At 38.8% G+C, this 62,056-nt stretch overlaps 6 protein-coding genes across 8 annotated transcripts in view; 2 read left to right on the forward strand and 4 right to left on the reverse strand.

The window, feature by feature from the left end:
• Positions 1–4,661: 4,661 nt before the first annotated feature.
• Positions 4,662–7,790, reverse strand: LOC116208558 (probably inactive leucine-rich repeat receptor-like protein kinase At5g06940). The gene is made up of 2 exons (XM_031542055.1): positions 5,413–7,790; positions 4,662–5,231 (listed from the first exon to the last, which is right to left on the reverse strand). Exons 1-2 carry the CDS (start codon positions 7,712–7,714, stop codon positions 4,855–4,857), a joined length of 2,679 nt encoding a protein of 892 aa, XP_031397915.1. The 5' UTR covers positions 7,715–7,790; the 3' UTR covers positions 4,662–4,854.
• An 8,151-nt stretch (positions 7,791–15,941) lies between these two features.
• LOC116206680 (chaperone protein dnaJ 6) lies at positions 15,942–18,876 on the forward strand. Its single transcript, XM_031539478.1, has 8 exons — positions 15,942–16,191; positions 17,042–17,140; positions 17,253–17,354; positions 17,609–17,668; positions 17,769–17,875; positions 17,982–18,064; positions 18,261–18,351; positions 18,466–18,876. Exons 1-8 carry the CDS (start codon positions 16,084–16,086, stop codon positions 18,674–18,676), a joined length of 861 nt encoding a protein of 286 aa, XP_031395338.1. The 5' UTR covers positions 15,942–16,083; the 3' UTR covers positions 18,677–18,876.
• A 2,098-nt stretch (positions 18,877–20,974) lies between these two features.
• On the forward strand, positions 20,975–25,049 carry LOC116208135 (serine/threonine-protein kinase Nek6-like). Of its 2 annotated transcripts, XM_031541390.1 has the most exons (14): positions 20,975–21,187; positions 21,314–21,609; positions 22,099–22,165; positions 22,264–22,329; positions 22,443–22,489; positions 22,604–22,649; positions 22,740–22,820; positions 22,933–22,975; positions 23,071–23,120; positions 23,222–23,303; positions 23,417–23,466; positions 23,558–23,631; positions 23,703–23,754; positions 23,843–25,049. In XM_031541390.1, the coding sequence occupies exons 1-14, from the start codon at positions 21,185–21,187 to the stop codon at positions 24,860–24,862; spliced, it is 1,977 nt and encodes a 658-aa protein (XP_031397250.1). In that variant the 5' UTR covers positions 20,975–21,184; the 3' UTR covers positions 24,863–25,049. The 2 variants fall into 2 exon arrangements, with proteins under 2 accessions (XP_031397250.1, XP_031397251.1); XM_031541391.1 differs by lacking the exons at positions 20,975–21,187; positions 21,314–21,609 and adding an exon at positions 21,642–21,785.
• A 3,575-nt stretch (positions 25,050–28,624) lies between these two features.
• LOC116209499 (carboxyl-terminal-processing peptidase 3, chloroplastic) lies at positions 28,625–31,757 on the reverse strand. Of its 2 annotated transcripts, none has more exons than XM_031543154.1 (12): positions 31,333–31,757; positions 31,124–31,205; positions 30,869–30,999; positions 30,687–30,773; positions 30,469–30,547; positions 30,258–30,346; positions 30,134–30,169; positions 29,842–29,961; positions 29,673–29,759; positions 29,426–29,539; positions 29,172–29,279; positions 28,625–29,087 (listed from the first exon to the last, which is right to left on the reverse strand). In XM_031543154.1, the coding sequence occupies exons 1-12, from the start codon at positions 31,681–31,683 to the stop codon at positions 28,839–28,841; spliced, it is 1,533 nt and encodes a 510-aa protein (XP_031399014.1). In that variant the 5' UTR covers positions 31,684–31,757; the 3' UTR covers positions 28,625–28,838. The 2 variants fall into 2 exon arrangements, with proteins under 2 accessions (XP_031399014.1, XP_031399013.1); XM_031543153.1 differs by having other exon boundaries at positions 29,426–29,575; positions 31,333–31,754.
• Positions 31,758–42,853: 11,096 nt separating this feature from the next.
• LOC116206763 (zinc finger protein WIP2) lies at positions 42,854–46,357 on the reverse strand. The gene is made up of 2 exons (XM_031539568.1): positions 45,322–46,357; positions 42,854–43,553 (listed from the first exon to the last, which is right to left on the reverse strand). Exons 1-2 carry the CDS (start codon positions 46,201–46,203, stop codon positions 43,116–43,118), a joined length of 1,320 nt encoding a protein of 439 aa, XP_031395428.1. The 5' UTR covers positions 46,204–46,357; the 3' UTR covers positions 42,854–43,115.
• Positions 46,358–59,918: 13,561 nt separating this feature from the next.
• The window catches only part of LOC116208675 (1-acyl-sn-glycerol-3-phosphate acyltransferase 2), a 5,477-nt gene continuing 3,339 nt past the window's right edge, over positions 59,919–62,056 (reverse strand). Inside the window, exons 7-11 of the mRNA XM_031542215.1 lie at positions 61,888–62,046; positions 61,597–61,722; positions 60,907–60,999; positions 60,683–60,769; positions 59,919–60,427 (exon numbers count right to left, since the gene is read on the reverse strand). Of these exons, the coding sequence (XP_031398075.1) occupies positions 60,185–60,427; positions 60,683–60,769; positions 60,907–60,999; positions 61,597–61,722; positions 61,888–62,046 (708 nt within the window). The 3' untranslated portion in view covers positions 59,919–60,184. The remainder of the gene's footprint in view (positions 60,428–60,682; positions 60,770–60,906; positions 61,000–61,596; positions 61,723–61,887; positions 62,047–62,056) is intronic.

The raw sequence follows: 62,056 nt of genomic DNA on the forward strand, positions 1-62,056 counted from the left end.
GCACATATTAGAGTAATTAGAAAGCAATTAATGATGAAAGACTTTCACTTTAACAACATGCCAAATATTTTTTTCCTTATCACCAAAAAGATACATATGCATATCTATATTTATTTTTTCAGAAATTCCATTTGAGGTTTTACTCTGTTCATTAATCAAATTTTACATGGTTTTCGTAATATCTTCATAATAATAATAATTTTAGAAATATATCTAGTTTTTGGGTGGACTAGATAAACTACTAATCAAATGCAACAGGATAGTGTTTGCTGACATGTATACATTTTTGTAACCGCATTTTGCGCACTATAAAATCGATATATATGTGCCAAAATGGCCCATTGATGGTAAAAGTATTTTCAGTTAGTTGTGTATCTCCATGTGCAGATTGTAAGATGGCTCCAAACGTGCAGATTTCTCCAACAGATTGTGCCCCATATTTATACACGTACATGCTTCTGAAGAAATCATAATGCACAAAACCCTCATTCGTTAATAAAGAGAGACACTTGTACATAGTAGGCAGTCGTTGCAAAAGATGATTGTGTCATTCTTATACATATGCATGACAATTTTTGACATGATTACAACTTATAAGATATTATTAATGGTTGAATATGCTAGGGGTGGTATTTCAATGGTCTATGATGTCTAGCTAGTCGATTACACCCATGAGCAAATGTGTCGATCGTCTTCATATACGCTACAATATAAAAGCATCAACAGGCTTGAAAGGACTTCATTAACAATCAAGATAATGTTCATTAAATTATTGTCATCCATTTTTGTCATCTATTCTCTTATAAAATGGAGGGCTAAGATATATATGATCGGCTAGATACGCTTTTTATTTGTTATTGTTATATTAACTAATTAACGGTCATCTACCGTCCTTATAATAACGAACTCTATATATAGAGGTTTTGATTAAGTACTCTCTTCTTCTTTTTCCCCAAAGATTTTACATAATACCTGAGCCTTCAAAGACATGTATTACTCAAACATGAGACAAGGAGCCAGTAAAATAACAAAAATAAATACTAGCTAAAGACATGACAAGTTCAAACATGCATGTTTGGGCATATCAAATTTATCTAAACTATACAAATGTGCTCACCGGAAAGCGATCTCAATAACCATGAGAAAATAAGTCTATTACCAACCCAACGAGATTGATTACCACCTTCCTAAAATCTACATGCATGCAACCTCAATGTTGTATATATGTAGAGAAACACTCTATATCCGACCAAATCCACAGAAGTAATCAATTGCGATCGGCGGCTCGAGAGACCAAAACCTTCAGGAAATCGACTCAACAAAGCAAACATGTCCCATTTATGAGGAAGAATATCAAGAAAAAAATAACCAAATATTGGAAATTGCAGAAGCAGAATTGATTGATCAATCACCAACCGGATCTACTGGAGCTGGTCCCACTTGAGAAGTCCAACCTTCTGCAATTCGTCCTCTGACCTTCACCTGTTGCTGTCTCTCTGACTGTCTCTGTCTAAAATTCAGAGCTCCCACACAGGTATTCCGATTATCGGGTCAATGGTCCAACCCGGATGCCCGTTTATTCCCCTCTCGCTCTATCTCTGCATCGAGTCTTGAAAAAAAAATATTCAATCAGTATTACTCATCTACTATAAATGAATAACTTCCAATCAAGTCTAAAATTGAGAATATGTAAAACTATTATGAAATCAGTTTCTCATCATCTAACATTCTAATTGGTTATTACTCAGCGAAGTAAATGAGTAACATGCACTCACCCAATGTCTTCTCCAGGTGACCTGTCTACAAGTGGTCATTTTGGTTGTCAACCCTTTTTTTTGTATTGCGAGGCTATCATTGCCTGCGGGGTACTTCACGTGGTCCCGGGGCCCTCTCCTTACGATGGCGCGTTCAATCGAGATCGTTGTCATATCATATGATTCAATTCTTACATGCTACGATCAGACGACTGGCACTTCATGCTTTCCTGTACGCTTAATTTCAGTCTGCTTATCCAGCCTGTAATAACCTATCTCCACGTCATCGAGATAAGCAACGAGGGGTCCCACTTCACTGCCCCCGGCCCCACTGCCACCCCTGTCAACCTCAGTCTCAGTTAGTCAACTTCGTAAAGAACGAGGTCAGTTTTTTGTTAATATAGAGCCAAAGCTGCCTTTTGTTTCTTCTGCATTGTTCACCGACCCCCCTCATGCGCATTAAAACTCGTCGACTAAGGACCTCTTGGTGTAGTTTTGGTGACAATGCAGGGGCATTTTGGCACTCATCAAATATCCAAGGCCGAGGGTGACAAATGAGCGGTGACTACAAATAGCACGACTTCAGCAAAAAGTATTTTTTCACGTTTCATGAAGATGTGATTTCAAGCTCGTTTACTTCTTGTTTGGTTCTTACTGTCACGCACATTCGTGATTTTCATTGATCTCTAGATATCACAGCTGTACATAGAGAAAATTCCAGGCCCACGAATTGGAGGCCCAATAATTAATCATACGGGCCACAAAGGGCCCAATTAGGACGACCGGATTAATGTTTCTCAAGAAATTTTTTTTTTTTCTATTTTAGATTAGATTACTAACTAGGTTATTGACATAGAAGCGGAGATGAAGAGATAATAAAGGGACAGAAAGACGAGAATCGAACGCAAGACCTCTTATTCCGCATCCTTGGATCATGTCTCTAGCCATTCAAGAACTCAAACTCGCAAAGATCCATTATACGTTCTAGAAGAAACTGTGACACGGAAGATCCTACAAAGAAAATTCCCCATTAAATCAAAAAACCAGTTGAGATTGAAACACTGGTAGATCATATTTCCGTAACTCCGATTTTGCCCGAGTCATTTTCCGGTCTATAATATCAAATTGCAAGGAGCCATTCCATCTTTCCACGTCAGAAATGATGTCGGGTGCCCCACCTTACGGCATGTCCACCTCTCACTGTGCGAGTCAACTTGCAATAATGGACGAAATCATTCGTGCAAATAGAGCCATAGCTGCCCTTTTGTTTCTTCTGCAATTGTCCACCGACACTTCCATGCATGAACTTTTTCTTTTCTTTTTTTTAATGAAAGGTTCGGTTCATTTCATTTCATTAGTAACAGATTTACATAAGAAGACATCGAATTCATAGATAGCCCCACCAACATAAAACACAGAAAAAAGTATACACGGCGTAAGAATCCGTTCGATCGTATGACAAAAAACCTACTGACACATACACAGTTATAAAATGTGGGTTGCGGACACTGAGACATTGTAACCCGACAAAGGGAGAGCTTTTACTATGGCCTATAGACCACACTTGCCGATGCCGGAGTCTCGATCCGAACTTACATCCTGTGCCTTATGGGTCTATTGCCGTACGAGCCCAGAACAGTATTATTCGAACCACAAGCCAATGGGCCCAACAACCCGATGAGCCCCGGAGACCAACCACAACCCCTGCACCAGCCCGAAGCCCGAGATCCACCGACCGGCACCTAGGACAAAGACCTGCACGGTAGGACGCAATCCTTTCTGGCACCCACTCCAATCCCATGCTCCTCTTAGTTCTAGGTGGCGATGATGAAGGAACTCGCTCGGATTTGACCGGATCTACAAAGAAATCGCCAAAAAAACAGCCACATCGAGCCCAAACCAGTCAGATCTGGACCGCAACTGAAGGCTCAAGACTGGACTCGAGCGGATCGACCTCAGATCTCCGCTAGGCTGGTCAGAGATGGAAGCCCAATATGCATGCTGTAATTTTTTGGAATTTACGTCGATCGATTACTGTAAATTTTTGGAGGGGAATTAGCACAAAACCAGGATTACTTTGCTACCGACGAAGGTTCGAGTCGGGACAGTGAACGTGCAAGGTGTAGATCACGTGGCTTCATTGTTAACCCATTCCATCAACCCAGGGAGAGTTTGAACTTTATATAGTATTTTACGGCGTTTGTTTATAGAGATTGTAAAAGTTAACCATTGTAATCATTTGCTCGAGTTAGAACTTTACAGTTTACATTCAAAGCAGATGGAATGATTAAATTACAATGGAGATTACTATCGTGAGACCCATAATCATCTCTAAAAAAATAAATCATATATTATATTATCACCAATGTTCCCCGTAATCCAATATATTTTACCAAACACAACGACCTCACATTTTAACTTATAACCTAGGAAGAGAAATTTCATAGTTAAACTTTCCTCCAATCTTCACATTCCATGTTATCTAACAATACTCGAACCAAACGCGCCTTGAGAATAAACCGAACTTGTAATCCTTGACACTATGTTCTTTCTTTCTTTCTTTCACTGTCGTAACCGAATCATTTCGAAAACAGAAGACAAATTCCAAGCCCGCAAATTCAAAGGCCCAGTTGGGTGTTGCACGAGATGTCGGCCCACTGAGGAGCCCAATGGGCCTGCCAGATCATCACTGACCAAAAAATCCGTGTATCTGCATCTGCATCAACACCCCGGACTAGGAAATTTCCGGTGAAATTATCTGCACAAGATTGCTCTTGATTTTTTGCAAAGTTATCTCGGGCAGCAGGATCGAGCTTCTGGTTCGACTCGGGAGCGTTTCGATATCCTTCATAAACCGCAACATGTGTGGTCTTGCAGGTCGCAAAATATTCCAACTAAGCTAGAACAGGAGCTTAATTATGCTGGAAATCTTTAGGATCAATTTAAACGAACCTCTCACCATTTTCTCTTTCACACTAGATTCTTTACGAATTATCGAGAACCCGAAACCTAAACCAGGATTCGATCTTAAACTTTTCTTTTTTACAAAGAAAGCTTCAAGTGAAAAAAATGAGAACACAAAAACTGAATAATCCTGTGTTCAGACTGGAAGTTGATGCCCTTCTGATGAAGACAAGGCTAAGCTTAGTGGCTGAGGGCTGTTGCCGGAACAAAGGGACTGGAGGGCCTTCACGACTTCAGGCATCGAGGGTCGTTTCTCCGGCATCACGGACGTGCAGCGGAGTGCAATGTCAAGAGCTCCAAGCATCACTCGCTCTGAGCCACCCGATACTCTAGAGTCGAGAATTGTGAATGCTCCATTGGTTATGTTGATCTTCCTTCGGACCCACTTCACTATATCAAGGGAATCAGCAGAATCTTCTTCTTCAGCTTTACGGCCGGTTACCAGTTCAAGTAACACGACCCCGAAGCTGTACACGTCCATTTGCTCAGTAGCCCTCTTACTGTATCCACTCTCTGCAGTCGAGCAACAAAATGAGCAGTTAAAACACCAATCTTTCACGCTGTAAAACAGGGACTTCATGAGAAATTTTCCATTTTTTCGTTGGAAAATTTTACGTTCTTGGCTCGTTATGTTTACGATTTAATCAAAATGAGAAAAACAAAGAAGCCGGAGAAATGGAACCCGTCGCCATACCTGGTGCATTGTAACAGGATGATGCAGATTCCGAGGCCACGGTTGTCTGAAATGCAGCTTCTCCCACAATACGGTCGAGGGCGAAATCTGTGAGCTTCGGCACGCAGTCTGAGTCAAGAAGGATATTATTTGACTTGATGTCTCGGTGAATTAAGTGTGGCACATAATCCTTGTGCAGGTAAGCTAATCCCTGAGCAACACCAATTGCGATCCTCAATCTGACGCTCCATCGTAACTCAAAATCAGGCCCACCAATCAAGTCCCCCAAGCTTCCACCCGGTAAGTATTCATAGATCATGAAGATCGTGTCATCGGAGTGGCAGAAGCCGAGGATCTTCGCGATGCTCTTGTGCCTTATTTTAGCTAGTGTCTTGATATCAGACTTCAGAGTCTTCGGAGATTGGTTCCGGAAATTCACCAATATCTTCACTGCCACGAGCTCGCCACTTGGTAGACTTAGAATGTACACTCTCCCAAACACCCCGCAAGTTCGAACAGCACTTTTTTCATTCATTCCCGCGATCAGGTCCTGCTCGGTGATCCGTAGAGGGTAGAAGAACACCGAGTGCCAAACCTTTTCCGCTTTTTGCTTGGAAGATTTACGATAAACCAAGAAACCAGCAGCGAATATCAGAAGACCGATGCCAAAGGCTATAGAGATAAGAGCACAAGCTAAAGTCGTTAGACCACCATCCCGGTGTCTCCTGGGCCCGAAATCAGAGCACGAGTTGGGTAATCCCGGGCCACAAAGCCCAGGATTTCCCTCGAGGAAGGAAGCTGGAAGGCCCGAGATTAGGAGCGCTGGAACTCGGCCGGAGAGCTGGTTGAATGACACATTGAAGAGGGCGAGCTTCAGATTCTGAAGCTCCTGTGGGATCGGTCCGCTTAGTTTGTTAGCTGATAGATCGAGGTAAGTTAACACCGGAAGATCGGCTAGAGATTCCGGTATTCCTGCAGACAGACTGTTGTCGGCCAACGACAAGGAGACTAGTTTCCGGCACTTCTTCAATTCCGGGATCTCACCGGAGAGTGCATTATGCGATAGATTTAGGATGCTCATGACAGGGGAATCACAGAAGTTGGGGGGGATTTCTCCAAGAAGACGGTTCATGGAGGCGGAGAATCGGTAAAGGCTCTTGACTAGGCCGAGACCCTGAGGGATCTTGCCGGTGAAGCTGTTGTTATCAATCTGAACCTGCTCCAACTGAGAAGCCGTAGATATCAAGTCGGGTATCTCCCCCGAGAACTGGTTGTTTTCGGCTCGGATGATCTTGATCTTGGGCAAGGACCAGAGCCCACTGGGAAAGTCGCCATGGAACTCATTGTTCTGAACTTGGAACCTCTCAAGGCTTCGGCACCCTCCGATGGCGTCGAGCAGCGAGCCATTGAAGAAGTTGGTGTGGAGGCTGAGGCTTATGAGACCATTTCCAGCACAAACCCCATCCGGGAAAGCCCCACTGAGCCTGTTCTGTGAAACATCGAAGGAGGCCAAGTTCTTGAGGGAAGCAAGCGTGGGAAGCTTACCGGTCAAGTTGTTCTCAGACAGGTCAAGAGTGGTTAGTTTCTGCAACCCGACAATGGAATCAGGAATTACACCATAAAAGCCACAGCTTTGTAGGAAGATCTTCTCGAGGTTCTTGAGGCTCCATATCTCGGAGGGGATCTCGCTCGTCAGGAATGGGTTCAAAGACAAGTCGAGCACGGTGAGCTCAGTGAGGTTCCCGAAAGCAGAGGAAGGGACGGTACCGGAGAGCAAGTTGCCACCCAAGTTGAGGACTTGAAGGGTCCTCAACAGTCCTATGCTTTCTGGGATTTTGCCCTCGACTCCATTCCTGCTCAAATCAAGAACCCTGAGGGAGCGGAACCCAGAGACCTGCTCGGGGATCGGGCCCCAGATGAGGTTGTTGCTGAGGTTCAGGACCTGAAGAGAGCTGCATTCGGACAGGTGCAGAGGAATGGGCTGCTTGAAGAGGTTGCCGGCGAGGTTGAGTTCGGTGAGGCTCTGGAGCTCGCAGATGGAGGGTGAGATTTCTCCGGAAAGGTTGAAGCTTTGGAGGTCGATGGAGGTGACGGAGAGACGGGAAGTGGAAGGGATGAGGGAGCAGGCGACGCCGGCCCAGCTGCAGTGGGAGGAGGAGGAGTTGGAGCTGGACCAGGTGGAGAGGGAGCGGCTGGGGTCCTCAACGGAGGCCCTGAAGGAGAGGAGAATGTCAGCTTCGGAGGAGGAGGTGGAGGCCAAGGTAATGATGATCAGTTGCAGGGTTACAGAGAGGAACAATGGGAATGTGCAGGTAGAAGCCATTGGAGGAGGAGGAGGAGGAAGCTCGAGCTTCTTTGCTCGAAAAAGGAGGAGAAGTGAAGTGAAGTGAAGTGATACGAGTCCCGGAGAAATAGAGGGGGTTGAGTTTGATCTTTCTCAAGGAACAGTGACAAGACAAGGACATTGCTAAAGAAAACAAAAATTGCATAAATAAGTCAAATAACTTTATCTAGCTAGGAGTAACTTTTTTTTTTTCCCTCAAATCCAGCCTTCTTTTTTTTTTTTGTTTTTCTTAATGTAATTTCCTGTATGAAAGGACAAACTATTTGTTTATTTTGAGTGAGAAAAAACTGTGAAAAGATAAAAATATCTATTTTTTCTCTTAAAAAAAGCAGAAATTTATTGCATGTAATTGAGGTTAAGAAAAAGAAATGAAATGTCCTTGACATGCAGCATAATTTACAAATCTAGTTCTGCATGCGTATATTTTATCTGCAGTGAAATCGAAATTCACTAAAAATATTTCATTATTGAGAACTAGGTTAATGCCCAAATATGAATAAATTTCAGTTAATATATAAGCCGCGAACAACTCGTGTTCTATTTAAAAAAAAAACTAGTGGAATCACAAGGCAAGTGTACAAAAATAACTCAAGAAAAGTCAAATCGTGTACAATTCAATGGAGTCGAATATTACCATAAAAAGGAAATTACACTGCCTTCTGTCCACCAGAGGAAAATTGAATTACATTCACAAAAAGGGGTAAAAAGTGAATCATTTTGCTTATGAGTGTTGCGTTTGCGGTGGAAGCAAAGGATTTTCCAAATGCTTTTTACGTAGCACATGAGAGGTAATTTTGCAGAGGCATGCAGTAGTAGTAGATGGAGACATATTAAATTGAACATCAAATGCATGCCCGTTTGAAACTTTAAAGAATTTTCTTTACAAATGAAATTTTGAATATATATATATATATATATATATATCCCAAAATATGGCAGGGGGAAAGAATAACTCAAAAGCAAAGGATTTTTGGCTGTGAATGTTATTAGAAATTACAATAAGAGTAAAAAAAAAGCATGAGGTGTAAAAATCCATGTTGAATGAGTGATGTTGGAGGTGCTTAGAGCGTAACTGATCCTTTTACTGCATGGCGTTTTTACGTAGGTTCAATGATGATGTGAGCAAATCCCAGCATACATGATGAGCTCCACCTTTTCTCCTCTACCTACTAAAAGGTAAAAAATTTGCATGCCCATCTCATGCCATGCATGATTATTAATTGCTTTATATTGTCTATTACATAGCTGTTGTGTTGCAAAGTTTTCTTCAGTACTCTTCTTCATTGTAGCTGGTAAGATAAAATAGAATCCTAGGAAAAAAAAGTTGAAATTGTCTATAGTCAATGGATCGATGAATATATATCTCTTGTTTTACACGGGATGAAGATAAATTCTTGCAGAGAGAAATTCGTGCTATATATCCATACTTATCCTAAAAGAAAAAAGAGTTAATTACACAAAAAAATCCAACTTTTGAAGTCAATTTCAAATCTTTTAGAACGTTTTAATTGTAGCCAAAAAAGATTTATCACTCTAAATGTTTGCTAAAATGGGACACTGTTGGCAATGTTTTTCTTCATCTTTTCTTGACTGTTATATTTATTTGGACAAATTACCTCATATATCTTATAGTTTCACATGTTTTTCAAATTTATCATATGCTTTTGAAATGATCAAAAATATCACATGGTTTACTTTTTTTTCCAAATTTATCATGTCATTATATATCCGTCAATATTTAACGGACTCACTACCGTGGCCCTTTTACTCGGGATAGATTTGAGAAAAAAATTAAAATCATAGGATAGTTTTGTGGTCTACTTACGTTTCATTGACGGAAAATATAATACCGGTATATATTTAAAAAAATATATAAATCATGGGAAATTTTAGATCAATTTTAAAAGCACACGATAGATTTGAAAGAAATGTGAAATCATAGGATATATGAGGTAAAAACTCCCATAATTCAAATCTTTCAAAGGTTCGAGTGTTTCAACCTGACACTCCCGGTTTCTTTCATGGTCAATTCATGATCACTATTGAGGTTATAAAAGTCTCTAGAGACCTTGCAATAAATTCAATCGGACAAGGTGATCATTCGGGAAGCTACCTTTATTGGATACGCTAGTGAATTATTTAATCAAAAAAATTTAAAATAATAATAATTTTCATATTTTCATTAGATTTTTATAGTTTTGAGTTACCGGAATGCCGAGAAAAAAAAGATAAAATATGATAGAAAATTAATAATCTGATGAGTAGAGACTAACAAAGCATGCATAGATTTACTTTCTCATCAATCTAAACGTTGGGATAGATTTGAAACTAACTGCAAATATGCGATCCTTTTACTTAACTAAGCCAGGAAATTAGAAAATTGTCCACTATATGAAGACATGTTATGTTGATTCTATACAAGGAAGAAACAAAGCTCGTTAATTAACAGTATAGTATATGATGGCTTGTGAGAAGTATTATTATAATCGTATCTCCTGCCTATCTATATTAATTGAGACCGACTTCTTGATCCATTTATATATGTTGATTGCTTTTTTTTTTCATGAATATGTTGATTGCTACCTATATTTATGTGAGGTCAGTGTTTTATTAATTGTTTAGTTATTATAGTATAAATCACTTGAAAACAGAACATGTGAATAGACTAAAATGATGTACATATAGAACCTAAACATGACTCAAATAAATACAAAAGAACATTGCAATCTTGTTTTATCTTTTGTTTTTACAAACATCTAAAAAAAGTGCTTGCTATATATTACTTTGGGTTGTTGACTTCATAAATAACTAACAAATGTAATTGTCATTCTTTTTTTAAAAAAAATATTTGGACCAGCAGGCTTAATTCAGCCTATGGCCCAACATTTTGACCCTCGAAAGCATCATTCCCCAAGTATATAATAATCTAATTCGTCCACCATAAAAAAAACCTATTTCTTGTTTTATTTTATCAATTATATATTTTTCTTCATTTTGTCATTGTTATTGTTATTTCATGTTATTATTATTATAATAATAGTATAAATTACCAGCAGGGAATAAATGGCCGAATACAGGAGCTTGGAAAGGGACTTTTAAGAGCCAACCCGTGAATGCAAGTCCGAGCAGATAAAGACAACAGTCCACTTCGCACGTGCTAACATTCTGGACGTATTTCAATGCACCCCCCTACATGATATATTTAGTTTTTTTTTTCCTGGAAACATGATATATTTAGTTAGAAAAACAAATTAAATACATTATAATGATTCACAATGAGGCAATAAACTGGGAAAACCATTCATTCGGTATGACTTGTACATTGATATAAAGAAGTAACTGAACGCTAAAAATAAATAAGTAGCTGAAAATAAATTATGTGCGTGTCTTTAAGGAATCGGTCCTCATTTTTTATGACCATCATATCAATGTTTTTTTAGCATGATGTGCCATAACAGATACTAATACCGATCCTTAAAAGGGATTTCTCGATGAAAATAGTGAAAATTTTGTTACAGATTTATTTATATATTTTGCTGGAGGTTGTTAAAATTGAAGCTGTCCTGTTTTTTCTTGGTAAAAAGAATAGAAGGAGAAAAAGAAAAGGTTAAATTTTCTGTGTCTCTCTGAAGTTTCTGAAATTGACTTTGTGAAAGCAGTTTTGACTTGGGGCCGTAAATGTATTAAAGCAAAGGACAGCAATTATTGCAGCGGTTCTGCCAAGAATCTATTGATGATCCAAGCCAACCTGTAAGAAATTTCTTTTTAAGAAAATTAATTAGGTGATAAATCCTCTGTCTTTTCTCTTTTTACTGTTCCATAATGGTCCTCTTTTCTTCCAAATAATAAAAGAAAAAGGAAAAATGAATTATTGTTACTAAGAACACGATTTGATAAAACTAAATTTGCAAAATTAAGCATTCAACAACAACAACAACAACAATAATAATAATAATAATAAGAAGAAGAAGTAGTAGTAGTAGTAGTAGTAGTAAAACAGTGTATATATGTATAGCCAAAAGCCAGTTCAATTAGACATGCATGCAGGGATAAACTGAGTGGGCTTAGGGGTGACAATCACCTGCCCCTAGAATTCCCACACCATAAGAAAATTTACATACATTTTTTGAAATTTTAAGAAAATGTCTTATATTTACCCCTTTAACTCAATAAATCTATCTTATTGTTCATCCCTTCAAGGATCTCGTCCCTCTACGTATAAATCTTGGATCAGTCCTTGCATGCATGAATAGTATTCGATCATTTTTTCCATCACCAAACCATCCTGACACGCAGAGTTGGTCAACAGATCAAGAAATATTCCGGTTGGGTTTTGCCAATGTCAAACACAGCTTGGAAATACTATTCAAGTTGTCCCTAATGGGGGTCAAAACCCCTTGTCCTTTAATGTCTTATTATACTAAACCAACAGTGTCTCTGTTATTATTAATGCCCCAATTTCTCCTTTATCAAAAAGTCTAGTAGTACTAACACTGGCTCGACATAATACTATTCTCACCCGAGTCAACTCTGTGAATAGCACAAACCGAGAGAATCCAAAGGCATGAAATTGGAGAACTAAAGACAAGGCACGACCCATCAATTTTTTCCGCATGAACTAATTGCACCTTTTTCCCTTGGAGAGGTTAAAAGCATGCTTGGTATGTAATTTAGAAAGGGCATATGGGTATTTGTGCAAAATTGTTGGGTAATATTCCCTAGGAAGAGGGAATTCCCAAATCCCACCAAGACAAAATGTGCTTTTGTCTTTGATATGAACCCTAAAAGAACAGAGAAGAAAGCTAACAAGACATGGCATGGCAATTGTGGGGTGGGGATGGGATGAAATTGAGTGACCAAGAAAGAAAAATCCCCGAGGAGGATCAAAGTTGGTTTCATGGAATTTCATTCGCTTGGCCTTTTTCTTCTTCCATCAAAACTGCACTTATTGCATTGAAGAAAGCCATGAGAAGAGTAATCATGCACTTAGACACACACAAAAATGCTCATCTTCTTGGACATTGCTTTTCAGTGAGAAGTGGGGCCAAACAATGCCCAAGGTTGTTCAATTTGCCATGCTCAAAGGAAGACTTTTTTCCTCTCCTCCCCTCCCTTTCTTGATTGCAATCAAGAAATGTGTATGTTCATCTCATCAATTGGTCGAAGGGAAATCATGCTAGGTGGAGGCCCAGGAGGATAACAATCAGAGAGAGCCTAATGTAGTTTATGATCTCTTCAGAAGATATAAAATTTGAAGGACTTCAATGGTTTGGTGTCTTCGATCAGAGAATGATGGTTTCCGCGGTTTATAATTGCATTAGTACTCAATACCATCTTCACATGCTTATGCAAGATATACGTGACATCTTAGATCTGAACTTCGATTAACTTTTAGCACGTAGAAAAAAGAGAAACTAAAGCCAAAAGCCTTTTGTATTTCTCAATTCAATACCATCTAAAGGGACTCAATTATTATTCGTTCACCATATTCATAAGAAATCTATTGTACATTATGCATTGACTCCGGTATCCTTTATTCAGCTTAAAGGTCGACCGAATGAAGTGGCCTTGCGTAGAGAAAGTTTTATATATAAAGGAGTTCACATGACAAAATCACAACCATAAAGTAATTCCAATTTCCATTAATTTTTAAAAATATCACAAAAATAGAAATTTTTAAGTATTTTATGATTTTGTCACGTGAATTCTATTAGATATAATGTTTGTGTAGCTATTCTACTCATTGGTTTGAGCTGCACTGATAAATGGTCAACACCATAATGCACATATTTGTTATGTTCTTCCACGGTTAGTTGTGAGTTGCCAATGTGATGCACAGCTGACGACATAGTTCAACTGATAAGAGCAATTGTCTAAAGGATAAACATCGATAATTTTTATTAACTTTAGTAACTTTTTTTTTTTGGACATCATAACTTTAGAAACTAAAATAACTAAAAGAGTATGTTGAGGTCTTTGAGGACAAAATAGAAAGATATCTAAAGATGTACACGAAAACTTAAAGACCACGTTTGATCGCCCGTATATAGGGTGAATAGGATTTATAACATCCCAAACCCACATTTTGGTGACTATAAGATGGAGGCTGGGTTTAATTTCGTCAGAATATAGTTATGGGTTTTTCTAATCCTATGCTCTATCATTACTTACTATAACTAAAATATAACCCATTAATACAACAATTACAATTTTTTTGGATTATAAAAGAGGTCCGTAGGCTTAGTATAACGAAATAAAAATCATAATAGCTAATAAAAAGACATGAGTAATCTCACCGAGTATTAAATTCGAAACCTCATAATTACCAGACGATGGTGTGCGTTACTGTGCTACACCGTCTTTTAACAACTATAATTTTTCAATGGCTAATATGCCCCTAATCTCTCTTACCAAATTAATCCGTAATCCCTTCTTACCAAATGACCCAATCCATTAAATCCACACAACTCATTTTCATTCGAAAATCTTGAGGTTTTTCTGGACATTTGGCCAAATATTTTTGTTGGTGAGTGACAAATCCCTCTCTTTCTTTTTAGCAAAAAATATTTCTTATAACATTTTGGCAAGAGATTTTGCTAAAAATATTCCTGATGACAGCTCGTCGGCAGCTCAGGAAGACTTCATAGCCACGACCCTGGGAGGGTGACGGTTTGCTTATGCTACAGCTGGAGCCGAAGCCCGATGATGATTCCTCCGCTTCGGATCTGCCAATGCTTTCCTTTGGCCTTCTTTTCTTAAGCAAAAAGGAAGAAAATCAATTGTCCTCCTCTTTTCTGTTCTACTAGTCTTCCTTTACTCCATCAAATCAACTCTTACATTATTTTTTAAATGAGAACTTTTATATTTTTTGCTAAGGAATTTTCTAAGATGACTCGGGGTGAGCGTGACACGCCATCAGAGCCGTCTAGTATGCGAGCCCACACACAATACACGGTTGTGACGTGGTGTCACGCTCATCCCGTGTCACTGTAGCCAGACTATGTTGTTAAAGAAAAAAGAGAGAGGGATTTGTCATTGGCCAACAAAAATGTTCGGCCAAATGTCCAAAAAAAGATATCAAGATTTCCTAATGAGAATGAATTGGATGAATTTAATATTATGAATTTATTTGATAAGAAGACATTTATGGATTAATTTCGTAGGAGAGATTAGGTGTAACGATTATAGCCATTGAAAAATTATAGTTGTTGTATTAATGAGTCATAGTTTAGTCATGGTAAGTAACGATTATTTATCCTATGCCCCGAGGGCATAAGATAGAAAAACCCTATAATTTATTAAGGATCTAATATCAGCTTAGGGGTGGATTTATGGTGGATTAGGATAATATATAGTGCAAAAAGACCGAACTAACCCTGCCTCCATTTCAAAATTTTGAACTTCCCATGTTTGAGGAAACGGAAAGCCGGAAGAGGGACAGTAGGACTCAAAGTAGGCCACCACTACACCAACGACGTTGCCGGTGGCTTCAGATTCGTCCCTTCCTTTTCTCTTGAAGAGAGAGAGGCAACTATGGGGTGGCGTCCCAGGCAAGAGACCACTACATCGACTGGCGACCTTGCTGAGGGCGGCGGTGGCCGAAGTCAGGCAACCACCGCCCCTTTCCTGTTAAGCTATGTTCTTTTTTTTTTAAAAAAATATGTATATGTATATATATAATGTAAAACTAATTTTCCAAATTAATTTTTATTTTAAAATATTAAACTATGAGTATATTGGTCATTTTCCTTTCTTATCCTAACCCTAAATTTTGGAATGAACCAAACAAAATTAGGATTATGAATATTCTCGGGATTTTAACTCCTATCTTATCCTTCCCATAAATCATATCCAATTTGCATGACTAAATGTAGCCAAAAAGTTCACCAATGTGACACATCGGCTTTAGACTAAGAGATTATGAGTTCGATTCTTATCAGTGAGACTTATATGTCATTTTATTTCCTGTCTTTATATTTTGCCCAAGGGCATCCTTATGCCTAAAAGGGGAAAAAAAAAAAAAGAAGCTCGAGGGCTTTTAACGGGCCACAATTAGGCCCGTAAAGTGGAATTTGGGTCGAAGTGCTCGCTCAGCTCTAGAGAGCACGGCCCAATGAGTTCCTGGGTCATTAGTAAACTATTGACTCATTAAAATCTGCTGTACGGAAGCCGCGTGGGACCGGAAAAATCCGGCGCGAAAGAGGGCCTGGAATGGCGGGAATTTCGATCGGAGAAAAGCCCTAAAAATTGAATCTTTCATTTCTCTCCTCTCCTCACTTCAATCGCTTTACTCCATAGAAGGTTCTTTCGCTTCTCTTCCGCAGTTTCACGAACACTCAACCTCACAAATGGGGAGGAAGAAGAAATCTAGGGTTCCGTCCGATGATGGCGAAGAAGAAGAGGGGCTACAGAACGAGAATCACGGCAAACTTTCGGAGGAGAAGAGCTTGTACGAGGTACATTCTATTGGCTGTCTTCGTCTCGGATTTTGTGTAGATTCCTGGGTGCTTGAGTTGCCCGAGCTCTCGAGGGGACTCTGTTGAGTTGTTTCAGCTCCTGGCGGAAATGTTTATATGGAATTTAGCTGTGTCGCCACTTGATTCGCTCGATTAAGAAGTTCTTTGCCGTCTAATGATCCATGGGTAGCCATCAATTCTCTTACATATCTGCTTACTGATGCAATTTTTCATCAGGGATTGGTCCATGCTTGATTCGTTAAACAGTTGTATATCTTTTCACTTCTCTAGCTTTTTGATGATGCCCTGAAATTGTAACCGATTCCCTGGATAGTCTCTGAATGTTTCAATCTGAACCGATGAAGTAAAGGAAATTTAAGTGACAGTTTTACTTGGTAACCCGAATTTCATGTTACTCCCGTTTGAGGAGTATTCTTTGCTGGACTGCTCTCTCAGGCAGGATAACCTTTACAACTACTGCTCTGCATGTCCAAGTACCTTGGAAGGAGCTAATGAACTTCATCCCCCATTTCAGCTATAATACGTTTAGGCTATTATTCATCCGAAAGTTTGATTCTGCTCGGATGAAGTGCTTATATAATGTTAGTTAATTCACGTGTCTTCAGTAGATAATGCTGAAACAAGGACCTTTTCCTGGTGTAACTTTTCTTGGCTAAGGCAGATTTTCCGTTCCATCTGCCGAAATGAGTGATACCATCCTTGACGGGGTCTTCTTTCTTTTATGCTACCGCAGAGAATTTTGAGCCTGTTTGTATTTTGATACCACGGCCTGCCTCTGTACTAAAAGTGATGATACAAGCGATGATAATACGGATTTTATTTCTTTCAGCTTCTTGGTGTGGAAAAGACTGCGACTCAGCAGGAAATAAAGAAAGCTTACCATAAATTGGCACTGCAACTCCATCCGGATAAAAACCCCGATGATGAGGTGAAGTTGTCTTTATCTGATGGAAAAACCTTTGTCATGCAAAAGTTTATTAATTATTAGTAGGTGATGTTCCTCCTTTGACTCATTATAATTCATCTTGATTTTCTCTCAGGAAGCCAAAGAGAAGTTTCAGCAACTGCAAAAGGTTATCTCAATTCTCGGTGATGAAGAGAAGCGAGCCCTATATGATCAGACTGGATGTGTCGATGATGCTGTGAGTAAATCTGGAACCATGTGAAGCACATCCATGTCTTATTAGTTTGTTTAGAAACAGAAGGGCTGTCCTGCATAAATTGGACTTCTGAACGGGAAAAATTTTGAGAAGGAAAAGATGCATGACAGTGTCTTTTCACTGTTTTTAGTTTTTCACTTAAACTGCATAGAAAGATATGTTTGAATTGCGCTGAGCTTTATGAGTCCTCTGATGGATTAAGAAGCTTGTCTCTCCTGTATCCTCTTCCTGATCAGGATCTTGCTGGGGAAGTCGTTCAGAATTTGCACGAATATTTCAGAGCTGTGTACAAAAAGGTCGACCGCTTTTCCGCTCCCATTGCAGGCATCAAATATTACATATCCTTTCTATGCATTGTTCCTGACTTGTTAATTGGGAGAGATGAGTGTGTTGCAGGTTACTGAAGCAGATATTGAAGAGTTTGCAGCAAACTACAGGGGATCTGATTCAGAAAAGAATGATTTATTTGATCTCTACAAGAAATGCAAGGGCAACATGCACCGGTACATCTCCAGTCCTCCCTTAATCCACCTATTGCATTTTCCTGTTCTTGTTTTATTTTAATTTTCTAGAGTATCCGACTTGACATATATCCTGCTTTCTTTGCAGGCTTTTCTGCTCAATGATTTGCTCAGATCCTAAGCTAGATTCTCATCGGTTTAGGGATATGATTGATGAAGAAATAGCGGCAGGCAGGTTTTTCTAACAGTCCCCTGTCGGTATAAAAGCATCCTTTGGACTTTCATTGTTCTGGACTGTTGCGGATCTAACAGCCTGTTGCTTTGTTATCCACAGCATATATAGTAGATGCATTTAAAATAATCTGTTCAATGCAATTGTGGTGCTGGTACAATTACTGCACCGACCAATTCTCTCTTTCACGTGCAGGAAAACTTAAGGAAACAAAGGCCTACAAGAAGTGGTCGAAGCAAATTGCTGAAATAAAACCGCCTACTGATCCTCTGAGGAATAGGGGGAAGTGAGTGTCGTCTTCCATTGATGTATTTTCTAGGCTGGCTGACTATTCAATTGTGTTAGCATGTATCTTCAGAGTAGAACCACGGCATGGAGTCTAACATCTGATTATTCTCAGGCCAAAGAAACAGCAGTCAGAAGATCTTCATGCGATAATATCCCAGCGGCGGAGTGAGAGGAAGGACAAGTTCGAGTCCATGTTCTCATCCCTTGTGAACAAGTATGGCGGTGGGGAAGAGAATTCTTCTGAAATGACTGAAGAAGAGTTTGAGGCTGCACGGAAGAGGCTCGAGAGCCGAAAGTCCAGCAAGAAATCCCGGAAGAACTAAACATTGTGGAGTACTTGATTCGTGATTTTAGGAGTATATAGGTTTTGCTCTGGTAACTCTCATGCCCCTGAAACCAAGCTCGGAATCCTTGCTCTCTTCGTCTGTCATGTTTCTCGACATATGCTTTAGTCAATGACTTCTATGGTGTCCATAGTTTGGTTTCTTAATTCTTCTGTTTCTTTACGATGGTTTTGGGATTACCGAGCTCTCTTAAGTTCGAGTTTGACACAGGATGTTGTGAAACATAAAATACACTATAAGAGTATAGACGTAGGATTCGATAAGTCGGTCGACGAGGAAGATGAATGGCTACACTAATATAAAAGTGGGAAGGAAAGTGTGCGTGCACGTTAGAACAAGCTTAAAGACAGCCTAACAAGAGGGGCTTTATGGGCGGGCATGCTTCCCCTTCTTCCCCTTTTTCCATCTTTTCAATCATTCCTTACTATACTCGACGACGGCCCACCTCCCGGTCGCACTCATTGCTTGCATAAAAGCGAAGGAAGGAGAATCAGGAATCGTGAGCGTGCACTGTTCAATTGTCCAATTGTCCAATTGCTCGACATTTCGGGTCCCTCGATATATCAAATCAACAGTTCCCGATATAACCGGGAGCTAAATTGGATTTGTAGGATGCCGCAGAATCAGTTCACCAAATCTTCGTCACTTACCAACCCATCAATTCACCTACCGGTAGGGCTGTGCAAAAATAATCAATAACCGAACCGTCCGGTTCCGAACCGAAACAATTGAATTATTTGGTTTCGGGAAAAAATTGGTTCCCAAATTCTCAAAACATTTGACTTCGGGATGGTTATGGTTTATAATTTCAAAAACCGTGATCGGCCGTCCCGTCCGGTCCCGAATATATATAAATAAATATTATATTTATTTATAGATTTGAGTTTAAATATTTCCACTTTATTTTTTTCCTTAAAGAAAAAAGTTGAAAAAGAAATCTTAAAAATCATCTCAGTACTTATGTAGAAGATTGATATGTGTTTTGAGTAATGATGGGTGATATTTTTGTGTAAGTAGAACTTTGCAAAAATTTAATTAGTATATATAAACGTGCCTGTTTTTTTTTTTTTTTTTTACACTTTATTTAGTGTAGATTGTACTCTTGTACAACGATTCGATTTTTAAATTTAGACTTTAATGTTAATTTTTTTAAATTCGGAACGATCGAACTGAAAATATGATTATTTTGGGACGAATTTATGATTGTAATATAGTTAGGGGATCGATTTCACTTAGGAAAAATTCATTTCCGAAAATTTAAAACCGGTACGGTTAGCACATAAAACCGAACCATCCCGTACTGTGTCCACACTTACCTACCGGGCGTCTTTCTGCTCCTACTAGACGGATATTGCCATGGCCCGCCCGCCCGCCCGCCCCGCCCCCCGGGCCCCGTGAGGAATAGGATTCCTTTGCTGATGTTGATGACATCAAATTCTCATTCATCCATTAGAACAATTAACACTCAATGACCCAATCCAATTTTTTTCTAATTATATAATGGGGTTTTTTGATTTAATAATTGTGCGAAGCTGCAAATCCCAAATTCAATGATGAGGCCCAGACCAAACATTCCCCTTTTCTTTTTGGAATTTTCATTCGATTAGGACTTTTCTCTTTTATGAGCGTGCATCATCTGAAATGCAGAACCTAATTGATATCCACTAATACAATCTTGAAGTGAGTCAAGTCAATTCACTAAGCATAAAATTTTCTAATCGTTAATTTTTTCCAGTTGTAAAATTGAAACTCCAAATTTTTTTTCTTCTAAGACCCGAACTTGAATTTTCAATTAAACAAAATACGTATCGAATTATCTGAATTAATTCATATTAATTTTTTTCTCTAGAAAATATTTAATTAGGTGAGAGAGAAGAGAGAATGTTCCTGAGCCATAAATTAGTAGTACCATTGTCACGTACAACTCCTTACAAGTCCAAAAGTCCCAACCCTCGTGGCAACTTCCTCCAGCAGAAACAAATCCAGCAGAAATTTTTAGAGAGGCAGAGAGAGAGAGAGAGAGAGAGAGAGAGCTCAATGCCCGACAGGAATTGAGGTGGGCGACAGCGACGTCGCACCTCCGTGTGGGTCGGTTGGGCGTGCGAGCAAGAAAGACTGCAACCTCAATTCGTAATTACAATTAGCCCGTTTGTTCTATATCCCGGACTCCGTAAAATAGACTAAATTTCACCATATCCCGAACCCGGAAGGCCGTGTTTTGCTCGGTTCGGAGGATCGGAACCATTACACCCGAAATGAAACTACATATATAATCCGCCCGCAAGAGCAAGCAAAGCCCCTTCTTCCACGGCTATGTCCACTTTTTTTCAACTTTTTCTTGGTCTTCTTTATTTTCTGCACTAATCACTCGTTGGCGCCCCCCATTAAAATTCTCTCTCTATTGGCCGCTTTCGCCTTCTTTTTTGGGTTTAGATTGATAATCGACCCATCCCAATTAACAATTATATATGTGCTTTGCCGCTTTTAATGGTGCTTTGCCTTCCTTTCCTTCACCTTCTCTCTCTCTCTCTCTCTCTCTCTCTCTCTCCCTGTCTTCTGTGTCTGTGTCTGTGTGGTGGGTCACTGACTTTTCTTCCGAATACTTGAGCTCTGCAGCAACTGCTCATCCTCCTCCTCCTCCTCCTCTTCCGGGTTCTTCTTCTTCTTGGAGTTGAAGCCGTCCAAATCCCCTGTCAGGCTTGGGGGTACTGTTTGGAGCCCCATATTTGTCGGTTCTGTTCAGTCGGATCGGTCTCATCTCTTCTGAGCTGGGCTCCCCCCGAGGAGGCTGCCATGGATGCAGAGACCGGTGATTCGAGCTCCAAGATGGAGGCTTACGAGGTGATTGAGCAGATTGGGAGAGGAGCTTTCGGGTCGGCGTTTCTTGTCCTCCATAAATTGGAGAAGAGGAAGTAAGAGCAACCTCCTTCTTGACCCCTCCCCTATATATTTACTGTCTTGATTTTTCCCGAAAGGTCGTTGCTTTATGGAGGGCATTGTCTGCTTCCGTACATGGAGTTTTCGTTGGCATCTTCCACTAGAGAGAGGAATGTCGAACTCTTGGGCTTGCGATGCATTTACTGCTCTGGTAATGGTCCTTGGTTTGCGGAGTAGGGTTGGGGTAGGTTGAGCTGAATTGGCAGATTGCACTGAAATAGGACGATTCGTGTGAATATGTCTTTAGTGGGAGAGAAAGGTTAATGTTCTTTGTCTGTGGCTGTTGCTATTGGCCCTAGAAGTTCCTTTTCATGGGAATGAATTCACGAGAACCAGTATTATTGAGATTTCCCTTTATTTTACTTTCAAATTTAATGGGGATAGTCTCGGTTTTGAGTGTTCGGGTTTGCTTAACACTGCTATCCTGAGTTCGGGTTCTCCGGCTTCTTTTCGCCATCTTTCAGGTATGTGCTGAAGAAGATTCGTTTGTCTAAGCAAAACGAGACGTTCAAGCAAACAGCCCATCAGGAGGTTAGTTTTCCTTCCCAGCTGAATTGGCAGTTTTGATCTGACCCTCTTTCATATGATGTTGACACATTTGAGAAATTCGTGCTATTTATCCTTTGCAGATGGAGCTGATCGCGAAACTAAATAATCCATACATCGTGGAGTATAAGGATGCTTGGGTAGACAAGGTTGGTGTTCTCTTAACATGTCAACATGCGCATGATTTATTCAAGTATAGCACTCAAATGAGTTTGTTGTAGTGAATGCTACTGAGCAAGATAGGCTTGTTCGGTCCTTACAGGGAAACTGCATCTGCATTGTGACCAGTTATTGTGAAGGCGGGGACATGTGAGTTGCCACTGTGATTCATCGTTTGTATCAAAATGAATGGTTATTTGAAATTGAATTGCTAAGAAAGATGAGAATAATACGGATTCTTTCATTTTCTTTTTCTGGTAACAGGGCTGAGGCTATAAAAAAGGCAAGAGGAATATTCTTCCCAGAGGAGGTAAATTCATAAATTTTGTGAAAGTGCTTCATTCAAATGGACGTGGAGGATGAGACGTTTATAAGTCTGTTATCCCAATCCTTTTTGCAGAAAATCTGTAAATGGTTGACCCAGTTGCTGCTAGCTGTTGACTACCTCCACTCAAACCGTGTGCTCCATAGAGATCTTAAAGTATGCTCCAGTGTTCAGTTTTAAATCTATTTTGATTAGTTGAAAGAAAATACTGAGATCGAAAACTACCTACTTTTTGGTGTTATTTTGACACGAGTTCCTTTTATAACAGTGCTCCAATATATTTCTCACCAAGGACAAAGACATCAGGCTCGGTATGAAACCATAATATATTTCCAAGTGATTGTCAGATATGGCTTTCCAAAATCATCGAATACTTCCTTCTAATGCATGTATGTTCAATTTACAGGTGATTTTGGACTCGCAAGGCTACTTGGCGCCGAGGAACTGGCTTCGTCGGTAAGTAGTTATGTAGCATCTATGACAATATCAAGTATCCATGGTTTAAGTAGGCAAATGAACTCACTTATGTACAATTCACTCCCCTCTCCTGATTGCAGGTCGTTGGCACTCCCAATTACATGTGCCCTGAACTGCTAGCAGATATACCTTATGGCTACAAATCGGATATATGGTCTCTCGGTAAGGACAGAATCTCAAATGAGTCAAATCATAGTTCAACTGTTGAAAGTAATTACCAATTTCGAAGAATTCTAACAAGAAGAGAAAAAAAATGTTCCTACTGCTCTCCATAGGTTGCTGTATGTTTGAAATAGCGGCACATCACCCTGCATTTAGAGCCCCAGTAAGTACAAACATGATCTGCATTTGCATCTCAAACAGTACACCTAACTTACCGAAGAGTTGAGTAAATATCGAGTAAATTGTCTTGACAGGATATGGCGGGACTCATTAATAAAATAAACAGATCAACCATTTCTCCTCTCCCAATTGTGTATTCCTCCTCACTGTAAGTTGCCTCAGAACTTTCATCAGTCAATTTTTTGCTCTTTCCCTGAAATTCATCTTTTCCGCCAACAGCAAACAGATCATCAAGACCATGTTAAGGAAGAATCCGGAACATAGACCGACGGTACAGTTCAAGTTATTAAGTAACTTTATCAGAGATTCATAAATTCCTTTAACTTAGATACATTCCGGAAGTTGGTTTTCATTTTCAGGCGGCTGAGCTGTTGAGGCATCCCCATTTGCAGCCTTACCTCCTTCGGTGCAGCCATGCCTCTTCTGTTTTTCTTCCCGTAAAGTCTGTAAGCAGCCCGAAGGATAAAGATAAGACACCACTTAGATCGTCACCCAAATCTTCACCCAGCAAATTAAAGGTGGAGAGAGAGAATCGAGACAGAAAGATCGCAGTTGTGAAGAAACTCCAAGATATTAACCTGACTGTGGATCCAAGTCCAGCTGTGCAAGAGGATAATCTTGAGACCAAGAGGGTTGACCCAACGAGCTGTTCTATTGAAGTGTCCGATTCATCGGATAGTTTAAATCACAGTTCAAGCCATTCCGAAGTGACTGTTTGTAATGGAGACCAAGAAGAAGCAGAGTCTAAATCCATGTCCAAGGAGAACACTGAGAGTGGAGAAATTACCTCAGGAAGCATGCCAAGTTCTATCAGCGAAGAGCGCGTCCAACCTATAAACGAGCTCAACCCACCCGTGAAGGAGTCAAGCGTGGAGGTGAAAGAGACCGTTCAGGAGCAGAAACAAGTAGACGACCAACAACGGGATCTCAAAGATTTACTGACAAATGGTACTTCGTCATCTGAACATAATAAGAAGGAAATTTCTGTGGAGTACTCATCGAATGAGAGTAACAACTCTCTACCATATAAAGAAGTCGAAGCGAAAGCAGCGGATGAGAAGACCCAATGCGTGCAAACAGAGTCTGAGGATGCCCGAGTCGCAGAGCGAGCACGACTCAAGACATCGTTGCTCAGCAAGCTAGCTGCTATTAGTAAGGATCAAGGAATGAAGATTGACTGGGAAACACCGAGCCAGCAGAGAGCCGATGCCCTCGAGTCATTGCTTGAGCTGTGCGCCCAGCTGCTTAAACAGGACAAGATTGAGGAGCTCGCTGGTGTCTTGAGACCGTTCGGAGAAGAAACTGTCTCTTCGAGAGAGACAGCTATTTTGCTCACAAAAAGCCTCATGTCTTCCCAGAAATTTAATGGTACTAGCTGATCTTTGATAACTTTGAGCTGGTCTAATTTATACCGAGATTTAAGTGTTTCTTTCGGCGTTTTTCTGGAGTGTTTGTTTTGCTAATTTATGTACTGCCCCGGAACTGTTTTTATGTGTCCTGTTAATATTGTAAACAACAATAATCTCTGGGATTGTTTGAATGGATATGAAGATACTGATTTTCTTACTCTGAAAGAGCAACTTTTATTGCAAAGATATGAGATCTAACACGTCATGGACACGAATGGAAGATGAGAGAAAATGAACTCCCAAAACTATTAGAGCCCGAAAATAATATATCTCGGCTGCCCTCAAAGTCTCTCATCTTGTTGGATCTCGATCTATTTCCATCCCTACTCTTTTTGTGGTCCGGGGGCTTCGACTGTAGTCGAGCTCAGTGCAAGTAGTAGGCAAGGAAGGATAGGACGGAGGCTCCAACAAGGGATCCAACGGCAGGCAAGGCGGCGGAGGCCCCACTTGATGGCCCTGGGGCGGGAGCGGCGGCAGGCCCCTCAGCGGCCAAAGCGGCGCTCAATGAGGCGGCCACGACGAGGATGGCGCACGAGATCTTCTTCATCTCCATGGCGAACGCGTCGGTTTTTTTCTGAAGTTTTTTTGAACGCGTTTGGAAGGAGACGAATGCCTCTTGTATGGATTTTTATTTCCGCCTTGTGGATGAAGTAATGGATGTCAGAGGGTATATATAGGGAGGGACAGCCATTTTTAGACAAGACAATGGCAAAAGACGTAAGTGCAAAATTTAGAATTGTTGTTTACGTGTCTGGAATTGCATGATCTGAGGAATGTTTGTTGTGAATTTTCTAAGTAATTCAGGGCGAGTCCTATGTATCCATATTTGGACTAATTCGTTTCTACGATTGGTGAGGGTTGCGCAGTTACATTTTGCTGCCCGCCCTACAAGGGAGAATCGGGTGTGAAACAATTCATTCGCACCTGAAAAATCGCGGCATAGGATACCCGATCACACAGCGTGACGCAAGAAATCTTGTGGTCTAAGGCAAAAATCTGATATGAGATCTCTAATTTATATTCAGTAAAATTAATATATTATTTTATTATAGATTTTCTTTTTTCAATTTTGAGATGTAAAATAATAATTACTTTCTTATGATCAATCTCTCTCCTAATATTTTTTTTATGTGATTTTATTACCATAATCATTCACCACAAAAAGATAAAATATCCTTCTCCTTTCTACTTGCATCGACCAAAAGAATAAGAGGAAAGATAATTACAAAAAATCATAGGTAAAAATGAACACTAGAAAAGAAAAGAGGAGCTGTAATTCTGTAAAAGAGGTAGGAAAAAATGACTAAAAGAACAAGTTATTTTGATTGAATATTTTAAAGTATGGACAAGTTTGGATATGATTAAGAGAATGAGAAAATTTGATTTAATTAAGTTATTGACAGGGAGAAAAACTATGAATCTGGTGTGCACGAAGCAAATTAGGAATTTTATACTTTACATGTAATATTCCTAATTAATTGTGGGACCTAAAATTTTAGGGGCATCGGGGGACGGTTTTACCGACCTAAGGCCAGCTGTGAAATTCACATCCATAAACGATTGAGATTCATGAAATATGTAAACTTGTGAAGTCGGATCTTGAGATAACAGTCGATGTTCAAACACTAGATCTGGGGAGAACCAAGGTTGTCCAGATTTTTTAAAATTATAAGAAAGTCTCATGAGCCTAGCATAATAAAATAAAAAATTTTAATATTTAATAAAGGAGTACGAGTAGTCCTATATGACTATCGAATATAAAATCTTTTGATTATCAAGCGAGAGCGTGCGTTATTTCGCTAAACCCTCTCTGATGTTCGAATCTTGTTTCAAACAAATTACGTGCAATTATTATGGCAAAGATGAAGTGACTGCTTACCATAAAGAAAGAAAGAAAGACAGATAGATAGGAGTGACTACGAAAATTATCATACTAGGAAGGCAACATTGCACCATTTTTATTTATGTGCAGACACAAAATTATTTTGAGTGGGGCGTAATTTATTTCATGATGATCACCATATCAACACAGAAGTTATCATTTTATTTTTTATTTTTTATATTTTTTGGGCTTTCAATGAGACTATGAGTTTTCTTCAACATATTAGAGGAGACTATAATCTTGTTCAAATCTCGATTTGGCTTACGTCACGAGGTGCTCCTAATGGATTTTGAATTCCTATACTGCAGATCAAATCCCCCTACGGAACATTGTTTTTCGACTGCTCTGCCTCCACCTCCACCTCCACGACTCATGATTGTTGATTAACTAAATTAATTAATTTATTATGAAGTTTTACACCAAAGAAGTGATCTTGCACCGGTAACGTAGGACCTTGCACCCTCCTCCTTTGTATCCATTTATCTTTCATTAAAACCCCATATGAAATCTCACCTTCTGAGGGCCATAGGGACATCTGTTGATTAACACAGAAGGCTTGAAGCCGAAAGGCTGATTGCTCAGATGCTGATACATGAACAGCACCAAGCTCCCTTATATAATATGGCCACAGCTTGTATATATAAATCACGCTCCAAGTCCTTCACTTCCCACACAGCCACCACTCCCCGAATCCCGGACCATCCGTCTAGCTCCACACGCTCTCTTCCATCTGAAAAATGGCGAGATTTGGTGATGCCCGGGCTGTGGTGATGATGTTCGTGGCATTGGCTTATGTGACCCGGATCATGGCAGCAGAAGAACTTGACATTGCGCCGGTGGCTGCGATGGAGACTGGAGCAGGGCATTACTTGCCACTCCCTGGTGTTTCTGCCTGCTGCTTAGTTCTCCTGTCCTCCATTTTTCCTATTTTGTTCCGTTAGAGCGATCATCGGCTTGGGTTGCGCTTGTTAGAGTATTCCACCTACTTTGCTAATAATGTCCGTGTGGAGGCTGAAACTTGAGAGAGTTCTATCGATTTGCAGAGTTTGCTTAGACTAGGGTGTGATCATGGACCTTACCGGAGCTGATATCTGTATCGTGCCTATGCATCTCTATCATTCCTATTTGTTAATAAAAGAGGATTCATTTTCATTCTTCAACTATATGTGATCTCCGAAAAGGGTTTATCGACCGTTAAACCCAATCGGCAACTGTCCGTTGGAATCATAGAATTAGATACGCATGGAACCCGGTGCCAAGCCCAACTGAAGCCCACTGGGCCTAAAGCATAGAAGCCTTACAAAAAGCCCATGGACTCCACCGACATTTGGCAGCTGAGGATATGGCGGCAAGTGGCAACCCAATGGGTGCCGTGCCGTCTATGAACGAAAATCCTCATTTACGTGTAATATTTTTTTTTGAAAAATCATTTACGTTTAGAATCAATCAACCATTCCCAATCCCAATTTATCCACTGCATTAATAATATTACATTAATCTTCTGCTTAAGAACTCCTCAGAGCTCTCGTTCTCTCTGGTCCTTCACTGTATCCGACCAATGGCGCACGTTAGCATCGTCTTGAAGGCCGCCGTGCTCGTTCTCACGGCGGCAATCTTCTTCATGGCGGTGGTCGTGATGGCCAGGATGGCGTGACGGCGCCAGCCCCACCTCCAAAAGATGGAACAGGGTCCTCTTTTCCATTCCCGATCCCGTTCCCGGAGACGCCACCCCCGGAACCTGGAGCGGCCGGGTATTCCCTGCCAGGATCAGGCCTCGTAGTGGGGTCTTCTATTGCATCGTCTGTACTTGCCGTGGCTGTACTTACCGGATATTATTAAGCTTCATATACTTACAGGTCAGAGCGCCCAAAGGATTTATACGATATTTGTTCGTAGCTAAGTAGTTTTATACGTTTTGCTTGTAAATATCATACACAATAGGATAATTCCCTAATAAGACTATATTATACTAACTGGGATTTATATTCTTGCACCTGTACATCCAATTGAATGTAATGTCATGAAACAATTCTCGGGATCGAGATCAATGTTCCTATTGCCCCTTCAAGAAGCAGTTCCCTCGGACTCCTGAACATCGAGCTCGTGTTCAGCCACCATGATGCAGGAATCTGCCTCCAGGGACGAGACTGAGCTCTTGTCCTTCTGCAATGAATCCTTCGGCACGTTAAGCATGTCAGCTGTGCACTGCACGTCGGGAGTGATCCCAACCTTGTCTATGTCGTGGAGAGCCGGAGACAGATACTTTGCGACCGTTACGAATAGGGCTGATCCATCATGAAGCTCCGTCACGCTCTGTACATAGGCCCCAAAAAAATTAGCGGGATGGGAGTTCTCATAACAGTTGGGAAATTTCTTGCTTAAGGATGCCGATCATACCTGGATTTTCCCTTTTCCGAAAGTTTTGTGCCCCACAAGAATGGCACGGCCATTGTCGTGCAATGCTCCAGCCAATATCTCGCTCGCGCTAGCACTTCCTTCATTGACCTGATTCGGGAAGTATAAAATTAGGCAAAACCAGTGAACAACGAACAGGAGGATGCAAATGAGTATGAAAGTTTCGGTTTGTCTTGCTGCAAAAATATTTTGTTGATTTCTCTTCGATACTATCAAGACCGAAGCTTGCTGCTTACTAGCACGACTAGTGGATCATGGGTTAGCGCGTGTCCGTTGACCATGTTAATGGGCAGCAAGTTCCCGTCGCGATCAATAGTGTTAACTAATGTCTCATCCCCATCGAGCCACATCTGTGCAACATCAAGCCCAGCCATTACCAATCCCCCCTGAAGGCAATTCCAAAGCGACATGCATATCGGTAAGGGCAGAAGTAGAGTTTTTAAACATTTTTCGATCGGGGATCATGGAACATTGGGACGTTACTGGGTTGTTCCGGAGATCCAATATATAGGAGTGGACATCTTGCTGCTCCATGTCCTCAATAGTGCTCTCCATATCAGCAGCAGCACTCTGACAGATTATGGAAAACTCGTTATTTTCCGATGAATCCATGCATCTGAGAATTTATTAGAAGAAAGGGGATTGTTGTTACCTGAGAGAATGCTGTCAGCTTTACGTAGCCGGTCTTAGTCAGATGACCTTCTGGGGTTCTATGAGGAATTATGGCACTCGAAATCGGGGACAGTCTGATATACTCTCGAGGCAAACTGACCTTCAGTTCAATCCACAAAGACTCAGTTTCCGAGCATTCATAATTTATAACAAGATTAACTCGAACACTCGGAAACACAGTACAAGGCTGTGCTTTGACAATCAATCAGGAGCGGGAAGCAAAAGGTTAAGCCCAAAAGAGAAAAGAAAGGCAGAATGCAATGGATTGCTACCTCTCTGATGACTGAATCACTCTTCGAATCCTTACCCTGGTGAACAGAAAGTCGTTTTGATTTATTATATTGTTGAAAGTAATAATGGAATGCATGAAGCAGAGATCAGTGGGAGTCGATTTACACTCTGGATTTTCACTGTAACAGTTGTTCCAGCTCGACCCCGAAGTTTCTGTGCTGCCATTTCGCTGTCAAGTCCGTCCAGACGCTGCCCTGAATATACCCATCAACATGGTTCCCCGACAAATATAAAGTTCATCATGTCAGGAGAATTGTTCCCACTAACAAATTAAACAAGATGTCCTTGAGTAGGGGAATCAAATGAGCTACTTTACCATCGATCTCGATCAGTTCATCGCCATCATGTATGCCGGCACGTGCCGCTGGGCTACCTTCTACGCAAGACAAAACTACCTGAAAATTTTCATTTCAATGGAAGTAAAGCAGCCGAAGTCTATAATACACGAAAAGAAAATATAAACCATGCTCGTCTTCGATTGGAAAATAATAATAATAAAGAAGGTAACAATTGCAGGAGAGAATGGGAACTGACCAAATGCCCGGAGTTTGGTTCCATGTTAACGAAGATCCCGACTCCTTGCAAATTCCCATCGCTTCCAATCCTAAAACTTTGGTACTCCTGCCCAGAGAACATATACTAGTCCATCTCCATCAGAAAAAAATGACAGGATGTCACACAGAGCAACGCCTCACAGAGGAAAGCGGTTACCGAACCTTGGGGCTGATAATCCGTGTGAAGGGATCCCCAAGAGTAGAGAGCATAGCACCAATCTTTTTATACGCTGCATCCTCCGATCTTAAGGCGAATATTTCTGCCATCGTCTGCTGCAACTTCGAGTCCCAATCTGCAAGAGATTAATTCTTATCAACTATACATATCAAACAAGCTTCATCTTCCCCTAGTTCCTTCATAACAAACAACATAGGATAAAAGTCTTCGCAATCATTGGATGCCGGGGTTCATAATACCTTGGTGGTTAAATGTCGGATCCACAAAAGTCTCCCGGATCAGGCCCCAAGCCTCCACAAGAGTTCTCTGGACTGTATTTACCTAGCAAGGAAACGTTTCCCGACTCAGCAATCAACTCAAACGGCAAGTCTCAAAGCATCAACCGCACAAAACATGCCGACAAAGTACACGCAAAAGAATGAAATCAATCAAAAACAGAATCTGTCACCTCCTGAATCCGAGAAGCGGGAAAAGCAACGGTCAAGGACTCTGCCAGAGCCGAAGAATCGGACCAGACAGAAGCCAAAGCAGCCGCCGCAGCTGCAAAGCCGACGAGGCCTCTCCTGATTGACTTGACCAAGCACTCGCTATCGGTAGCTTCGCCATTGGAGTTGGCTTTGACCGGTTGCACCTCATGATGAGAGTAAGAGGCCGACACCTGCAGTTTCCTCTCAAACTTCCGGTTCGAGCTGGCGTATCGGCGAGAGTAACAGAAGAGAGATGCGGGTTTTGTGAGTTTCGGGGGGATCGGCGAGAGCTGTGGAGGGCTGAGATCGAACTTGTGGCAGATTGGCTCCATTTCTGTTCTATGCCACGGAGAGGGGAGTCAGAGAAAGGAGGCCGGAAGAAGGAAACGACGACCGTTATATGTCGTTGGTGGGAGGAATCATACTAGCTGGGGAGGTGGGACCCGCATGAATCTTTGCTAGTTGTGGTGGAGAGGAATCAGTAGTGGCGTAGACGTGTAAGTATTTAACTGGAAAAATCAAACCTTGCCTCATATTTTATTTTATTTTTAATTTTTCTTATGGAATTGCCTTATATTAATAAATAAATAATTATATTGCTATCAATTTTTTTTTTGTGTTCATGTCGATTTTGCACGATTATTAATAAAAAGGCAGTTGTATTGGAATTGTTGTTATTGTGAAGTCCACGTATTTGCCAAGAAAGGAAATAAAATGCAGTTTATTTCTAACTTTTACGTCGAAAATAGGAAAAATTAGTTAAATATTAAAAAAAATAAAAAATAATTAATGTCATAATAATTAATCGACCTTTTGTGTGTAACTATCTTGCTTCTCAGAATTCCGGCACTATAGCCTCTAAGCTGTTGGATTTGGACCGACTGGGTTTATATATGAATAAATCTATAGGTGATCCATGACTTAAAGTGGATCGTAAAAGCTCATTTAATTCATCAATTATTAATGAATTATATTACTCTTTATTGTTCGGTGAATTGTCGATTGCTCTAGGAAAATATTTTATTTCACCAAAAGTGTTTACCATTATGTACGAAGATTACTAATAATTTTATTTTTATTCAACAATTTGGATAAGTATATATATATGTGATGATGATGATAAGACCAGCCAGGGCAGGAAGTCCCTTTGCTGGCCCACAGGAAGTTCATGTTCAGATGGGCCTGAACACATAAATGGGCTTCAGAATTTCTCATGGTTAATACTCTGTGGGCCTCAGCCTCTGGAAATGGGCCTCCTGAAGCCCATAAAGCATGATCAACAATTCAGGATCACCAAGCAAGAAGATTTTGACCAAGAGAAGAGTTGATCTGATGAGTAGGTCGGACCTATGGTTTCAACCGCCCGGTTTTGTACGGAAGTAAGTTTGATATCAAAGATCAATGTTCCGTCAACATAAACATCGGTGTTTATGTCTTTGATATTCGTCATCATTAGTTTGCACCCTCTGCCGTATGATCGTGTCCAACAGCACAAGATATATCTAAGCATAGGGCAGAGAGTGTGGAAGGTTTGGATCAGTTCGTTTTCATTGGAAAGTTGTGATCGATTCGGAAAACTCAACTTCGTTTCTTTTTACTCGATGAAGTTTCTCTTTCGGATTTCCACATCTTGCAAGTCCAACTCATTTAGCAGTTGCAAGGCAAGCTTACTAAAGCAGGCATATGCCCATCTCCTCATGTTTTTCCCCCACAGTTCATGTGCAGTTGTACGGATGCAATTAATGGAACTATTGCAGAGGAAAGAGATCATTAATTAATGTGAAAATCTGATTAAATGCCACATGGGAAACTTCAATTCTGACTTGGAAATCTTTCATAGTAGCCCAACTTCCCTTTTGACATGCCCAGAAATGGCAAACCTAATTGCCCCTGTCACTTTTGTGATCAAGAAAATCCCATATAATGTAATACACCACCCATTAACTTCATACGATCAAAAATCGGCAGTAAACGGCCACATACTTCTACTTTCTTATTCAGCATTTAGCTTATTGTTACTGGCCCCTTTACGATAGATGTCGTGTTCGGGATATGTCAGCCTCATTAATAATTGAGGGGTATGGCAATTATTCCCATTTAAGCTGAAGTTTAGGAATATTATTTTCTGAATGCATGTGATTCATTTGGCTATAAGGGGGTGTCCTATAATTGGTTTTAGTACACTGAAAATTTGTCAGAAAATGTCTGGTTTATGATCCCCTATCATCTCATACAACCAAAGCAATAACATATACACACAAACACACACACACACAACATATATTGATATCACCCACACAAATATATAGATAGAAAGATGTATATATATATATATAAAAGAGAAAAGAAACACAAGTTTGTGAAAACAGATTCATTGGTACTAAAGCTGTCTGCCAAATCTCACCTTTCCTTCATTTTGCAAAAAGAGGAGTGCATTTGATTGGATTCCCATCAAAGTCATTAAAAAACAACAAAGGAAAAGGCATTGCAAATGAAAGTAAAGGGAGCCTCTCAATCTCTTCCTCTCTCTCAAAATAAAGAAAAAAATTGGGATAAAAGGTTTTTAACCCATTGATTTTTTTTTCGATCACAAAAAAGGTGAATGGGATAAGAAAAGAAAAGAGATAGAAAGTCCGAAAAACGGAATCTCTTAGTTCTAACGAGAAAACAAGCGCTACTGTATTGAATTCTTTTTCTTATCTGGTTAATGTAATTATTGTAATTGGCCAAAAAGAAGAAGAAAGCTTGAAGCAGCAGGGCCTCTATTGGTTAGATTATTCCCCAATCAATTAGCTTAGAAAGAATTTCAAGAAAAATCTTATGTTTTTTTTCTCTTCGTTTATTTTAAGGTTGTTTCACGTCCGAAGCCTTAAAACGATCTATCTATTTGTTCGCATTCTAAATGTACTCTCCTTTGCATTCAAATTCGCATCCTTTTAATATTTCAAATATTCAAATCAATGTAAGCCAAGGATTCCTCTATCAAACACATAATAAGAGTATGGATGAGAGAATAGGAGAAATTATTCGGTTATCTTACCGAGCCATGTAATTAATTTGAGGAAATATCTAGAGTTGCAGCGACTACCTTACATGTGTGAGGACGACAATAAATGCTTCCTACAGCAGAGAAGCGGATAACTTGACGTTCAGTGTCGATCATTGATTGAATGGAAATGTCTGGAGAAGCGGAACTTGTTGACCTCGAAAATTCATCCAAACTCTCGAGGCTTTAAAGTCGGCAGAATAGATGACTGAAGTGTTTCGTTGAGTACCGGCCTTGGATACAGGATGGTAGGTCCATCAAAGTTGTGCCACCACATATAACATTTTCAATTTCATCTAGCTAGGGTCCATTTTTACTTGACGTTTGTGAGTTTTGTTCCTTCGCTGCAAACAGACACCAATATCTTATTATGACATCGATGCATCCACATTGAAAACGCATTCGTACACAGGAAGCTTTCCTTCTTGATAAAGATTTAAACCCGAAACCCGGTTTTTGCCTATAATTTACATTATAAGCAATTTATACCGCAGAAACAAGCCCAGCGTACTTTAGAAACATAGTTACATAAAACCAGCATATATTCATGCATATATGTGTATGTACATATCATGTTCATATACATATGTGTATGTATGTGATTGATAGTTTGGGGGGTATCATTTAAGAAAAATGTGTGGTCTCTCTGAGTGATAGTATGGGCCTAGCGTTTATTCCATTTGTCTGTAGGTCTCCCCTCAAGCGCTCATATGCCTTGATTTTAGGGAAAGAATGAAACGACACATGGAAATTCGATTTAATTTTTCTTTCTTGTAATTATTAATATTATTTGAACTTTTCTGCACTAATTAGAACTTATTTTCTTTTCCATATTTAATGAGAAATCGAGTGGTTATAATCTAGTCATGTCCAAGCAAGTATTAGTCTTAATTAATAGATTGGGCATCTCTCATAATCTCAAAATATATATATATATATATATATCTTTTTGAATTAGATCACTTTGAACGTATATATATATATATATGTATTTTATTAAAGGAAAAATTATATTTTCAGTCCTGTACCTCTGTCAACTTTTTTATTTTCATTCTTTTTCTTATTTTTTCTATTTTCATCATATACCTTCTCTTTTCTATATTTATCCTTCCGTTATTTATTCCGTAAATGTGCTGAGTTGGATCCTTGTGGGTGCATATAAATGACAGGTCAGTAATTTATGTATTGTCCAAAAAAGAAAGAGCAATAGAGGAATAAAATGAAACTGGTAAAAAATTCAACCAGTTTCTAAAGTATACTTCATCTCTCAGTACAATCTGATTTATCTCAAAAGAAGGAAAAAAAAAAAGAAAATCAAAGAACACACAGGCAGTAGAAGAAGAAGAAGATGATGAATAGTAATCCAACAGGAAGGCCAAGTCGTAAAGTTGGATTCCTCATTTCAGTACTGCTTCTATTTTATGCTCTGCTCCCAATTTAGTATATATACGTCGCATTCCTCTCCTTTGTTGAGTTTTCTTGTTCAGCGGAAAAAAAAGTTCATTGTTAATTCTAAGATCTAATAGAAAATGTTCGAAAATTTACTTTGAAACTCCAAAAAGAGAGACCCAAATTGATCAAAGCCAACAACAAATCTTCAAATTAAGAAATGGCCGTGAAAGGAAAATATTGAAGCAAAATTTGGGATTTGCTTGATTGCGTTAGGTTCTTGTTAGCTTAGAAATTTTACAAGTTAGTTTTAATTTGATTTCCCAAGGATTTGAAAATTTGATTTTACTCATGCTTTGCTTGGACTTGGCGAAGAAGAGGAACAAGCGAAGTCCCTCCCTGCTGCCGCTTGTTCCTCTTCTTCTTTCCTTTTTCATTATTTTTTTATATTTTTTTATATTTTAATAATTTGAACTAAATACCAACAAAAGCGTTGGCTGAGTGGTAAGTAACTCACCCCCATAAGGAGAAGAATACAAGTTCGAATCCCGGGAAGCGTACTTGTTGGGAGGGAGAATAACCTTTAATGCTCGATCTCTCGACTGGATTAATCAGATTCCATTGGACTTCTGAATACCATGGTACATATAAAAAAAAAACTTGAACTAAATTTAAAGTAGAGATGAATAATGTGTAAGTTGACGTTTAGCAGCCAGTGGAGAATAGCTGATGTGTCATTGATAGAGCACTCATACGAAGCTAACTCAGCAAAGTTAACGGAATGATAAAAATCGAAAAGTAATGTAAGGTTTATGATCAAAAGAAATAAATAATAGAAAAAAAGATAAAAATAAAAAGTAGGTAAATGTACGGGATTAAATGCATAGTTTTCCTTTGGCAAATTCAACTGAAGAAATGAATACCCCGTTGATAAGATCCTTCTCGAAAGCAGGCGAAAGTGCTCTCTAATGAAAGTAAAAGTTTCTGCCTTTCAATTTGAGCATTGATTATTTTGTTGCCTTCTTTTTTATTTTTAAAAAAGTTCATTGTTGGTTTTTATTTTTTTCAGGGAAAGATAAAATGATCCTGCGGGGTCCGATAATTCACGTATTTATGTTCGCCCCACAAAAAAAGGCATTAATCTTGATCGATCCCTGCAATATAAGTGGTCAGTCAACCAAATTGATTGGACTGACGTATTGGCAAACAGAATCCCTAATATATATATATATATATTATATAACAGCACTATGCAAATTAAATCATTCGGTCCTAATTAAATAGAGATATTCTAGGATTTTAGTGAACCATGATAAAAGGAAAATAGAACCTTATTAGTATTTTCCCATTATATAATATATCAGGGTTTATATTAAATACCCATAACATTTGTATCTTCCCAAATCTCTTTTCATATGTATAATTTTACCAGCATATCTTGGACTCGAGATATCGTCCATCTTTCCATCGACTATCACATCAGACTCCAAAATATGCTCAATAATCAAGGAATAGAATCCTCTATCAACTATATATCATCCAGTAGTAAAGATCATCGAAACCAAGGTCTTGGTATACCCGTGATGATAGTTCGATACCAACCATCAATGGATAGATGTGTTCAATAATTCCATCAGAATCGATATGGACCAAAATTGGTGAATTACCAAATATCCATGATCTTCTCTCAATTCATGCCTTGATTTATCATATCTTTACATTTGATCTCCGCACCTATCACGCTCCACATAAAAATTGAGGGTGGCCTCCTTGGAGCTTCTTGAGGTAAGAGTATAATACCTCAACGAGGTCATGGTTGCACTTCCAAAGTGTCCGGATGGGATTAGATCATTATAAATATGGAATGAAATGTACTATAGAAGGTCAAGGAATTTTTTTTTATATTCTTCTTTGACAAATTGATTCTGATAAAGAAAAAAACTGAAATGTATTGATAGAGTGAATTATTATCGACTTTAGTTTTCACAGGATTATGTAGGATGAATTGCCTTTTCATTTTTCTTTGGCTCCTCTTCTTTTCCTAGCTAGCTCCTTTTTTACCCATTAGGATCTTCTGCAACTAGAGAACTTTGATTACCATTCAATATAGGTCCTTTTTTTTAACTAAATAAATCATAAACTATACTAAAAATACCTACTTGATTTGATGGAACCATGAACGTCAAACATATATAACTTTTTTCTCTCCTGACCCCAGAGAGAGAGAGAGAGAGAGAGAGAGAGAGAGAGAAGCCTAGATATGTATGGGTTTATTATGCATAATGCCTTTCTTCTCTTTGAAGCTTTTTTCTTGATAATATATTCCCCCATACACAAAGATACCCAATATTACCCTAACAACTTGGAGAATCTTCGTGCATATATCAAAGCAATTATAATCACTTTAGCAGAAGAAAGATGGGATCAAAGCATATATTGCTTGGATAATGATCCTATACATATGGGTAGAGAGAGGTAAAGGGAGGAGATCTCTCTCTAGGCATAGTCCAAAAGAAGAATTTTTGCTCCCTCTTTTGTATTATATTCCACTCATATTTTTCCTTCTTTTTTTTTTTTTTCCTTTTCAAAGGTGTGATAATGGAGTCAAGATATATTTGTACACTTTTTCCCCTTTAAAACTTTTTTTCCCTCTCCATTCATGGGGACCTCTCTACCAAAGCTGTCTCTTATAAGTGCATGAGGATCAAGAAGTGAGCTCCCTAACTCAAATTGATGTCCACTATTGTTCTCCATTCATCAATTTATCGAGGGGGCCAAAAATAAAAAAGTTAACCTTTAGCCCATGTCTTCCTCTGAATCATTTAGAATTGCATTATGAATTTTCCTTGAGAGAATTGGCCGTTGATTTTTTTTGGTAGGTTTCGCTTTTCTTTTCTTTTTTTTTTTTGCGTAGGTAATTGGCCGTTCATATTTAGAAATTGCATGTATGTATATATTCATGCACATGCATATATTTGAAATGCGAAAGTAATATAGGTCTAGATAAGTGGAGATTCGTGCCAAAGGGGACAATGTTGTCCCCCGTGTTTTATGATTTGTATGCACATAAAATAAAATAAAATAAAAATTCACACACGTTCTCTTATACATGTAAATGCTTGTTCTCCTTGAAAAAGTCAAAGAACAACTAATGAAGATGGAGTTCTTCATTGAAAGAAAAAATAAAATAATATATATTTATTTATGTATATATTTACTTTGTGACATGACAAAAAGAGAAGGCTGAAACGGGTTGATTTTCAAAAATATTACTTGTTAAGTGACAACATTTAGCATATTATAGGCAAAAGAGAGAGACATGCGTACCACCCGAATTTAGATGTGCAGTCGAGACTATAATAGAGGCATCTCGCAATATTCTTAACCTCATAATAAGATCTTGATATCATTCCTGCAGAGGAAGGTACATACATAATTCAACCGTACAACTTAATTCGTAGGGGGCGGTGTATGTTGTTTTTACTCGACATGAAACCTCAAATGTCATATATATATATATATTCTATCTAAACGATTACCCCGGTTTTAATTAAGAAGGGTCGTATGTTACCATGGATTAAGAGCACTTGATGGATCGGACGGGGTTTGGATGTTGTCATTTACTAACCGAAGCAATGGATACATGACAAGTATGTGCTATGTGAAGGACATCACACTTACAAACAAAACTTCCGTAAGAATTATTAACTGCGGTTACACATTTAATTAATTAACATCCACAGAAAACAAAGAGTAGTGTATGGTATACATCGTTCGTTCGCGGGGAAGGGATTATTCTTGTGGATGTTTCGCTGCGCCCATTGTACTTGTTTGTTCTTGGTTTTATCCCTCAGACACACCCAAAGCTCAAAGACACAGACACAGAGAGAGTGAGATGGGAGCTGGTGGGGGCATTAATTGTGGATGCATAAATGCTTTTGCCGATTGATTGATTTTACTTCATCTTTTTCGAGCAAAAAAAAAAATTTACTTCCTCCTTTTATTTTGTTAGGGTTTTTCCTTTCCTTTAAACTCTTTTTTTTTTTTTTGGGTGCTGAGAGACTGAGACAGGAGAAATACATATGTATGTGTTTGTGCGTTTTGGGTTTTGTTGGAGACAGAAACGGTAAAAACGGTGAACACGAGGGGGGGGGGGGGGGGGGGGGGGGGGGGGGGGAGGGGGGGGGGGGGTGGGGTGAAGGAAGGAAATGATCGATGGATGAGTTTGATATGTTAACAGCGCGAAAACCAAAAGAAAAGAAACCCCACCATACCCTTCCCTTCCCACATCACATGGCCATCCTCTCTCTGACACACTCCTTGTCAGTTACAGACCTACATATGCGATGCACGTATACATATATTTATATATATCCTTGTGATGGATGAATGAGTAAATGATAGATGCACGGCCCATCGATCGATTAGAACATCTTAATTCTGAATGGATATAAATCGAGAAGTTATGCGCATGCAGTTTTAGCTTGTTAGTACATATGTGCAGAATTCTCCGGATATGAGTCAATGAAATGACGCGCATGGCTTTACGTGGAAATTGGGCAATGAAATTTGAAGAATCTATGTGATTCTCTCGTGCAGCATCATAGCTAGTGTTTATTAACAGTTGACCCGTCGTCGGTCCAATTCTTTTGCGACTGTTATGTGCGCGGCACGTATATATTAGAAGAAATAAAGTTTCTTTGTTTTTTTTTTGAGCTGGGTGGACCCATATATATAGTGTGATTGATTTATGCCAGAAAGGAGGAGGGGATATATAGGAGAAAAGAACAAGGGGAGAGATGGAACTGTAGGGCTTGTGTTTGTATGTGTGTATTATATCTAAACCTTTTTGTTGCCCCTCTGTTGGGTTGCTTGCTTGACAGTAGAGAGAAAGGGCATAGCCCACAACTGATCAGAAGGGATGAGAGAGAGAGAGAGAGAGTGAGAGTGAGGGAGGAGATGGTCAAAGAGATCAGTATATATAATGAAACGTCTCTTCAATGCACAGTGCATCCATCAGTATATGAGAGACATGTTATGTGTGTATATGCTGAGTACAGTGTATATCTGCAGTAAAAGGAGAGGGAGACTAATAATAGTCTATGTTATATATTTTTTCGAAATATATATAAAGAAATAAGCTAGCTCGTTAACGAAAATCGAAATTAAAATATCTTGATTCTTATATAAAGTCATGTGTTACTGTCTATATTATATTTCTCTTAGTTATCATATTTTGGCCCTACAAAACAGTACCTTTCTTGGCTCCACGCACCCATTCACTATTCTCTCTCTTTCTCTGACTGCATATATATCATATAAAGCTGACAAGAGGAGACGATCTATCCATGCATGCATACCAAATCCTCGCTCTCTCCCTTACCGAGCTGGCTTGTGATCATGAAAACATATATATTCTCTCTATATTACTGTTTGCCAAACATATTGCTTCTTTCTGTCTCTCTATATATAGGTTTGGTTCACCCACTTTTTCCAAATTTATGTTTGCATACACACATATATATCCAATGAATATTCGTTCCATACTAATATATTGGTTCTATATGTAACAATTCTTGGGAAAGCTGTATATATATGGGGGATTAATTTCATCCAGTTGGTTTATTTCATGAAGATTAATTCACTTTCCACACCTCTTTTTTGCTTTTACTTTGGACTCATAAAAGTGGTCATTTATATGGCAACTCATGCTCTTCTAAAATTACCAAAGGCACTTTACAGTCTTTCTTTTGAAATCGAAAACCTCACGGCATTAAACAGAAATCAATCGACTTTTCTTAAATTTTCTGCGTTAATTTGCTTTCATGGTTTGACACGAGATGACAACGAAGATATGTACCTTGGATCGTTTTTTTTTATTCTTTTGCGGTTACAAAGGATGTCTAGAGCAAGAAGTCTCATATCATTTTTGTTAATTAGATATCATGATCAAATATTTCTACACATTAAACAAATAATTGCGAAAAAGAAAATATATATATATTTATTTATTTATATCTATATATGATATATGCTCTCTTATTAAACAGTTTTTACCCCACAACCCCACTCTGGCTCCTGTGTCCAAAAGCTAATCATTTGCTTAGAATTTCCCCAACAAATAGTGAATCTTAAAATTGGTACAGGTTCCAATCCAATCCATCAACAAACATATCTCTATCTATAGCGCCCACTAAAAGCAAAAGGAGCATCATATGCACCCAAAAAGTTAATATGCATTTGAAGGTTGAAATGACTATCTCTCTCTCTCTCTTTTCCTTTGGCTATGATATCTCTGCAAAAGAAAATATATATAATAATTATCCCAAATTATTTTGTATATATTGTAACTCAATTTTAATAAAGCATGTCAGGTTTGAAGGATAATGCTGGAGTTCAGTGGACTAAAAATTCAGTGATTTTCAAATATAAAATATTTATTTGTGTACAAGAGTTTTACATTTTGTATGTACAAAAAGTTTTTGTACAAAACTCAAAATTCTTATATAATAAGAATAAATATTTTGTACTTGGACAGCCGACTAAAAATTTCGTGACTAATCCTAAAAATTTCCCCGGGTTTGAAAGGATGAGGAGAATCTCTCCTTCCCTCCCTCTCTTTCTCTCTCTCTGGACCTTGAAGAGAATGGCTGATTTAACACATGATTTTCTTAACTACAGTTCACTAATTTAGAAAAACAATAATTATGGTGTAAATTGTAAGTTAGGGTCCAAATTATCATCATATTGTGGAGAAGCCCAAATGAAATTCATGATCACTACATACACACACGTATGCACCTTCACCATGCAACTACGAACTCCTTGAAACTGAAAGATCAACTATGATATATCCAAAATGTTAAGACTCCAAAATCCAAAAATCAACTTGTCCTATACGACAATTAAGAAAATTAATATTGCTATTTAGTAACTTTTTTGGAAGAGGCAAAGTGATTTATTAAATAATCACCAAAGGTTTGAAGTTTTGAAATGTTAAAAACAGTTATATAATTAATGTCGACGACTAATTATTAGCGGTATCTGTTTACTTTTTTAACATAGTCTAGGTAGACGGGTCAAGATACTACAACATATATAAGCTAGTTACAAGCTAAGTTGAAATGATAGAGACGCTACATGAAGGTCACAGCATTGATACTACTTCCATTAGAGGCAACTCTTCCTTAATTGATACTCTACCCTTCTTGCATTTATACAATTCCATTCAATAGAAAAGCTTCATTAGAGTAAATTGCTGCAGGTCAATATTTGACCTTCCAAAATGTTTTCCAATTTTCTTACCCTAATAACCTCCAGTACTATGTATCACTGCATCGACTCGTTATCTTGTTCTACTTCGGAGGCGGGCTCATCATCCTCTTCAAAGCTATCGACTCCATAAGCCGCATGTCCACTACCGAATGCCTTGATGTGGTCCTTGAGAGATCTCTTGTGCTTGAAGTCCGACCCGCATATGCAATACCAGAGCTTCCCGCAATTCTTCTCGTGGGTTCTCCAGTCTCCCCTCACCGCAAATGCCTTCCCACATTTCCTGCACATGAAGGGCTTGATCCCGTGCTTCCTTTTGTAATGGGTTTGAAGGGTTCTAAAGTCCTTGAGTGGCTTTGCTCTCGGGTGGTCGATGTTGTTCCTGCACCCGGGGGCACAACAATAGCACGGGAGCCTCAGCATTCCAGTCGGCTGTGTGCCCCTCAAAGACTCGGGTCCTTTTCTATACTGAGATCCATGCCCCCACATATGCATCTGCACTTGCATCGAGATATCTAGACTTAGAGATGATCATTATATTGAGCATATGGATCAAACTTACCATTTTGATAGAATTTGAAATCAAATGAGTACCATGGATCTTAAGGAATTTAACGAGTAATTATTGATCGAGCGCACATATGATTTAAATCCGTTAGTCAAGGAGTTGTACGAGAAAAACCAGCAACAACTACAAGTGGCTATTTAGGACTAGTGGGGTGACTATCATCCCTTCACCGCCCCCGATCTTGTAGGTGAAGAAGGCAAAGGCACAATGTCAGTTACTTTTGCCAAACAATATAAAATTCAGTTCGCGACATAATATCGGGACAATGAAAGCTTATATCTACCTACGTGCACCTCAAAATCACAGCACAACTACGAACAACTTCCATGAAAGCATCCTCCTTATCTTCTCTTTGGGCTATGAATTAGAAGAGAAATTTTTTGATTCTTCAAGTAGCTGACTTGTAAATTGGCCTAGAGGCATAATTACGAAACTAGATTTGCATTACAATAATCCTCCTAATGTTCCAACCGGAGTCCTATAGAAGCTCTAGATTCTTTTGTACATTAATTATTCCCCCACTGCCAGCTTTGGGTGAAAGGGAAAGGAGAATATAACAAAAAATGCAATTAGCTTTATAACCCACATCTGCAAAGAGGAGAACTTTTCTTTTTGGTTCAAGAAGATGGTGATGAATGATGCAATGTGCATCGTATGTACGTACGGAGAGGGCAGGATAAGTCTTCAATGGTCTGACTGAACCTGTTTGTTATGGAACTGAAGAGAGAAGAGAGAAGAGAAAAGGAAAGAGAGGGGGGCTCAGATTAAGAAGTCGGAGCTTTAATGAATTTCAAGTACTGAAACTCTCTGCAAAAGTCTGATTTCTCCTTTTCTTCTGCTACTTCTTCTTCTTCCTCCTTTATTTTTACATTCAGTCAGTTTTATATATTAAATTTTTTCTCATCAACACACACCCACCTGCCCAAGAACAGACCCTTAAAAAGGTTGTTTCTCCATGTAGGTGGGCATAAGGAACATTAGGCCTGTCGCTATGTGTTGTTCAATCACCATAAAGGAGAGGATGAAGAAGAAGATCTTGAAGAAGAAGAAGAAGAAGAAGAAGAAGAAGAAAGAGGGTACTGATGATTACTGCTACCTTTATCTCTCTCTTCTGTCTCTCTGATCATCAGTTATTGGACCAGAAACCGAAGGGAAAAACCATCAGACAAATTGTAAAACAAACAAAATGGAGAAAAAGAAAAAAAAAACCAACCTTAGATCAATGTCTGGAATCATTCGTCCCAGCTTAAAATCAAAGATCCAAGACTACTTATTCAATATATAATAATTAGAGTTGCAAGACCGACATATGGACCTCGTAGTACATGGGATGGCTTATTTTCTTACTATGAGTTAAGCTTTCCTATGACCATTGGTTTTGATACAATTCACTTTGCATTATCCAGAAAAGGAACCGGAAGTTTAAAAAAAAAAAAAAGGATGTCCATTTATGCCATAAGAGAGGCCTAAGCTTTCTTTCCATCTGTTCTTCACCCTTTGAAAAAGAGAAAGTAAATCGGGCAAAAGAGGAAGGGAAGACATATAGCCTTTTTCGGGAGCTAGGGTCGTGCATTTTTCAAGACCTATATATATATACATGTATATGTATATATATAGAGCCCGCACATATATCCTAATATATATGTATATAAAAATATAGCATATATTTACATGCGGGTGTGTATGTAATTTTACCTGCATGTTGTTGTATCTGTTGAAGGTCTTGCAGCAGACAGGGCAAGAGAACTGAGTTGGGCCAATGAGGATCTGTGATGGAGTTGGGATCCAGTACTGCCCCTTGTTGATCCTGTTCATCAGGATCCCGCACTGGTACTCATCCCCGCTATTCAAATAGTCCCCGGCAAGATCGTCCTTGCTATCGCCTCGATGATGATCCGACGATGCGACGACGCCAGCCCCTGAAGAATTAGATAAGGCAGCATCGGCGGCGGTCGTAGTAGCAGCAGCAGTAGTAGCGATCTCCGCCAAGCTATGGCTCGGTAACCCTATGTGGAGTGCAACGGTAACAGCACCGGCCTCATCATCGTCCTCGTCTTCGTCTTCCTCGTCCTCCTGATGATCCAGCTGGTCCTGTTGTTCCCGGTGGTCTTCTTTTAACGACGACGACCCCTTGCTCTTGTTCCTCTTGCTGTTGGAGTTGATCTTCTTGTTCAAGTCCAAGTCCATCGGGGTGCTCCTGGGAGCTTCAAGCTGATGATCCTCCTCCTCATCATCATCCTCCTCCTCGTCAACTGGCGGCGCATCGTTATCGGGTCCTTGGTGGTGGTGGTAGCGGTGGTGGGTGCTGCTCCTTATGGGGCTGAGGGAGAGGAGGGGGAGGGCTTCCCTGATGGGGGGAGAAGGAGAAGGAGGAGGAGGGGTTGGCTCGAAGGGGTAGCTAGAGGAGGGATAGAAATGGAAATTAGGGTTTGAAGGGATGGTGATGGGATTGGTGGAGGAGGGAGAAGAGGAGGAGGAGAAGTACTGATGATGAGGTTGGAGAAGAGGAGGAGTAGGGTTGATGAACTTGAACCAGCTGCCTGATGGGAAGCAATTGGAGGGGTAAGGGTCTCCCATGGTTGAATTGCCTTTGGACTGAGAAAAGTTGTTGTATGAATGCGAGAAGGAGAGAGAGACAGAGAGAGAGAGAGAGAGAGAGAGGAAGAGGAACAGTGTGTCTTTGTTTGTTGGAGTTTTGCTTTTATAGAGGGAATTGAGAGAGAGACAGACGCATAGAGAGGGAGAGAGAGTATAAGATGACTGAAGGGTATGGAGAGGTGGGGAGAGAGAGAGAGAAATTGCACTCGACTGATTGACGGAAGTAAAGGTGAGGAGGAGGGGGAGAGAGATAAAATAGAAATTATTTATTATTGAAAAGGGAAAAATGGAAAGAGATGGGATATCACCCATTGACGAACACACCAAAAAAAAAAAAAAGTTAAGTTTCTCATCAAAATATGATGTAATGTAGTGACGTATGCCATCGTCTATTGATCTAGAGATTGCATATTCGATATCTAATGGGCTATTCGTACCTCTTTATTAGTTATTTATGATTTTTCTTTTATTATACTAGGCGAAAGACCTCTTTTATAATCGAAAAAAGTTCATGGTGGAAAAAAAATAATACAAAAGGTTGAGTATTAAAAAAAGAAAGTTGAGTGAAATATATGTATACATATATGTGTTTAAAAGGTTATGCAATAATGTGCATGTTTACGGATAATCCTAGTGAAACTGCAGTGGACCTCTAGCATATTAGTTAAGATTAATCTCATTCGGACGTCAGTTTGATACTTATTATGAAGTGCTTAAAGTGTGATGTTGTATGATCTCCTTGCATTACAAGTAAAGTTTATTCACAGAAAAAGCTTAACTTGTTGTAAACTGCGTATTCGTGATATGGTGGAATTTATGGATTAATTTTTGGGGTGTAAATATGTAAGTTGTGGATTAATCATGAAACGGGTTTTGTTTGCATTTCAAATAATAATTTTACTCAACTCAACTCAACTTTATTTTTCATCAAATTCAACAATATAATAATTAATATTTTATCTTTTTCTATCATTTGATAATAATTTCTCACTCATATATTTCATAACCATTTTTTATAAACAATTTTTAAATAATCAATTTTCATTGACTTTTTATAATCAATTTTTCAATAATAAATTCTCAATTTACTTTCACATCTATATATACATACATATATATATTCTCACACTTTATATTTATTAACACTAACAATCATAGCACTCAATCAAATTGAGTTGGATGGCTTTGTTTGGTTTTAAGATCATAATTTTACTCAACCCAACTCAACTCTATTTTTCACCAAATTCAACAATACAATTATTACATTTTTTATCTTTTTAATTTAATAATATTTTTTTCACATACTTTTTTCTTACCATTTTTATAATTAATTTTTTAATAATAAATTCTCAATCTATTTTCACATGTATATATACATTTCAATTTTTAATAATAAATTTTTCATTTACTTTCACATCTATATACATACACATATATATTCTCACACATTAATATATTTATCAATAATTGCAATTATTACACAAAATCAAATTGAATTGGATCAACTCGAAAATCAAACGCAAGCTAATTCAACTCAAAAATCAAACGCAAGCTTATGGATTGTGATAATACCGTTAATGGCCGTTTGGTGGACCGTACTGTAAAGTCAAAGGTGTATGGCACTTACTTAATGTGAATTCAGGAAAATAATAATATATAATTCTACATTCTAGATTCCATGTTTTGCATTAACCTTAATTTCCAAAAGAAAGATGAGTATTTAATAGTAGCACTTAGAGCTAAAAATAGCTTCAACGATCATTTTATATCGGTCATCCTGAGGGATTTTATTACCCTTTTTTTTCTCTGAATGATTCCTGCATTGAGTTTCTCGCTATCTTGGAAGTATTGACTGTCCCGATCTTATATAACAAATAAATTGGCAAATGATCCTTCTAAATTTTTTCATTATACCAGAATTCGGTTTCGTATATTTTGTATACCAATAATTATTATTTCACGTAATTGTCTAATTAAATGAGTATGATAATCTACGCATGAGGGGACAAGCCAGGGTCTCACAGAAGACATTATTTTGTGCAATGGACATGGTCCTCAATAATTCGAATTTGCAGACCTAATTTAGCTTCGTGGGAGAAATAGAAGATTAAATTGAATTTACAGATTGAAATCAATTTTTGGAGAAACTCGATCAGAAGATCACTGTGGGAATTGTGCCGAATATAATTAATAAGGTTTAAAAAAATTCAGATGCACCAAGACATTCACACACACACGTGTGCTTCCACGGGGCAAGCAATAAGATATGGCAAATATTGAAAAGGAAAGCGATACATTCACTCGATAGAGGAGGAAAACATCATATTTAATTATGGCTCAGTGGGGAGAGAATTTCAGGTACAAAATGAGTAAATAATAACAACTATAATTACTATTTTAACATCGTATGCCATATAACGTAATGCTGTGTTAAATTAGCCGCAATTTTTTTAAAAATTATATCATATGGCGGCATAACGTTTAGTTTTCATATCAAATTTGACAGGCCGTAATTTTTGCTTTCAAAATAGACAGTTTTGCTTACATGGCACACACGTGGAATAATTATGGGAGCCCAATCTGTCCCATAAGTTCGTTATCCGATTATCCCGTGTGCGCGCCATGTCTGTGAAACCGTCAAATTTGGCGAAAAATATTCAGTGTGTAGATTTGATAGAAAAAACTAAATATTATGGTATAATTTTTAAAATTTGTGTAAAATTTAACACAGTGATGACCAGATTTTGAGTGGAAAAAATATTGGTTCACAATTATTAAATGGGACAAGATATACGTTAAATCACGCAGATATGTGCCCTTTCATGTAACAACTGTGACTTGACAAATGATTGAGATAACACAACTAAATACAATTAATGGAAACAAAAGAACCAATATTCTCAAACAATTAATTAAAGAGGAAAATCTCTTCAAAACAATGAGTTCCAAGTTCCAACCGTGCTAATTAAGAATGAAAAATTCAAAGAATATGACAGCAATTGCAAGTCAAGCTGAATCATTAATCCAAAATAAGATTCACATGGATGCATTTTTTTTTTGATGTGTGTGTGCATGACCTGACATTCGAAAATTCAATAGATCTCGAGTAATTCAGATTCGAGCATTGGTCATTAAGGATAAAACTCTTCCAACTTTAAATTTTCTCCATTTATAAATATCGAATATGAAATTTTTAAGAAGATATTATCAAACCACCTGAAATCAACGCACGTGATGATATATTTCACTTTTTATTATTTTTCACAGAGATAAAATATGACTCAATTTTTACCTCCAACTTTAGCATACTTTTTAATGGTTTCTAATAGTTTATTTTGAATAGGTACTATGTATTACAGGATATATCATATATCGCCAAAATTAGCGGAATATGTTGTATCATATATTTATAGCTAGCCTTATTAGTTACACGTATATTAGGCAATAGACATATCTTTCCTCTTTTTCTTCGTAGACTAGCATTATATGTACATGATCAGTAATGAAAGAATTCAAGCTTCCAGTTTGACAAATTTTCACTATGTAATGAAGCTAAACCTTAAGCTCCGGGAGAAAAGGAGGCTCGCTAATATCATCGGCCACCGATGATTCGGAATGATCAAGGGTTGTAATTTTAATTCTAATCCGAGGGAACTTCTATGTCCCATGAATATTTCCCATTCCTTCATTTAAAGCCATGGTACTCACTTGAAATTATTTAAGGAAAAAACAAAAAGAAGAAAGGAAAAATAATGAACTTGAAGCTAGCCCCAACAACCTAGACGTCCACATCTCATTATATATTGCTTTGTACATTGCTTGTTTAGGCGACAAGGGACTTTTTCACCTTTGACCAATTTGAAGTTGATTTTTAACAATTAATCTTCTTTCTTTGACCTTTCTTATAATCTCCTTTGATCTAATTAATGGCATACATTATTGATTTAATTTATTTTTATTTTCTTCCTTTGATTTTTTTGGAAATATAAAGTAGTGAATTTACAATTGAGAAGGCAAGCAGTAGACCCAACAATTGTATAGATGGGCGGGCTGCGTGGTCGGATCAGAGAGAGGCGATCGAGTGCGTGTGTGTGAGAGAGATTTGCCCAATCCCCAACATCTCTTCGGACACACATCCGCATTCACTGCCCATGAAATTAATTTACTATTTCTTCATTCAACATTATTTATTCTCCACATTACAAAAAAATAATAATAATATGAAGTGCATCATATGATAGTTCTATTATGTATAGACTTACGGGGCTGCAAATAGTAATATTCACTGCAGGGTCGAGCGTACATAACAATAACGAGAATGGTTCGAGTTGTGTTCTTAATCAAGTGAAAGCAAAAACTAGATTAATGATTAGGCAAATTTAAAATGATAGGCTTTTCGGGCATTGCATAATTATTGCTAGTAACTGCAGAAGGCAAAGGTGAATTATTTCTTGGATTTTTCCGCATATTTCATTGTCCAAAACCAAAAGGGACTCATTATTTACTTATTTACTATTTTGCTTGGGGATGGTTTGAAAGTGACATGTACTTATGATCAATCAGCTTATTAAATAATGGACATGGAAGCAAATTAAAAATCAGCAAAAATTATAATTGCAAGGCAAAATATGAAAATGTAAATATAATATATATAGATATCGTGGTGACCGCAATAAACAAATACAGTATTTAATTTCCATCTCATTTCAATGAATGAATTAGAGACGTGCAGAAGCCATCAGAGTGGGAGGAAGGAGTATGGGATATGGGACAAAAAGAAAGTGTGTTGGGCTATCTGTGGACAACTCTCTCCTTGGCCTACAATCAATTAGGGCTATAGGGTAGAATTCAAAAAAAACAAAACAAAAAGGAAAAAAAAAAGAAAAAAAAAAAGAGGAAAACAAGAAGAGGATAGAGGGCAAAAGACTGGCATTGGAGTGAGATTTGAGCAAGGTGAAGTACGACTGAGACATCAATGCTCTTCTCAGCAATAGAGAAAAAACAAAATGCAGAACACACATGATATAGGGGATTAGAAGATGCCAAATGAGTTCTGCGATATCGATATCGGATCCATATACACCGTGTGATCAAACTAGAAGCAGTTTTATTTTCATATCATTTACATACGAACTGGGATAATTTAAAATCGATATGATAAGGTTTAGTTACTGATTCGAGTGATTCTATCGGGTCGAAAATCAGTATTTATACAAGAAAGAAGAGTACGAGTTTTTGGATAGAGTCAATGCCATATGCTTCTTAGGAGTAGAGAGAGTGGGGACAACATGCACGTCATTTTGGTTTTCTTGGGTGTTTTGAACTTTGAAGGGACTTCGGTAACAATGTGAGCAAATTGGAAAAATTTTGGGTACAAAAGGGATGTAATTGATATATGGGTATTTTATCCTCATTGTACGTGTGGTTATAGGGGCACATCAAGTACTATTTACTCTTCACCTTTGCAATCAATTTGCTCTCCTTCACGTATCGGGGTCCTACCAATATTATAGGAGTCTGAATTGTTGAGCTAAATTCGTGAAACTCGGTTTATATCGTATTTCCGTATTTGCGAGCCTCAAATGTTAGGTGTTGATTCTTTGCGTCTTAAATTCATTCGTTTGGTTAAGTACCGCGATGGCCATAGAGAATGAGATGCATGGTTCGCCACCCGAAATTTTCATTTTTTTGGTTTGCAGTCCCATTATGTTTCTCATTTTTGTAAAGTTCCCCCGAAACTTTTATTTTTGACAATTACCCCGCATATTTCCATCTCTTTTGTCGATAATACCCCCCCTCTCCTCCCTCAAGTCATGTTTTCTGCCATCATCCTCACATTATTAATCTTTTGACAACTGCCCTTGTGGGAACATTTTCACCATTGAACTCCTTGCACGAGTGATTAGGGAGTTTCGGGCAAATCTATCTCGAGAAATTCTCGATGTTTCAGGACATCTTCTCTCAAGCATACATAAATAAGATTATTTTGCAGCTCGTAAATAAGATTGAACCGACATATATTTCATTTGTCGAGCCCGCGATATTATTCTAAAATGGAGAAACATCCCTTAATGATTATGAAAAATAAAATCCTGGGAAGAACATTGAGAAACTCGAGAATGTGATGGGAAACTACCACATGAAACTTTAATTTACACAAAATATTGCAACTCAACCAAACTTAGTAAGATCGATATATGTGTTCATAATAAGATGTCGAGGCTTGAAATGGATATAGACATGTCGCTAAATAAACATTTTTGCAGATAATTTAATTCGAAGAAGAAAAATAAGAATAATAATCATATAGAAAATAGAACGCAGAACAAATTAGGGAAGATTTGGACTTGAGAGTTTGCAGCAAGTTTCGAAGTAAACCGACATTTGAGAACATGGAGCGGGAAGCACTATAAGCATTTGGGAACGTGATTGTAATTTAAAAAACTTTTGTAGATAAATTAATAGAGTTAATTAATACATACAGAAGAAGAATAATGTTAACTAATTGATTTAAGTAAATAGAAAAACTTTTTCTTCCGAAAATATCAGCCTCCGATTCATCTGAATATCTCTGTACAATAAATGCCCATGCTTTTAATGATAATTACATATGTGCCATTTGTCTCTGCTTTCACACCATCGGAATCGAAGGATTTAGCATCTCTCTTAAGTAAATAAATAGATTGAGAAACCAACGTGGATCAGTTTAAATTGTTTGGCGTTTATTTCTATTAGATAAGGTATTGGTTCGAGTTTTGTGAAACGAAAAAACTCACGAAATTTCACTCTTTAATAGGCGGGGACTTGAAATAGATTTAGTTGGAATTATTGGACTTTCAAAAATCTTGCAGTGCAATCTAAAATAATAGAATGAGGAAATTGGAATAAAAATTGGGGGAAAATCAAAGACATGGGCTAAAGGGGTTTATTATTGGGATAATAAGAAGAAATCGATCTCAACTCATGCCTTGGATACTTTTCTTTTTAAATATTTATTTCTAAGTTTCCAAGACGGCACGAGTGTGCTCGATCTACTAAACCATCTATATATTGTTTATGTCGACCATAATATAATTATATACATGTATATATATGCCCAAAACCCAACTTTTATGTCCTTGTTTTTGTCTTGAGATCTCCAAACATATCAACTGATTCAATTCTCTCTCATTGCAAATCCCCACACTAATTAAGATTGCAATATATATAAACAAAGGGCTAAGTCAAATTAAAAAGGGCGTGGCAACTATCGAATTATTGGCAAAAAAAAAATCAATGTAGCGTAGTAGCATACATACCTCTTGTTCGGTAATTAAGGGATTTTGGATTCGATACTCAATGGGACTATATGTGCCCCTTTATTATTCAAATTTCTATTTCATTGTTCTAGATTCGGACCTCCCTTGTAAAAAAAAAAAGTCATGCATTTCAACTCTTTAAATGAAAATTCTAACATGACATCGAGTTATGGCGACACACTTGATATTTTAATTCAAATGTTTAGTATTTCAATTCAAGTGTTTAGTACATTTGATAATTGTGATAGATTATAAAAAATACTAAACACTTCAATCGTAATACTAAACACATAAATTGGAAGTATAAATAAAAATTACTTATACTAATCACGATTACTAAAATTACTAAATACTTTAATTGAAATACTAAATTCTTGAACTAAAAGTACCAAATGTGTCACGGTGATTCAATGTCATGCTAGAAATAACCTACATATATAGTTAATGGAATACATATGATTAATATATATTAGTGACGAGAGAGAGAAGAGAAACCGAACGTCGACAAGAAAATACGTGGCAAAAAATATGAATAGAGAAACTATCTGGGGCTGAATCTTAAAACATGTGTACAGTTATGATTTTAAATAAAGGGATCCGGCGGCCAGAAATTAAACAATCACTACGGTTGTTTTTTGGTTCCAATCGTTGTGGCATAAACTATAAATTAAAGTGCTTCCATAAAACAATGTAAAATATGGATTAATAGTGAACTTACAAATGACAAGTACATTGATTTGTTCGTGCATATAATACTAGTACTATGAAGGAAATAATTTTTTTAAAAAAAGGTACATAATCTATCCATATATATATATATAGCTATACACATACATAAAGTATCGGACTTCATTACCAAACTTGCATAAGATTAGGTGAAAACTATAAATAATGTCAATAATAATAAGGGTAAATTACACTGGTGATCCAAAAATTTTTTTTGCTACTTGATAGTACAAAATGTTTCAAAGTTGTAACATGATAATACAAACCGTCATCTCGCCATTGACGCCGTCAAGCGACGCTGACGTGGCTCACTACGTGTCAGATCCTTTTTTGACATGACCAAAACAGTAACTTATCTCTCTCTCTCTTCTTCTTCTTCTTCTTCTTCTTCTTCTTCAACAGTAAATTACACAGAGACTAAGGAAGAAAATGACTGTTATCTGTTTTTTGTGAAACGTTACATGATAGTTCAAACTCTTTTGAAGTTGTCACTTAATAGTACAAAATATTTTACAAATGTTACATATTGGTACAAAATGTTTCTTTAATTAACTTAATGGTTCACAATTCACTATTAAGCCACCCATGTCAAAAAGGAAAGGAGACGCCACAGAGGAGATCGAACGGGAACAGGGCGAGGGAATGGAGGAGCAGGACGAGAAGAAGAAGAAGAAGAAGAAGAAGAAGAAGAAGAAGAAGAAGAAGAAGAAAGAGGGGAGAGAGAGAGAGATAGGTTACTGTTTCAGCCACGTCAGAAAAGGACCTGACACGTAGTGAGCCACGTCAGCGTTGCTTGACGGCGTCAATGGCGAGATGACGGTTTGTACTATCATGTTACAACTTTGAAATATTTTATACAATCAAGTAGCAAAAAAAACTTTTTTGACCAACCTGATACATTATTAAAACTTTTTGGACAACCAGAGTAATTTACCCTAATAATAATGACATAAAATACATACATTAATTTTGAGGAATAATAAATACAGAAATAATTAAAATAGTATGTAGGCCATTTCCCAACTGAATATGCTGGGTCTTCCTCAAGTGTATATATGAAAGGCTCGTCTACATATGATCGTTCTGGGTTCATCTTATAAACTACCCGACAAATCAGTTCCTGCCAGATCTCCAGAAAAAAGGATGTTAATCATCAAAATAATAATAATAATAATAATAATTAATAAACTAAAAATACGATTTTAGCTTGTGGCTGAAATAAAATGCTAAAAATTAGTTCATTACGAATAGAGTGCTGAACATTAATTATTGACCAGTATCATTACCAACAGGCAAATCTTTGGCTGATTAATTCAAAAGAAGAGTCAAAAAGAGTTGTAATTAAGTACAAGATCCTCAAAGAACAATACGAGGAATGATGTTATAATTCATCAAAAGAGGAATTATGTTATAAAAACATCACGTAGGATTCTCCAAAGTGAAGTATAATATGAAGGAAAGTACATAATATGCAGTTGAACCAACCAATGCCTCGACCCGAGATCCCGTCAACCCTAATAACAAGGATCTCCACTGAATACCGATATTAATCAAGGGCGAGGGTTGTCGCACCAACTAAACCATATAAGTTTCATGATATGACAGTCTATGCTTACCGAGACAGGTAGGGTCAAGTCGACGATGTACTGGTCAACCCATGAATTCGGATCATTTCCAATTCAGTAGTACTTGTTGAGTCGAGATCACAAGCTAGCTCCTATTCGGACCAGGGGATAACTGATGTTCCATATGAATGGTGAGGGGAAGGGAATGTGTAGACAAGTACATGTATGAGATTATTGATTGTAAATCCTAATGTACTGGTATGGAATGGAGCTAGCCACTTGTTAATTGCATACCTCATAAATATACATACATACATATATACATATATAGACACACACATACGTATATATATATATACATATGTAGGATGAATTGGAGAAGCAGGGAAGTCGAGAAGCATTTAAGACAAGGCAAGGGGGGCTGATGAGAAGCAGAATAATACCAAAAACAATACTACTCAAATTCTGTGCTACACACTCCCTATTTTAACGGATAAACCACATGATATGGCAATTATTAATGCCCAACCAAGCCGAATTTGGCCCCGGGCGACTAAGGATCCCGGTACTGATTATCTCAATAAGGTATTAAATGAGGGCACGTTGGATTACCTCCAAGACCCATAACCCATAGGTCAGTGAGTTCAACTCGTACTCCCCGCAACGGCACTAAGACACAACTCCCCCCCCACAACCTCTCCCTCTGGATGGTGATAGTTAAGATCAATAATGATTTATGAACGTTAATCAAATGCAATACATGTGACCTGAAGTTCGGAAGTGGTATACAACCTCAAGCGCTCCGAAAACACGACAAGCCCCCAAACTCATAGGACGAAGACGATGGGATCGATCCCCTGGGCTCACCTCGAGGCCCTCGACCCTCTAAGGATCGAAGGGCTCAAGGGATCGAGCCTTAGCCCCTTGCCCGAGCTCGCCTCGAGGGACCCGACCCTTTGCGGCTGGAGGGGCTCTACCTCCCAGCTTACGTCGAGGCCATCGACCCTCTAAGGTTCGAGGGGCTTGAAGGTCCGAGCCTCAGCCCTCGCTCGAGCTCGCCTTGAAGGGCTCGACCCCCCACAGCTCGAGGGGCTCTACCCTTGGGCTTACCTCAAGGCCCTCGACCCTCTAAGGTTCTAGGGGCTCAAAAGTCCGAGCCTCAACCCTCACTCGGGCTCACCTCGAAGGGCTCAACCCCCCACGGCTCGAACCTCTGCGGCTCGAGGGGCTCGACCCTCAGTGGCTGAGGGGCTCGACCCTCCAGGGGTCTATGGGCTCGAAGGCTCGGGCCTTGGCTCCTTGAGTGTTCGGGCTCGCGACTATGGGCCTCGAGGGTCGGCCTAGCATTCGAGGAGAGGCCTCATTCCTCACCTCATGGGGTTTGGTTCCCCCACCAACATCGACACCCTCACCAAGGAACATACGATTCCAGAACACTGACCCCTCTGTCGACGACCTTCTAGTTATGCTACCTGACACCAATTAAACCTAGGCTTTCTATATGGGTTGCGAGTCCAAACGAGGCCCAAGACACGCCTAAAATGAGAGGCAAATAAAGAAGCCAAGCCTGGTCACTAGATGACGACAAGGAAAAACTTTGTAAGTCCTCTATAAATACGAAACTCCTTATCAAATTTAGGGGATTCTCCATATACACTCTCCCTATGTACACTCTCTCTACCCCTCTCCACATATCTAATTTAAGCGTCAAAGGGGGCTCTCGGGCGATCACCCGAGAGCCCTTCTTGCAGGTACAGGACGATTTTTGGAGTCTGATGGAGCAACTCGAAGATTTTTTCCACATCACCACATATTCTTTCTCTCCAATGAGTTACGTTAGATGATTGATTAAATAAATGCCATTATATGAACATTAAAATATTACATGTTAATTTCTTTTAGTGCCCTATTATCGATCGATGTTTCAAATATCTAATGGTGTGGTATAAAAACATAAAAAATGTAATATTATATAAATAATTAAAAGAAAAATAAACAGAAAATTCGAATGTGGGAATGATAAATTAACAAAAATCAAATCAAATTTGAGAATTTAACACAATTAAAAATATTCTTTGTAATTGATTATTTCACAAGTTTCATACGAACTCCTACCTTGCCAATATTGGTTGGTTTAAACAGTTTTGTGCTTGTTCTCCTTAAATATTCGAGTATTATAAGTAGAGAAAATCTATACTAAAAGAAATTTGTCTATTAATAGGCCCACTCGAATTGAGGAGAGAATTAATTTGGATTAAATGAATTTTTGCGTACCACAGTGCACTTCGGAAAAGGGGCCCCACCCTTTGCCTTCTTCTCCTCTCTTTATCCTTTTGGTGATCCATCCAGTCAAAACTCCCACGTACCAGTCACCAGCTAATTATGATTTTGCAATACATAGATATATGTGCGTGTGTGTCGTTCCTTTCACACCTTGACTTGAAATATCTTTCCGAAACTGCACCGGAAGTGGTTGATTTTCATATAATATATAGAAGGTTGCTTTGCGCAAACGGCATGATCATGCACAACCTCTGTGGAAAATGTTGTAGCCGCCGCGCAAAGCCTTTGCGGATTTAAATGGGGGTGAATGTCAAGTCATAGGGGTTCTGCTATCTGTATGGGTCATGCGCCTTCTCATAAGGGAGTTAACATGAATCTTTTACCATCTGAGTCGTAGTACATATGTGTTTGGCTTGTCAACTCTAGGAAAGGCTAGCCAAAGGGGCACTAACATGCGGATCCCTGGGCGCCTGCGCGGTTATGAGTAATGTTGTAGCCGTCTACTATGTCAGAGTGATCGTTATTACCAAATGTCACAGAAGGTGCAAATTTGCGAACTATGTCAAGAATAAGTGGCCGTTATAAACAAAGAGAGAATTGGAGGTGCCCAGGAGTTCACTTCTTGTATTGCCTCACAGTATATGAGTCTACTAAAGAAATTATTAATAGAGAACATTACAGACATCTCTTTCATACAAAGTAGAATTAATTAATTAATTAATCTATGTGCCTAATCTAGAAATTAAAATATTCCTAACGATTCAAAAAGCGGTCGCATTGGCAATCCCCTCACAACTGCTAGTTATGATTAGGCGGTAGAGACATATATACCGGTTTGGAACTGTTCAAGTCGATTTCGATCAGTCTAATATGATGAGGATTTCCAACAGTCCCCAACCCAGCAAGGTAAAATTTGTTCAGCAGATGCTTCCCATTCCATCGTTACTGAGAGTCTGAGGGGTCTCTCTTGCAGACTACGACCAGCTTCCAAGCTTCTTCGTAACGGATACGATCTCAAAAGTCTTTATTTCGCCCGAGTTCTGCGAACCCGCGACAGGTTTCTGTGGTTTTTCAAAGTTTCCAGCTATTCTAAGCACACAGAGGAGATCGGGAACATTGATGGATTCACATTAGAGAAGACGGTGATTATCATCCGTCATGCTCCACCTTCATCGCTCCAGTGTTGCGATCAAATGAAACGGTTTCTTTCTGAAGCGATTCCTGGAAACGTTTCTGCGTGATCTCAGGGACATCGACATTAGATCCGAAACTTGCAGCTTCGCCTGACACGACTGTGAGGTTGTGGCCCAATATGGCAATTGGAAAAGATATAAAAGGTCTATCGAGGGCATCACGACGCCATGTCCGGTTGTGACCTCCCTGGCATGGAGCCGAGACCTCTCTTCCTGCTGAGAGATTCAAAGTTATCTTGTCCTACACCTCTTCAGATATTTCTACATTGCCCGATGAGGCTCCTCGTCCCGTTCATTGAAACCGTTGCCTGTACGGAGAGAAGAGGTCGGTCATTTCGAGACTTGGACCATGGGATGTGCACTTGCTTGCACGAACAACCGTGGTTGTGGCACCATTTGGATAACCAAAACAGATATCCTGGAAGCTCCTCTTCGTTAATTCAAGTTCATATTCGAAGCAATCTCAATATCGATAAGTTGTGATTCAAGTTCATTTTAGGCACAGCAACCCCGAGTTTTTGAAACAAACTCCACATCAGACCTACCCATCGCTTTGGCTTTTCTTCGTACAAAACTTTGACAAATGATCAAAAACCAAAAAAGATTACAGGGACAAGAAAGGGTGGCTGTAGCATTGTAAATGAAGGGATGCTGTTTCTGCCTTTTTCATATTTCCCAATTGAAGAGTGAACAATAGATTTGCAAGCATACAAACTGTGCATTTTACAAAATTAGAGGAAAAAAGATAAGAAAAAGGGGGGGGGCGGGGGGGGGGGGGGGGGGGGGGGGGGGGGGGAACTAACTTGAGTTTTTAGATCACATAAATACCATAGAGGAGGCACTACTACAAGTATTGGCATGAATCGAACCTAAAATCTCGTGGAGATCCTCTCATCTAGTTTTCCTTGTTCGTTTCCTTCTTTGAAGACTCCCCCTCATTCTTCGACTTGGCTGGTGCTACCTTTGCAGGGGTCGACCGCTCAGCTTGCGAGAATAGAATCAATATGTGCATAAGAAGAGTGACGATGGCCAGCCCGATTCCTGAAAATGCTATCCCCTTCCATGACGAAAAGAGTGATGACCACTGAAGGAACTTCAGAGCCCCCAGAATGACGACGACTGCCCATGAGGTTACAACCTGAGGGCGCAAACACCGGCTCAAAGTTACAAACGAATAGAAGAAGAAGAGCCTACCAAGGGGGATCATGAACTGAATGACCCCCTGATTTCCCCAAGTAATTAGTGTGGGTCTATTCAGGAAGCCCCTGATGGTGGCCATAAGGCATCCAATGAGCACGTAGGAAGTACAATGAGAACAAGTTTTGCAAAGTTAAAATCAATTTTAGCATGATGTATAACGATCCATAAAAGAGGTAGACAGAAAGCGTCTCACCACAATAGATTTTAGAGGGCGGCCCATATCTTGCAGTTCTTGGCCACTGAACGTGTCCTCAGCATTATGCTTATCCAACAATGCATCCTAGTAATCAGCAGAAGGGAATGTGTCATCTAACTTTGAATCTCCTGGCTTCAACTCCGAATGTTCTTGATTGACCACATAAAATTGCCAAACCATAATGAAACGAGAGCATGCAAAGAGCAAAATCAAGTATGCACCTTTTCCACAAATATATCTCTACACCACTGAGCGACAGCATCATCTGATTCAGGCAAGTCCTTCATTGCATGCCGCTTGAGATGCAAGTGAAGCTACAAATATGAGATTTAATCATGCAGTATGTTAGGAAGAACTCAAATCACTTTATAGAACAAATATGGAAAAGCCATCTGTGATTTACCGACCACTAGACGAGAAAAAACAATTCCTAGCATGATGTTCTTACTAATTAACATAGTCACAACATTGCAAGATCCTATGCAATCTCAAATGCATCAATTAATCCTTATCCTGGGACCCGGTAAAGCAACTGTTGATTCACACATTCATGCCTGTATATGAAGTTGCTACGCTAGTATTTAATGCATTTTAATGATGAAAACCCAAACTATTACTTACAAATTATAGGTACCTGCTAATTGCATATGAAAAACAAACACATGTACTACATGTAACTCTAAGCACATATACTCAAGTAGGGCAGTGAAATATGTGATAACTGATAACAATAATAAGATGAAGTTGAAAAGATTAGTCTTTGCAAGCTGCAGAGGTTTGCCGCGAATGATGTATAAACAACACAAAAGAAACTCCAAAATTTCAATTCAAAATCACGGACGTAGTTCTCAAATAACAGGCTGCCCTGAAGAAGAAACTGAAGGATTCTGCAATCCTAATGAATGTCTTACCACTGAGGGTTGGCCCTTGAACAGTCTCAGCATTGTTGGTGCAGGTGAACTCTTGGGGATAGCAATTGTGGCATCATAAATGGCTGGAACAAATGAGCGCATGTGACTCACTGCAGATACAAAGCCCTGAAGGAAATGCAGTTATCCAATGTTCAAGGTTACATGAAACTAATGACAGATGGATAAAACACAGGTGGAGGATAGCTCAAGTCCCAGATTTTGAGAAACAAAGCAGATACCACCCAACCAACACAGATACACAGAGAGGAAAATCTTTCCCAAGTCTCTAACCTTAGTACGAGGAATCAAAACATTTCTAGGCACAGGAAGCCCAGTGGAGGCAGCATACTCCTGAGCAGCCAAGAGTTTTGCCTGAGTAAAACGAGTTCCTTCTACAAAAAGCGCCAACCAGAAGGGTAGGGGATAGTCTTTCAGCCTCTGCAGACCTAACTGTAGATAT

The sequence above is a fragment of the Punica granatum genome, chromosome 5, assembly GCF_007655135.1.
Source record: "Punica granatum isolate Tunisia-2019 chromosome 5, ASM765513v2, whole genome shotgun sequence".
NCBI classification, from domain to species: Eukaryota; Viridiplantae; Streptophyta; class Magnoliopsida; order Myrtales; family Lythraceae; genus Punica; species Punica granatum.

Coding starts and splice junctions, on each gene's coding strand:
- LOC116208558 (XM_031542055.1), bottom strand. CDS start 7,714: ATGGCTTCTACCTGCACATTCCCATTGTTCCTCTCTGTAACCCTGCAA. Junction 5,232..5,412: donor ATCCTGTTACAATGCACCAG/GTATGGCGACGG, acceptor GCTCGACTGCAG/AGAGTGGATACAGTAAGAGG.
- LOC116206680 (XM_031539478.1), top strand. CDS start 16,084: ATGGGGAGGAAGAAGAAATCTAGGGTTCCGTCCGATGATGGCGAAGAA. Junction 17,355..17,608: donor CTGGATGTGTCGATGATGCT/GTGAGTAAATCT, acceptor CTTCCTGATCAG/GATCTTGCTGGGGAAGTCGT. Junction 18,065..18,260: donor TGATGAAGAAATAGCGGCAG/GCAGGTTTTTCT, acceptor TTTCACGTGCAG/GAAAACTTAAGGAAACAAAG.
- LOC116208135 (XM_031541390.1), top strand. Junction 21,610..22,098: donor CATAAATTGGAGAAGAGGAA/GTAAGAGCAACC, acceptor GCCATCTTTCAG/GTATGTGCTGAAGAAGATTC. Junction 23,755..23,842: donor ATCCGGAACATAGACCGACG/GTACAGTTCAAG, acceptor TTTCATTTTCAG/GCGGCTGAGCTGTTGAGGCA.
- LOC116209499 (XM_031543153.1), bottom strand. CDS start 31,683: ATGGAGCCAATCTGCCACAAGTTCGATCTCAGCCCTCCACAGCTCTCG. Junction 31,206..31,332: donor CCGCTTCTCGGATTCAGGAG/GTGACAGATTCT, acceptor TTTCCTTGCTAG/GTAAATACAGTCCAGAGAAC. Junction 29,576..29,672: donor TGGATCTCCGGAACAACCCA/GTAACGTCCCAA, acceptor AATTGCCTTCAG/GGGGGATTGGTAATGGCTGG.
- LOC116206763 (XM_031539568.1), bottom strand. CDS start 46,203: ATGGGAGACCCTTACCCCTCCAATTGCTTCCCATCAGGCAGCTGGTTC. Junction 43,554..45,321: donor ACAGATACAACAACATGCAG/GTAAAATTACAT, acceptor ATGCAAGTGCAG/ATGCATATGTGGGGGCATGG.